This window comes from Myotis myotis, unplaced genomic scaffold (assembly GCF_014108235.1).
Source record: "Myotis myotis isolate mMyoMyo1 unplaced genomic scaffold, mMyoMyo1.p scaffold_m19_p_7, whole genome shotgun sequence".
Lineage (NCBI taxonomy): Eukaryota > Metazoa > Chordata > Mammalia > Chiroptera > Vespertilionidae > Myotis > Myotis myotis.
In genome coordinates this window covers 42,342,732-42,414,820 of record NW_023416379.1, presented here as the reverse complement: position 1 = coordinate 42,414,820, position 72,089 = coordinate 42,342,732, and positions in this window count along the sequence as shown.

The window sequence follows — 72,089 nt, the reverse complement described above, 5'->3', positions numbered from 1 at the left end:
CAAAGTAATTTTGCTTCATGATGATGCACCATCACACACTTCAAAACCAGTTAAAAACAGGTTAACAGATCTTGCCTGGGAAGTATTAAGCCACCCGCAGTATTCACCAGACCTTGCTCCTTCAGGTTACCACTTGTTCTGATTGATGACACACGCACTTTCTGAGCAGCACTTCAAAATGTACAAAGTCGAAAACTGGGTCTCTGAATGGTTTGCCTCAAAACAAGAAAAGTTCTATTGGGATGGTATCCACAAATACTTGAAAGATGGGGGAAATGTGTAGCTAGCAATGGACATTACTTTGAATAAAGCACTTTTGATCTTTCTCTTGAAATTACCCTGTTTTCTTTGATTACAAAATCCGCCATTATTAATCTGTACACCTAGTATTCATACCGATGATTTCCGTGCTGGCTTATTTCTGAACCATGCTTTCACATTCTGATTTACCAATTAAAGGTAACAGTATTTCCAAAGGGATGAGGACATATGAAATATACATGCAGCCCTAACCGGTTTGGCTCAGTGGATAGAGAGTCAGCCTGCGGACTCAATGGTCCCAGCTTCGATTCCGTTCAAGGGCATGTACCTTGGTTGCCGGCACATACCCAGTAGGGAGTGTGCAAGAGGCAGCTGACCGATGTTTCTCTCTCATCGATGTTTCTAACTCTCTATTCCTCTCTGTAAAAAATCAATAAAATATATTTTTTAAAAAAAGAAATATACATGCAGAGTATTACCTTATTAAAGTGTGATATGAAAACAAACACACTTTTTACTTGAAATTTAAATTTTCTTTTAAAATGTATAACTTGCCTTTGTTGAAACTGTATGTCAATTTCTGCTTTCCACTTTTCAACAAACTGAAAGTTGGCTAAAATCCAAATGTATATCATAACATGAAGTACTTTTCATAGTGTTAAAATAAATTGGGGTCAGCAATACCACTACTATAAAGATATAGCTCTGATAATATTATATTTCATGGTTGATACATTTTAGCACAGAAGAGACTTTGGAAGTGATAGAGTCATAATCATCAGTAAATAGGCAATATTAATACTGGGCTGCCATAGAAAAGAGAATGTAACTTTATTTCATAGAATATTAGGATTCAAAATATATATTTAATCTAGAGCATTTCAGAATAAATCCCTTCAAAAAGTTGAGGTTATTTCTTAATAATGTTACCCTGAAGATGTGAATGATATCAGTTACATTCAGAAACTTAACCATCTTACATCTTACAGTGAACTACTGTGTTTGTTATACTATAGATTTATGCTCTTATCTGGGAAGGCACAGACACTATACCATGAGATTTCCATGAATAAATATTTGTCAACCTGAAGCTTTAGAGATTATTATTCAAAAGAGGTGTTGCTTTGCCATGCATAAAGGATATATTCAGGAAGTTTGGTTAAGGAAATATTTTGAAAAAGTAATAGAAAATAGACATATCACCATGGTTTCTCAAGTAGTTTACAATAAAATTGAAACATTAAAACAGATTGCATTGTCCTCTACTTTCATCTCCATGAAAAAAGAATTTAGCTAAGAGACATTACTTTAACATTTAACGGATTAACCAGGTTTTTCTTTTTTGATACTGAAAACACCTATTTTAATCAATTTCCTGAAATAAATGTATAATCTATTTTTACAATTATTTTATTGTTTTGTATACTTCTATAGCTTTTGTGAAAATTTTGAAAAAAAAAAAAGAAAATAATTTGTTTATTTGATAATATTATCAATATAAAATATGGTAAAATCTTAGACATGGGGCATTTTTTTTTTTTTTTTTTTGCTCCACTGGGTAATTTTATCGACCATATCCAAATTCTGGGGATGACAGCAAAGTAAGCACTGAAGATAAAGATCACCCTTGAGGGTATTTAAAAGAAAATCTATCACCTTTAGGTTTGTTTTTTATTTTTTGTGTGTATTTTTACAGCCATTAGCTACAAGGGATGTAGATTTGCTCCTTGTCAAGTTTCCAAAAGGGAAAAATGCATTTACTGAAAAGATAAACTGTAACTGTCAGGCAAAGAAGACAGCCTTATCATTGACAGGATTAATCACAAAAATGTACTAAAAGATTAGTGTTCTCAGATAGTTTGCAGGAATACTGGATATTTTTGTCTAAAACAAATTTAACTAGGTGCTATTTCTAGAGAGTAAACATGCCTAAAAATAAGAAACTAAAATATCTCAAATCAATAGCCATATATATGTGTGTGTATGTGTGTATATATATATATATATATATATATATATATATATATATATATCAGATGTCTACATTAACATGAGTGAAAGCATAGATAACCAAAGACCTTTCTTCTTCTACAGAAAATATTCTATCTCAATTTTACAAATTTATCAACACTTAGTCTACTCATACTTTCTAATCTCTATAATTTTAAAGAACTACCTCAGTTTTAAGTTGGTCTTTTCTTAATTGCAAGTTTTTCCAGCTATCTGAAAACATGGTTTATTTCAGCATGTTCTTAAGAGAATTTATGCTGCCTGCCACCCCTGTGTCATCTCATGTCAGTTCAGCACCCGGCAGCTGTTGGGCATTTTGCTGTCATCTACCCTGCGCAGATCTATGATAGGAATCACTACTAGAGGCAGCCTTCCAGGCCTGCGCTTGGATAATCATGTGTTATTTAAAGCTAGTATGAGTACACTTTATGATTGAAGCTATGAAACAGCTTTGAGGGACGAATATGTCATTGGAGTGTTATCCCTAGATGTTTGCACTCCCAAATCCCTCGCTGGTATTACCAACTGTGAATTTCAGTGGAATTTATCTCCCACCATCAAAAATACATGAATTTTAACAAGACATTTAAAATACCTGCTACTTCATGGTGTCTAGATGTTTTTGCCAGCATAACCGTAATCTTTGTACTAGTCTGAAGCAAAAAGGCAGAAGTTGGACTACCTTTGAGAGAAAATGGTAAAGTCATACTACTGTTCATAGTGAATATATTATATATATATATATATATATATATATATATATATATATATATATATAAATTTTATCAGCATGGAGAAAAGTTGCTTTATCAAATCAATAGCTGCACATACTGCCAAACTTTTAAATTTTTGTTAGTAAGGCTATCACACCTAGAATAGCAACTTCAGTTAAATTCATCATCCAATTAGACAGAATAATAATATATTAATTTATAAGAGTACTAGAGGCCTGTTGTACGAAATTCATGCAAGAGTAGGCCTTCGCAGCCACGGCTGCCTGGATCCCACAGCTGCAGCCCTGGCTTTGTCAGGAAGGTCGTCTGGAAGGTTGTCCAGAAGGACGTCTGGATGGCTGTTCAGTTTATTTGCATATTACCCTTTTATTATTATAGATTAGCATTTTGGGTACAATATCAACTGAGAACTTTATTTCAAATCCTTGATGATGGCTTTGCTCTTTGCCATGTCCCCAGGGATTTAGCCTTGCTTTTGATGAACTATCTGGCAAAGAAGGAGGGAGTACAATGGCTTCCACCTGGGTTTTCCAACAATGGGAGTTATTTCTTCATAGGTTAGAAAGGCACTGTGGGAATTGTTCCAGTTGCTGAGGACAGCAAATCTAATCTTAGATTCAGGAACTAGGGAAATAACTGCACGATGAGTTCTGGGACCCACTGGACCTACTGTGAAGTCAATTCAGATACAAACACATTAATCACCTACATTCCTGGCCCCCACTCTGAATACTGGATTGGGATGCTTCTGGGTCCTTAGAGATTAAAGTTCACATAAATAGGGACTTAACAGTCTCTAAAAAGTTGGAGATTTCCCTTTCCACAAGAGATGACCATGGATATCAATAAGGGAAACTAGGAGAACATATGCTATTAACTTGGGGAATCTGCCTTCTTTTCATTTGAGATGCCATCCTCTATAGCAGTGGTTCTCAACCTTGGCTGCACATTAGAATCACCTAGGAATCTTTTTAAAATCCTGATTGCTGGGCCTCATCCTCCAGAAATTCTGTTTCTTGGTTATGGGGTGGGGCCACAACATTAGTAAGCAAGAAACAGAATTTCCGGAGGATGAGGCCCAGAAATCAGGATTTTAAAAAGATTCCCAGGTGATTCTAATGTGCAGCCAAGGTTGAGAACCACTGCTCTATAGATACCATCCTCTATATATGTTCATTTGTTCTAGAAGTTGGATGAGGTCAGGACTGCTGAATATTAAATTGCACATGTTAGCATTGGCATGGAGAATAATGCCAGATTTTGTTCATTGGACCTGAAAGATAGTTGTTTAAGTTTTATTATATAAATCAAGCAAGACTTTGATGTATTGCCTATCAATATTATTTCTCAAAAACTTACGAACTTCATAGAAATTTTAAGTGAGATGCTTAAGTGAGACAGATTTAAAGTGAGACTTTAGTTGAGATACTCTAATATGTAATTCCACGGATAAGCAGCTCTGCATCATCTGGAACCTATTAGAAATGCTGAATCTCAAAATCCACCTCAGACCTACCTAATCTGAATCTGCATCTTAACATTATATACAGGTGAGTCATTTGCCTATTAAGCAAATAAGAATCACTGGATTAGACCATTATATTAGAACTCATTCCTACACCACCTTGATGCTTATTTTGATAAGTATCCCTAGTTTGCATCTGATGATTCAATTTTGCGATGAGTTTTCCCTATTCTTGCTGAAGGATAAGGAAACAAAGCCATTTTATTTGCAGCTCTTCCCACTAGCTCTCCAAATCTAGAGAAACTATGTAGAGGTTGTTGTATTTCATGGATTGAGTGAAGACAAATCTTTAGGACTCTGTGGAAGGATATATGAGGAAGTGAGTAAAAATAATGCATCACTAAAAGGCAATTACTTCTCCTCTGTACTGTATCACGGGATTTCTGGCCTCTCAGTATAATTATCTGGGGTGAGGATTTGATTCAGATTTATATGTTTCATTCAAACTAAAATTATAGTTCATTCTCTTTGGCCAAGTACCTTAAAATACAGTCCCACAATTATTTCCCAAATTTCCATTGATATGAATTCATAAATCTTAGCAATTCTATTTTAGTATAATCCCTCTCTCCCTCACATTAATTTCACATTATACTATCTGACTAGCTTGAATTTGTACTCTTATTATGATCTGAAATAGTAATGTGTAGGACAATAGGGCAATTTTTAAATTTTCTTTATAATAAAAGAAAAACTTTCTTAGGAAACTGAGCCACATAGTAAAATATTTCAAAAATACTGAAGTTTTCAATCCAGTATTTTTTCAATTTTTTCCATTTTCCCAGTTGTGCTTAATATAATTGCTGGATATACATATTCTTTATCTTTTTTTTTTGTCATTACATTTACTGTCACATAAAAGACATGGCAAAGTCATGCATTCAATGCATGCTGATTATTCATTATTACAGAGATTAAGTTTCTACTCAGATTTATTCAACTCTTTCATTCAAGAAATGTTTTGGGGGCATATCTCCATCTATGTGCTAATACTATTTTAAGCTTGTAAAGTTATCAGTATACAAATAAACAGATTTCTCTGATTGTAGGAATATGAAAAGTAGTCACAAAGAATAGGAACTATAATTTTAAAAATATAAAAAGGAAACACTATTGGAGTAACACAGGAGATAAAATGATAGGGCACACAATAAAGTCCCAGGAAGTGTGGTATCTCAGAGAGCTGGAAGAAATCTCAGCAATAAGAAGAATTCAATAATACTAATTTTTTACATACCACACATTAGTAAATTACAGTATCATTTCATTCCTTTCCAACAGAAATATCTCTACCCTATTTAACACCCAACCTCAGTGTCAGGAACTGTAACAAGAAGATGACATTCAGTAAATTTTTAATCTCATTTTTTATAAATAAAACTATATTCTAGGTATCATAGTATACGTCTTTAGTGACTTCAGCTTCCAAATATCATTATGTAATATTCCCTTTACCCCCCTAAAAAGAGTGTGTTGATAATTTATTTGTTTTTTTTCCCACCACAGGAAGGAAATATTTCCATTGTACTTATAGTGTCTATGTTATTATTATTTTTAATATGTTTTTATTTATTTCAGAGAGAGTAAGGGAGAGAGAAATAAAAACATCAATGATGAGCGAGAATCATTGATCAGCTGCTTCCTGCATACCCCTACTGGGGATAGAGTCTGCATGTACCCTGACCAGGAATTGAACCTCAATCTCCTGGTTCATTGGTCAATGATCAACCACCAAGTTAACACTGGCCGGGCTAGTGTCTATGTCATTAAAAGACAAGGATGAGGCCACAGTGTCCAGTGTCATCTTCCCATATATTTGTGCCTTGATCTAAGGGACATTTGCATTATTTTCCAAGTTTAGATATTTGAAAGGGGTCTCACCAGACCGAAGAGTACATTCATATAAGGCAGTGGTTCTCAACCTTCTGGCCCTTTAAATACAGTTCCTCATGTTGTGACCCAACCATAAAATTGTTTTTGTTGCTACTTCATAACTGTAATGTTGCTACTGTTGTGAATCATAATGTAAATATCTGATATGCAGGATGGTCTTAGGCGACCCCTGTGAAAGGATCGTTTGACTGCCAAAGGGGTCGCGACCCACAGGTTGAGAACCACTGATATAAGGTTTTTGAGTAAAGGTTGAAGGACACAGTGTAGTGAGAGAGTCCAGGCAAGCATCAGGTGTCCTAGAGACATCCCACATCACAAGCACCACATGGGTCCACACTTTGTGCACCTAGGACTACTGCACAGAGCTTCTGGCTCACACTGCCAAGAATCTTGACTTGGAGAGAATAGCCAGAAAAAGCTCTCAGTGGTTCTTTAATTAGCCAAGGGATGGTTTTCAGACTCTCCTGTCCAGATGCAAGTCATCGTAATGAAGCTAACTCTGGTATCAACAGGGAGTTTCAGACTTCAACAGCACATCATAAATATCTCTGCACTTATCTTGGCCAAGAGTCAAAAATCAGATATGCAGGCATCCCCAGAGATAAAGATAGAACATTCCCACTTCAGCTGTAAATCAACTCTGTAACTACATAACATTCTTGAGTGATCAAATATTCAATCATAACCTCCTGGGTGAGCTTGCAGCTCTCTTCAGGCATTATTGATAATCATAGTATTAAATCAGCTTAGTGACACATTAGCCCTTTTATATTTCTTATTATTCTCCCAAGGTGAATTCCAACTGTGGCCAATATCTTGGAAAAGAGCTTATGGATGTCAGAGGCTTAGTGATGCCATGGGGATATGAGAGGGGTATCAGAGCTTTTACTACAATGTCTTTGTAACCTCAAATTCTAGTACAGCACCAGGCACATGGTAGGTAGTAGGTAAATATTTGTTCCCTTAATATAAATATTACTTCTAAACCAGCAACTTTCCCTGTTTAATTAAGCAAGTCTCTTTAATTATGACTTTTCTCCAAGAATGTAGTTTTTGCTTGACATGGTGACCTGAGAGTAGGTTTAAAATTTTGGTACAATGGGACCTTCATGTAACAGTCAACTGGGGATACTCTAGCCTCTAGTGGTGCTCAGTCTGGGTGTGCCATTATACTTCCCACAAGTGAACCCTTGGAAGCTTCCTAAGAGAGTCAATAATGTTATGTGGCCACCATACTACCCCTCAGGCCATTCCCCCTTGGTCTATGTAAGTTCTGTAACAGCTTCCCTTACATATATTTCTTCCACACTCCTGTTTTATATATTTGAAGAAGTAAATCAAGCTCCAATATACCAGGCATGTACAGCAGCAATCTGCTTCCCATGAAATCCAGGAATCTATCTCAGCAACATGTCATTATGATTCAGAGCCATGGTGAATAAATGCTAAAGCAACTCCTAACCTACACACTTTAGTGGTAGTATTTCTCTGAGAATAGAATATGGGAAAAGAACCAAAAATAGTGAAAAATCTCAAATGTTTTAAGTCAAATGGTAGCTTCAGCTGACCAACTATTGGTCAGCTAAATACAAAGGTCCCACATCTCACCTTTCCTTCTGATTACCCAGGTGGAGTCCTTATTCCCAGCTACAAATTGAAATAAGCCCAGCTTCTCTTTTCTTCAGAAAAAAGACAAGGCAACTCTCTCAGCATTAATCATCTGTTAGTACCAGACTGAAAGACATAACTGAGTATTATTTTATCGCTATGAGATGTGATCTTGGGAATATATCTACCTACTTGTAGGTGATAATCCACCTGTGAGTTCTTTCCCTTTGCCAATAATTCTTCCAGCTTTTCTTTATTACTAGTTAAACCATAGCCCCCAACTTCCACAACTGGTATTTTTTATTTTGTTGCTATTGTTAATTTGACTTGGCTAGTCTGTATTATTTATACATGAGTACACTGTAGTAGCATCAGTTTCCAGGAAAATGTAGTAGGATTGGCAGGCAGAATTACAGAACTGTTTTCTCTATTTGGTAAGGGGGCTGCATTCTGTTGGCCTAATATGCTAATAAGGGGTGACTTTACAGTACATAGTGAAGTTTCTTTAGTAATGGATACACATTGTCAAGTATTTCATTATAAATACTATGATTTATATGTTGATAACTAACTCAACATATGTTGATTTTTTTATTAATGGTAATAAAATAATAAAGTAAAAAATGCAATTAGGTGCTTCATCAGACAAAATATATCCAGGTGGGCTATGATGAGAGGTAATTTATTATTTCAAAAATTTTTTATCACTCCCCATGTAAAACAATATTTTTAATTTTATTAAATTTATTAAGTGAAATTGGTTAATAACATTAGTTTTCAAGTGTTAAAATTCTAGAATACATCATCTGTATATCACATTGTGTTTTCACCACCCAAATTCAAGTCACTCAAAGTTTTCATTCTCTCTGGTTGCTCCTTTCATAAGAAATTCACTCTGAATTTCAGTCAACAGCCTTTCTTAGCAGTCCACCTCACAAGTCTATCTTTAGGTTTTCAATGAAATCTACCTTCTTCAAAATTCTATAACAAGAGTAGCACAAAGGGAATTTTTTAAAATGGTCTTGTTATCTTGGCTCCATTTTGACCATTTTACCTTTCCATAAAGCTCAGTATCAATTTTAGGTAAATATCTAAACATTGTTCTGAGGATATAAACCTAATATTCTCAGAGGCTCTGTCACGACCCTTCAGGCAATTTGTCCCTGGATGTGGTGAATTCACCCTGATCTCCTCTTTGTTTAACAATCATGAACATGACATTTCCATTTTACCAGTGAGCTCTGCTGAGTAGCTGCTTTTGTACGTGAATGCTGCCCTTACATTACCCAAAACACTCGAGGTATTACCTGTCTCAGGATTACTTTGTATTCTTCCATAGTGGGGGCATTTTCTACAAATCCTATATAATAAAAGCCCAGCAACTAAATGGTGGAATGACCAGAATGATCATGGCCCCTTGCCCCAGCCAGCCCTGCCCCCTAGTGGTCCCCAACACCCCTAAATCACTGCCTGGCTCCCTGGTGCTTGTGCATTTAGTGAAAGCACAAAAAATTAATTATCTGTCCCCAACCAGAGTCTCCAGAGGGCTCTTCTAATACTGCAGCCAAGGTGTGGAATTCTCCCTCCACAGCCCACAACCCCAGGAGACCTTGCAAGTTAGCCAAAAAAGCCACCTAAGCATTAATGGGATGGCAGCCCTTTGCTGAGGACTGTAGAGAGGCTGGGTGGGGATTTTGTGAAATTTTAGTGCCTTGCAGATTAGGTGAGCTTTCATTCTCTCTTTAAAAGGGGTGGCGAAGAGGACCCTCAGGCTGCCAGGAGCAACAGGGGAGGGTAGGCACATTCAAAAACAGGAAAACTTTTAAACAAACAGACATGAAGATCATATTGGGAAACTGAGGGCAGAGCCCTGGGAAGAATGCAAAAATCATTAAAGGGCCATCATCCATCTTGATATATGTTTGCAAACTACACATAAACAACTTCATCTCATGGCACATGAAATGCAAAACAGTTCTGTTGTGGGTTTTCCTTTGGCCATCCTTAAAGTATAATTAGATCCAGCTGGGGAATGCTATAGCTTCTAGCATTAGACCCCCACCTGATGGGCCCCCATCTGTGCAGCCCGGCCAGACTCCACCCATGCACGAATTCATGTACCAGGCCTCTAGTGTTCAATAAAAACTAGCAGTTATCTTTCAAAGAACTATAATGAATGGTTGCATCAGGAGGCTTTTGAATCTAAAATCCTGGTGGTCTGTGCTGAGTAACATTATTCAATTTCTACCAAAAGCACATGTTCTTTCTAGTTGCAGACACTTTAAAATTATCTGAAAAGCCAGGTCATGAGATCCCAATGGGAATTCTTGGGCTACAAACCTTTATAAAGCATTTAATGCCTATTTCTGCTCAAAACCCCATTCAAATTCACATCTCTTTCTGATGACTTTGTGAATAGAAGCCAATGGCATCCTTAAGTGAACAGTGTGATTTTGTCCAAACCCAAACAGTTTCAGGAGTCCCTAGGCTTCCAGTTCAGTGGCACTGTCAGCAAGAAATCATTTATTTCTCACAGTTCAAGGGAGAATCCTAGTTACTCCTGCCCCTGGAGTTGGCAAACATTTCACAGACTGGTTTGGACCTTGAATTTAGCTGGGTGTGTGAGCCACTGTCTCGTGTTATGGGTTAATAAATTCTTAAATCATGTGACTGTTTTCCCAAGGAATTATGATCAGCATTGTAGCACATAAACTTACTTTTGAAGGTTACCAAATCCAAGTTCCACTACACTAAAGACAGTATGCAGGCAAATTCAATATTCTGATGGAAAAATGCTAAATATTGAATAATATTCCTTAAAATGCAAGTTTTGTCTGACTGCACTCTAAGGTAAAAATGGAAAATAAAGCATTAGTCCAGTGCATTTTCTTCTATCAATTATCTTTAACTTGTCCCAATTCCTGCCTAATCCTTACCATATCAGACAAGGTTGAGGTGATTTGGGAAACCACCTTGTTAAATCCCTGATAGTTTGTTATCCGTCTCTATAAATTATCTGACTAAAGCCCCAGCCTGGCAGGGATATTTAAAGTGGAGCAGGGACATTTTCAACTTTATGCTATGAGAGTGTCTGAAGTGTAATCACAAAATGTTTTACATACTTACATGATGCTATTTGGTGCACATCATTACAAAAGACCTTAGATATTCTCCAAACCAAGTGTGGAGAAAATACATCCTATTCTATATTTTTAAAACTATTCTAAAATCATATATATATTCAAGCATTTTTCATTATCTATAATAATAAAAGTGTACTATGCTAATTAGACCCGATGTCCTTCCGCACCACCTTCCGGATGAAGCTAGGGCTGCGAGGGAAACCCGGGTCCAGGGTGCCTGCCAGCAGCTGGAGGGAAGCCTGGGTCCCGGGTCCTGAGTGCCAGAGGGAAGCCGGTGCTGGCAGCTGGGGGAAGGAAGGCCTACTCTTACACAAATTTCATGCATTGAGCCTCTAGTAAAAATAATCTTCATAGTCTGATATTAATTTATTTAAACTGGAATATCATGGGTTATTTTTCAGGGGACTTTAAGAGGTATGTTTTTGGGTCTCTATTTGCTATTTATGACCTTGCCAGTTTTAAACTGTAAAAGTAAGCTCATTTGTAGAATGTGACTCAATTTGGATTTGTGTGAGAATTTATCATTATTAGACATTAGACGTAAGTTGTTTTTGTGGGATGAACATCACAAAGCTGAGGTGTCCATCTCACTGCATCCTTTCAGGGGCTACATAAATCTGTATGTCTTGCCACTGTTCATGTTAACCTTTGTCACTATTGGTTAAGTTACTGTTTACAGCAGAGGTTCTCAACCTGTGGGTCACGACCCCTTTGCGGGTCGAACGACCCTTTCACAGGGGTTGCCTAAGACCATTGGAAAACACATATATAATTACATATTGTTTTTGTGATTAATCACTATGCTTTAATTATGTTCAATTTGTAACAATGAAAATACATCCTGCATATCAGATATTTACATTATGATTCATAACAGTAGCAAAATTACAGTTATGAAGTAGCAACAAAAATAATTTTATGGTTGGGGGTCACCACAACATGAGGAACTGTATTAAAGGGTCATGGCATTAGGAAGGTTGAGAACCACTGGTTTACAGGCTTCTAGACTGACAACTAACTATTTTTCCTTTTCCATCTTCTATTCCAAATGTTGAAAACAATGGCCCACTGACCATATCAGGCCTTCTACCTCTTTTATAAAATAAAGTTTTATTGGAACATTTCCATACCCATTAATTTATGCATTATGTAGTATGGCTGCTTTCGCATATTTTTACAATAGCAGAGTAGATCCTAAAGATGTCTCTGGCCTGCAGAGCCTAAAATATTTACAATCTTCCCTTCAAATAAAAAGGTATCTGGAATCTATTCTTGCTTTGAAAGCACGTCACAAAGTCTACCATATATTCAAGGGAAGAGAAAGCATTCTGGAGAAATAAATAAACATATAATTTGGAATTTTTCATGAAAGAAGATTTGTTTCTTCTCCCTCATTTGTTTTTCAGTCGAATATTTTTTCAAGATAAAATCCAACACTATTATTATTCATTTTACTGTCAAAATTGTACCAGTTTCATCATTGAAAGATCTTTCAGGCTTGGCTTTAGTGTCAACTTTGATACACTTTTTTTAAAAAAAAAACTCCTTTACATTCTGGAACTCCAAGCTGCTCCAAGACCCCATTCTATAAAATGTATTCAAGTATTTGTTCAATCTAGTTTATATATAAAGTTGCTTCAGCATTAATAATCCACAGTTCTGAGAACAAAATATACCAACTGGAATACAGGGTGGTTGTTTGACAGTTTTGTTGTTGTTGTTGTTTGTATTTTTATTGGAGGTAAATACACTTATTTAGAAGCTTATTATAAGATTATTTGCATTTTCTCCATATCTATCTCTATTGGCATTCAGAGTAAGAATGAATGAATCCACTAAACAATAAATAAAAAAACAAAAACGTTTTTGCAGTCTCAGAAGTAAATAGAAAGCTAAGGCAAAGGCCTAAATCAAATCCCTAGAATTAGCTACTGCGATTCATGAAATGAACAAGCATGCAAGTGATGATGAGCTGCAAAATGAGCTGAAAGACCACATATTCCACTTGCACATGATAAAATTGGTAATATAACAAGAAACTTCACCAATGTCAAAAGGTAAGGACTTGTTAAAAAATAGATATGTCTAAAATTCCCATGTATAAAGTTTGCCACATGGCTGGTAAGTAGATTACCCAGGACATTTACTAGTAGCCCTAACAGACTACAAATGCTTTTTAACTTGAACTGTCTTTATTCTACTCTAGGATTTGCTTACCTTATAAAATAAGCAAACTTAAAGACTACATTTAAAGGTTTGAAACAGAAAACTCTCCCATCTGAATATATTTCTTCTGACCAAAGTGTGAATTTCACTGATACCAATGTACAGACATAAACAAATAAATTATATTGAATGGAGAAACCATATTGGTTATCAACCTCAGAGCAGCTTCCTCATTGAAAGTTGTAATGGGTAACTGAAACACTTGTTACTTGAAACAGCTGGTGACACGTGGATTAGTTAGTTAAATAAATGTGTACTAAAAAGGGGATATGAGGCCTTCTAGTTTAAGCTATCATATGTAAAGAACTTGGATGTCATGATTCTTATCCTTACACCAAGAACGAGCTAGACATATTAAAAACAATAATTTTTTGAAACTCATCAGAGAACTAAGGTAACAAGACAAAAACACTATGGCAAAATATGGAGAGGCAGGAAAATCAAGGAATCCTAGCCACAATCTGATTACTTGAAGCAGAAGCTGCCAGAGTCATAACCTGGCAGAAACATTTAAATGGCAATGTTGATGAATTGTTGCAGTCTACCTAGTACATGTAGACTAGCTTGAGAGTGAAAACTTGTGAGCTTTAGTTTCAGGAAAACCCATGTACTTTAGTGGGTTTGACCTCTAGAAAGCCCGCCAGGTTTTCATGACAAGGGGAATCAAGAATAACCCCCTCATGGTGCTGGTACTGAAAGCACCATTGTTGACCATTGTGAAATATGGTCAACACCTTCTCCATAACAAAGACCTAATCTCCAAGAGAAAGAAACTTTTCCAGAGTTTTATCTGAAGGAAAATTTATTCTATTCCAACCCCTATAGCCTTCTTATTCTCCCAAAGGGTGAAAATAAAGCTAGCAATTACTTGGGAAGGTAGTCGCCCAGGGATTTAATTTTAAGATTATAGAATACCTCCTCTCTCCCACACTTTACTGCCCAACCAACAGGGCAAAATGCACATTCTTCTAAAGATCACTGGAACATTCATCAAATGATCCATCTGGACCACATAACAAACCTTTGCAAATTACAAGACTAGGAGTCATATAACATATGCTCACAGACCACAATGGAATTAAGCTAAAAATCAATAATAGATAACTAGAATATGCCCAAATATATGGAGATTAAACAACATGAGTCTAAATGGGTCAAAGAAAAAGTCTCAAGAATATATTCTGAAATAAATGAAAATTAAAATGAAATGTATGAAAATGTCTTAGAGAAAAGAAAAGCAGTGCACAGAGGGCAATCTATAGCACCAAATAATTAAAAGAAGAATTAGTCAAAATTAGTAACCTAAGCTTCACCTTAGTATATTAGATGTAGGACAATTTACATCTAAAGCATGCAGAACATAATATTAATAATAATAATAAAAACAACAAACATAAATAAAATTAAAAACAGGAAAATAATGTCAATAGTTCTTTGAAAACATAACTAAAATGTATTAACCTCTAGCCAGCTTAACTTGAAAAAAAGGAGAGAGAGAGAGATTGAGAGAGAGAGAGAAAACTGGCCAAGCATTTTTTTAAAAAGTGTCAAAAATGGATGTGGATGGAGTTCATTTAAGGAAAGAGTAAACTGATAACAGATAGCATGGAGTCAGATGAATTAAAGTATGATAGTGCATAGAATTACAGACAGCTCCTCTCCAGATATAAGTATTTATGGGAAACGTATGGTTTGCCCCAAAATACAGTTGTATTAGGGGTTAAATATGTCCAGCTGGCCATTATGGGGCACATGATGTTCTTGAATACAGAACATTTTCCCAAACCACATGAATTTTGTCCATGTTCAGTGGCAAATATATGCCCTGGTTTAGTCAGCACTGTCTCTATGGTGCCAAATGTTCTTTGGGGATATTAGGATCTGGATTTACAGTATTGAATCAGGTGGAAAACAAGATTTCGGAAGGTTTAATATTATGACCCAAATAATTATCGCTTTTCCAATCCAGATAGTGATACTTGATGAAACTGAATTCCAGGAGAGAGGCACAGTTGGGGATGTACCAAGGATCCAATTAAATGCTCTCTGAATAATGACTGTAATGTATCACCAGTCTATTATCAGTGCTTTTAGCAGGTTTTAATCCTTTCCCAGGAGACTATTGGATATCTAATCACTAAGAAATCTATGTCATTAAAGGCCAGCGGCTAAGTATTTCCAGAGAATCAAGCTAAAGAAATGAGTTATGAGAACTACTACTGGGTTAGTATGTAACTGAATGTGTTTTTTTTTGTTTTTTTCATTTTTTCTCTGGTGGCTCAGGTACCATGGCTAAAAAGGGTATTTATTACTGTCCAGCAACTGATAGAGATTGCAAAATAATAGGAACAACCCCCTATTGGGAGATATATAGGCCATGGTACACCTGATAGTTAAAAGTGTCCGAAAATCCTGTACTGTGAATCTAGATTTCTGAATACATTCACAATCCAGGTAAAGTCTAAAACTTACTAAATAGCCCTATTTAGCACACAGGACACCAGAAATATATGGTAGAGAGGTAAACAATTTATTTCTGGGGTGAGGGAAATGATGATACTATAATTTTAACTGATGTATAATATGTCACTTATTAACTCAATACATCTGATATGGCATAACGAAGTGTAACACAGGCTGTGCAAGTTTCTTAATAAAATTAAATAAAAATAAGATTTAAAATAATGGTTCTAGAGATGAGAAAATCTTTTGGAAAACTGGGTAAAGATTCAAACTGATATAAAATCTACAGAAGCCAATGAGTGAATTTGTCCTTAAAATTATGTATATAGCAGGTCTTTCAATAATATTTTCCTTCAACATTATTTCCTTACTAGAGGCCTGTTGCATGAAGAGATTCGTGCAATAGGCCTTCCTTCCCCTGGCTGCTGGCACCGGTTTTCCTCTGGCACCTGGGACCCAGGCCTTTGGTCCTGCCTCAGCGAGGCTTGGCTTCTCCCCTCTGGCCACAGCGAGGGAAGCCAAGCCTCTTCAGTCTTCAGTCTTCAGTCTTCAGTCCTCACTCCGGCCGGAGCCTTCAGTCTTTGCAATGCACCTGCATATGCAAATTAACCACCATCTTTGTTGGGTTAATTTGCATAGCCACTCTGATTGGCTGGTGGGCATAGCATAGTGACACCAATTTGCATATTTCTCTTTTATTAGTGTAGATAAAGTTGATAAGATGCCATAGGAACTTAGCTGCTGTTTATATCAATTAGCCTATGCTAAATTGGTTTCATTATATGTACATTTGAAGTATTTTAGCTAAAATATTCATTCAAGGAAATATACTTTTCTTTCAGTTTCAAGAAATCAGTGTGTTGCTTCTATTTACAGGTTTTACAATTAGAATTCTAAAGACTTCTAAAATTGAGACCTTTTTAAGAAATCATCAATGGTAATGTCCCTTTCTGATCAGACAAAAGATCAGTCAAAACAATTTTGTTTTATTTGCTGTTTCAGGTTTGAAAGTATTGTAAGATACAATTGAAATTTAAAACCTTCATTAATGTAGTAGCAAGAGGATTAAAAGCTTCATTGGGTGAGGAGGGTGTATACTTTAATATTCAAAACACTACACTTTTACTAATTTTATAACTATATTTTGAAGGAACTAAAGAGTTTCAGTAATTAATTATCTACTGCAATTCAATTTATTTTCTGCAAAAAACCCCCACCATGATGTTTTTATTATACTTAATAAAATCTAATCCAGTATCCACTATGATAGAATTTTAACATAATAAATACAAAACTCATCCCTCCCTCAGGCTCCAAAACCAATTTACATGTAGATGACACAATTTTACATCTTCTTTAGCATAATTCAGTTTGCACTTTCAGAAAGCACAAAATGAGCACTTTCCCCTCATGGTAAACTATAAAACTATGAGTAGGTACTTCTCCCATAGTACAAAACACAATTTGAAGAACAATAATTGTAAAGTTCCTTGGTATTATAATTGATCTAATGCATAGAGTTGAAGATGATATAGTTATTTTTTTCAAGTAATAGTTGATTTTGATAAGGATTTATGGTAAATTGATTTGCTTCTCCACCATAATCTTGTGTATGTATAATTTATATTACTTGAAAATCCTGTAATTATTTCGAAAAATACTAAATATTCTTGTATAACATATACGAACAGTTATCATTAGTCTACATCTATAATTCATTCGTGATATTTTATTCAATAATAATAATAAACATAAAAATATAACTTCAGAGAAGGATTTCCTAAGGTAATATCATACATAATCTTAAAATATTCGAACTACCCAAAGCAATCTATAGATTCAATACAATTTCTATCAAAGGATGCATTTCAAAGAACTAGAACAAGTAATCCAAAATTTATATTGAACCACAAAAGACCCCAAATAGCCACAGCAATCTTGAGAAACAAGAATAAAGTTAGAGGAATCATGCTACCTGATATCAAACTATACTATAAGGCCATAATAATCAAAATAGTATGGTACTGCCGTAAAAGCAGACATATAAGTCAATGGAACAGAAGAGAGCCCAGAAATAAATTCACTTTTATAGTCAACTAATATTTTGACAAAGGAGGCAAAAACATACAATCAGGGCAAGATATTCTATTCAATAATGATGTTGGGAAAATCAGATACATACAAAAAAGTAAAACTAGATCACCTTCTTATACACCGGCTTCCGGCAATTGGCTAAGTATATAGTCAATTTACACTGAAATGACTTTTTTTTTTTTTTTTAATTAAATGATCACTCTCTTATATATGCATCCATCTGTCATCGAATACAAGATGCTCTTCGCTGTGTACATTCAGCACCCACCTCTGCATGTGCACTCACACTCCGGGCTGCATTGAAATCGGCATCGTTTTAGTCCATAAGGATTCACTGGCGATGGTCAGGACAGTCGCTGAGCGCCGAGGGCGGGTGGCCACGGCCCGGGAGCATGTGCTGTGTGGGGACTAGAAACTACTTGGGAACAGCAGCCACCTACTCCCATCGCATGGGGCGCTCACTGTGTCCTCTGCCCAGGGAAGCTACCTGGGGAGGAGGAGGCATGATGGAAGGCGGCTGCAAGGGCCTGAAATGAAACCAGTCAGCCAAGCACCTGGGGTGGCCGCCGGGACTGCAGTGTGGGAGAGCGAGGTGAAATGACTTTTGAGCTAATGATGAATATGTAACAATAGATTAAAAAGAAGACTCAAATTTCTTTTTAAAGGACAAGAGAAATTACTGCCAGAATATGATTGTAAATTTCATTCCTATTGTATTTATATTGCTCCATATCATATTAATATTGAATGGCAATTTTCTCTAAAAATTGTGAATTGTGCCAGCTATCATGGCTCAGTGGTTGAGCATCGACCTATGAACCAGGAGGTCATGGTTCCATTCTGGTCAGGACGCATGCCTGGATTGTGGGCTTGATCCCCAGTGTGGGGTGTGCAGGAGACAGCTGATCCATGATTCTCTCTCATCATTGATGTTTCTATCTCTTTCTCTCTCTCCCTTTCTCCCTGAAATCAATAAAAATATATATATTTTTAAAATTGTCAATTGTATCCTTTGAAATTTAAGAGCAAGTTAAAGGAATTAAAAAATATCCAGAAGTCTTCTAGAAAGTGATCTTTAGGAATATTAATTGTCTCTTCATATGTTTTCAAATGGACCAAAACCCAGTGGATGAAAAAAAGTATATTGCAGGATATATACATATGCTAAACAGTAGAAAATACGTAAAAACGGATTGTTAAATCTAATAAAGTAACAATAATGAACAAGTTAATTTGTCTTTTTTCCACAATTAAGCACCTCAACCCTTGAAATCCTCCACCTACTGTAACCAATGTCAGTCTACAAGGTCAGTAATAGCACCACACAAACTTGCTTAACAATTGATTGTTTTGTTTTAAAAACACTGGGCTAAGATGAACTATCAAGCAAAATAGAGACTGACTATAGACATACATAGACAAAGAGACAAATACAGAAAAACTCATGAACATAGACAATAGTGTGATGATTGCCAGTGTGTAATTTTGTTAACTAGTGTCACCCCAATAAATTCAATAAAAAGGGAAAAAAAGTAGGACTGGAGATGTCCCGATAATTTTTAGATTTTTACTTAGTCACCCCAAGTAGGGGTTTAGGTTTCATATCACACTGTGTGAGTATTGAGTGCCATATCCTGATGGCAGCAATGCCATTTGTATATTTGTTTATAAATATACTAGAGGCCTGGTGCATGAAATTCATGCACTCAGGGGGGGGGTCCCTCAGCCCAGCCTGTGGACTCTTGCAGTCCAGGAGCCCTCAAGGGATGTCTGACTGCAATGGAGGCAGAGAGGCTCCCACCACTGGCTTCTGGCTGAGTGGTGTTCCCCCTGTAGGAGTACACTGACCACCAGGGGGCAGCTCCTGCATTGAGTGTCTGCCCCCTGGTGGTCATTGGGTGTCATAGCGACCAGTCGTTCTGCCATTTGGTTGATTTGCATATTAGCCTTTTATTATATAGGATATAATTTTCTGATATTGGGGCCTTTTGGAATACAAGTGCCAAGTAAATCACCTTTTGCCTATAACTAAGAATACAATGCAATTGAGAAACTCCAAATCAGTTTAGAAGAACCTGATGTCCAATGTTCAGTGAAACAAACAAACAAAGAAACACAGAAAATCAAGAAATGTTTCACAGAACATACTGAAATAAGATGTGTCAGGTTATTAATGCTATATTTCTATTTATTACCTTTTATCCACAATTAAAGCTATGAGAAATGTTCAACTAATTTAAAAGTAAACCAAAGAGTGAAAAATACACCAAAGCAAACCAAAGAGTGAAAAATACAACATATTTCAAAGTAAACCAATGAGTGAAAAATACATTTAAGGATGGCACATTTATGTCTTGAAAGTATTGGTGGCATTGCCCATAGTTGAGGAAGTTGAAAAAATATAGCTATTTCATGGCATGCAACAGAAGTCAGTAGTAAAGTCATACTGAGAATATTCCAGTCTTTCAGCAACCAGAGGGAATTTAATTTTCCATATATAATTTAGCAAGCTGGTTTTGATTATATATATTCTGTGTTAATTTTTACTTTAAAATCAAGATCAAAATAAGATTTTGCAGGCCCTAAAAATTTTATATATACTTTTTTTTTTTTATCCAGAAAGTTTAGTATGGTGTGATTATGCTAGTAAAATCAATATTTTACAAATTTACCCATCTTGGAAATTAATAGCATAAATGATATGCATGCTGATATAAAATCTCATCCAATTATGGTCTTTATAATTAGATTGCTTCAGACAAGGCTACCATGACTTTCTACCAATCCCTGTCACTCTTGAAGGTCTCTATGCTTTTTACATATTGAGCAAAGGATTAGTAGCCAAGAGTCTGAGACTCAAGACCAGATTCTGAGGTGCCCTACATTTTTATTTGATATTTGTAATCCTACTTCACAGTTCTGGTGTCTACTTTCTCATGTGGTGAAAGAAGTTGCAGTTTCTGAATGATATGTAACAGAATGAAGTAAATAACCAAAAGGATTAACATTTTAATGGATATAGTATTCATTAATGTTCTCCTGCTTCACACTCTGGTATACAAATAATCATCATCTCTGCAATGACTGAACCTCACCACTCAGATTACGAGGATGCATTCTCTCTCCTTTGTCTTCAGAGTGCTTATTCCCATGCAATGCCCATTCTGCTTTGCCCTCACTGTTAGAAATAGAAACCAGGTTCTTCCCTTTTGACCTGTGGTCACACGAGATTTTCAGAAAGACTAAAGAAATAGCCTGTTCTTCTCATCTTCTACCACTGAAGCATATCATTGCCAACTGGGGTCAATATCTGAAGTGATGTTAAAGGAGCAGATATGATCCTTTATGCAGAATGGTTCCTTGTCACAGGAACTTGGGAGGAAAAGGGATTGCTTTGTCTGCCTCTACTTGGGCTACATCAGTCAAACCTCGTGCACACCAAAAGAACCCTAAGGACAACTTTTTTTATATATAAATATATTTTATTGATTTTTTACAGAGAGGAAGGGAGAGGGATAGAGAGTTAGAAACATCGATGAGAGAGAACCATCAATCAGCTGCCTCCTGCACATCTCCTACTGGGGATATGCCCACAACCCAGGTACATGCCCTTGACCGGAATCGAACCTGGGACCTTTCAGTCCGCAGGCCGACGCTCTATCCACTGAGCCAAACCGGTTTTGGCAGGACTGCTTTTATAATTTAATCCTAAAATGCCCAGGAAGGCAAATGAGTCACCCATTGGTGTAGCTATTACAATGCAAACTAAGATAAAGGGTAATAAAAATTGCCTAGGAAATGGCATGTAATATACAAGCAAATAGATACACCCACTGGAAATAAAACTCATATTCCTTAACTAGACTGTTGATGGAAAGTATATTTTGATCTTAAAACAGGTATTACATACACTGAGTGGCCAGATTATTATGACCACCTGATGGTTGTAGGCAAATTAGCTATAATTTCACGCTGAAGTTGCTAGAGGGCCAGACCATTATAAATAGGGAAGCGGGTTATTTACCATGACAGTAGAAGTGATTTTTTTCTGAAGATATGGGTAAACAATGTGATTTAACAACCTTTGAACGTGGGATATATTTGAATGTGAGTGGCCAGATTTTTATGACCACCTGGCGTTTGTAGGCAAATTAGCCATACACTGCATCGTATGGGATATGGAAGCCAAAGGCCTGTTCGAACACCTTTGCTGTCTGTAGTTACCAAGATAAAACATCTCCAATTTGCACAGGAACACAAGGATTGGACAGTTGAGCATTAGAAAAAAGTCCTGTGGTCTGATGAATCACGTTTCCAGTTGCATAATGCAGATGGCACAGTGAGAATTTGGCAGAAACAGCATGAAAGCATACACCCCCACATGCATGAGTACAATGTTTCAAGCTGGTGGGGGCAGTGTTATGGTTTGGGGCATGTTTTCCTGGAATGATTTGGGCCCTTGAATTCATGTGGAATGTCTGAATAGCACAACATACCTAAGTATCATTGCTGATCAAATTCATTCTATCATGTTGATGGCGTATCCCAGTGGAGATAGCTTGTCCCAACAAGACAATGCGCCATGCCACGGTGCTCGTATTGTGCAGGAGTGATTTCAAGAACATGAGGGAGACTTTACCTTGCTTAGGTGGCCCCCACAATCACCAGATCTCAATCCAATTGAGCATTTGTGGGATGAAGTTAAAAGAGCCATCAGGCAGCTGGTTCCACAACCATCAAATCTCACAGAACTGGACAGTGCTATTCATCAGGCATGGTGTCAGATTCCTCGCATCACCTTTCAACATCTTGTGGAGTCAATGCCAAGAAGAATCGCTGCAGTATTGAAGGCAAAAGGTGACCCAATGAAGTACTGAAGAGGTGGTCATAATAATCTGGCCACTCATGTTCAAATATATCCCACATTCAAAGGCTGTTAAATCGTGTTGTTTACCCATATCTTCAGAAAAATTCACTTCTACTGTCATGGTAAACAACCTGCTTCCCTATTTATTATGGTCTGGCCCTCCAGCAACTTCAGTGCAAAATTATAGCTAATTTGCCTACAAATGTCAGGTGGTCATAATAATCTGGCCACTTAGTGTATATTAAGATACAAAAGACAAATGTGACCAAAAAGCACAGAAGCTATCTTTGACTCTCTTATATTTTACTAGAAGCCCAATGCACAGATTTGTGCACAGGTGGGGTCCCTGGGCCTGGCCTGCAGGGATTGGGCCGAAACTGACTGTCTGACATCCCCCGAGGGGTCCTGGATTGGGAGAGAGTGGTTCTCAGGTGACACACCCCAGAATTGGGCTCCCTCCTTTCTGGTTCCAGGCATGTCACCCAAGAACCTCAGCTCCCAAGTCACCACAGCTTGGCAGCTCCTGCATTGAGTATCTTCCTCCTGGTGGTCATTACGTGTCATAGCTACCGCTTGGATGATCGAACAGTTGAAGGTCGCTTAGGTTTTTATATATATAGACTAGAGGCACAGTGCATGAGATTCGTGCACTTGGGGGGGGTCCCTCAGCCCAGCCTGCACCCTCTCCAATCTGGGACCCCTCAGGGGATGTTTGACTGCAGTCAGACATCCCTCTCACAATCCAGGACTGCTGGCTCCTTACCACTCTCCTGACTACCTGCCTGATTGTCCCTAACCGCTTCTGCCTACCAGCCTGATCGCCCCCTAACCACTCCCCTGCCAGCCTGATTGACGCCTAACTGCTCCCCTGCCGGCCTGATCACCCCCAACTGCCCTCCCCTGCTGGCCATCTTGTGGTGGTCATCTTGTGGTATCCATCTTGTGGCAGCCATTTTGTGGTGGCCATCTTGTGATGGCGTGGGGGTGGCCATCTTGTGGCAGCCATCTTGTGATGACATGAGGGCCGGAGAGCACAAGGGCCACCTAGGCTTTCATTAGTATAGATAAGCTTAACTATGAACAAAGTGCCAGGTCCAAATAACAATATAAATAAAGTCTTCACTCATGTGAATTCAGCTACAAGGAACTACAGTGCAGCCGGGTAAGGCCCACAGCATCTGCTGAGAATATACATTGAAAATTTCAGGAGGATCATTTCCTGGATCAATGCAAATTGCATCTACTCTCCTCCTCCAAGCTGGGCAATTTTATACCCTAAGCCTAGTGTATCTCTGTTCCAGTCAAGTGCTCTATTTCTACATCTGGTCAGAGATATATAGCTCATAGAGGGAAATAGTGAATAGCAGATTCAAAGGCGGGCACAGTGGCAGCAGTAAGACAGAAATATGCTTGGAAGCAGTGACAGTAAATCAATTGAACTATATTTTAAAAAGTTTCTTCCCATCATTTCTTTTAGAAACAATAGGAAATAAATGGCTCTTACTGTCATAAGGAAATTTAGGAAACCTAAATTATTGTGGTAAATTTCTGTTATAGTTTAAGACTTTATCAAAAGGCAGAGAGAGAGAGATTCAGAAATATATCCAACATTTTAAACTAATACACTTAACCAGTTACCTTTAATATTTGACCAAACATTTGTTTGTATTTCACCTCATTTAGAAAAGAAGTCATATTTTATTAAAATGTATTTGAATTGCAAAATGCCTATCATCTATAATGTAGTCTTTTATCAGCCTTCAGAAACAATTTTTAAAATTACTTTATTTTAATTATATTAATATTTTAAATCTGCTAAATTATCAGGCATAAACATGTTCTTATTAATCAGCCTGATTCTTGAGTTGAGTACTATCCTGTCTCTTAACTCTATCCTTCAGTTGTAGAAGCTAAGAAAAATATATTGAGGGTAATATTTCCTAAGAAAATCTCAGAGTAAAGTGAATTCACTTTGTATTAAAAGCAATTAGAAATATAATACAATTATTGTGTTCAATACTTAAAATAATGTTAAATAATAATGTTCGCCCTAACCGGTTTGGCTCAGTGGATAGAGTGTTGGCCTGCAGACTGAAGGGTCCCAGGTTTGATTCCGGTCAAGGGCATGTACCTTGGTTGCGGGCACATCCCCAGTAGGGGGCGTGCAGGAGGCAGCTGATTGATGTTTCTCTCTCACTGATGTTTCTAACTCTCTATCCCTCTCCCTTCCTCTCTGTAAAAAATCAATAAAATATATTTTAAAAATTTTAATAATGTTCATGGTTCCTTTACTTTTGTTTATGCAAAAGTCATACAAAATATGTCTGATTATTATTATTGAAAGTTACAATAACAGGAACTATCTAAATACCTGTTAAAATATGCAGAAGTCAATATTTATGTTATAATAGATAATAATCTAAGAAAAAATATAAAACATATTCAGTTCCAACCACTAGAATCATTTGAGAGCTATGTGATATTGGCTTTTTAATCTTGAGAAATACCCGTAAACCTATTTCAATTCAATTCACAAGCAATTACCAAACATATCCTAACTACTAGGCACTGTATTAGATGCTAGGGAATTAAGAATGAATAAGGCCTTGTTTCTGCCCTTGAGGCAATAACAGTCTTGTGCAATGCAGACACAGATAGCTGGCCATTATGAAAGATGTTGAGTTCAATAGCAGAGATATGTATTAATGCTTTGGGCAGACAGATAAGGGGAGATTATCTCTATGAAAATAATATATACCATAGAAAAGATGTAGTTTTATTGTACATGGGATAATTTAATATTTTAACCAAATGGTATTCTAGTATATGTATGTTTGTATGTTGCAAAATAAATGTTTAAGCAAATTTTTAAATAAATTGTATATAGTACTATGTAAGTTACTATGAAATAATGACAGTTAAATTTGAATTTAGATGAAAAGCAGTAGCAATATATATATTTAAAAAATATTTTTATTGATTTCAGAGAGGAAGGGAGAGGAAGAGAGAGCTAGAAGTATCAATGATGCTTGAGAATCATTGATTGGCTGCCTCCTGAACGCCCCCCACTGTGGATCAAGCCCGCAATCCGGGCATGCACCCTTAACTGGAATCGAACCCAGGACCCTTTAGTCTGCAGGCCCACACTCTATTCACTGAGACAAACCAGCTAGGTCACGAAGTATATTTTTGATTAAGAAATTGACAAGAATGAACCAAAAATAAAAACAAAAGTAAGCAAAAGTGGTAGAACATATAATTCAAATTATTAAAGAGTATTAAACCTTTACTTTTATAATAAAACAGAAAGGTAGTTACGTGATGTTTAAACAATTTAAGTAAAAGATGAGGAAACTCTGGGGCTCTTCATGAAGAAAATCTAGATAAAAAGATGAAATACAATGTATAGAAAATTTCAAAAAGTAAATTATGGGTCTTAGAGGAGGCATATAAAGATGACCAAAGCAAAAACTACTAAAACGTTTTTAGTCTAGAATAATAGAAATAAAAGATGGCACAATCTAAAAATATTATACATTTAATAAGAGTATGAATCTGGAAGTAAAATAAAATGATTTAATATTTAGGCACTGACAGATATTACCCAGAGCATGTTTGTAGGCAATGTAGAATGAGAGTCCACATGAGAGATCATTAAATACAAACATGTGAAAGTCATCAGGTTAGTATAACTATATTGATTTCTAGGCATGATAATTGGTGCTGTGTTGGAAGGACCAGAGTATAATGAGAAAACAGTGTGAAACCAAGATGAAGGATTCATGCTTTATTTATAACCTTTCCATCAATATATTCTCTTTATTTCAGGTAATACTTTTTTAAATTTAATTTACTGGGGGTAATATTGGTTCACAAAGCCATACAGATTGCAAGCATACAACTCAACAAACTCAACAAAACATTATCTGCACACTACATCATGCACCCATTGCCCAAAGCAAGGTCTCTTTCCATCCCCATTTATCCTCCCTTTGTGGAACCATACAGACCTTCATTCCCCTTTCCCTCTGGCTATTACCACTGTTGAAGAAAGAATGATAAGAAGAAGCGGAGGTAGAACATAGATCATAGTATAAAAAAGCAGATAAACACTATTATGGACATTTAGCTTTCCCTCATTGAAATATGACCCATAGCCATGCAAAACAAACAAACAAACAAACAAAGCAAAATCAAAAATTTAAACCAAGATTGAGATAATCATCCTAATTCCACTAAATTATCCTTGGCTTGGGAGCTTGGTTATCTTGTAAACTCTGTAAATTCAGACTGTGCAAATTTCCCACCAACTCTGATGATAATCTAGGTAATAAAGATAATTAAATTCCATTAAGGCAGCGGTTCTCAACCTGTGGGTCACCAACTTGTGGGTCGCAACCTCTTTGGGGATCGAACGACCCTTTCACAGGGGTCGCCTAAGACCATCGGAAAACACATATATAATTACATATTGTTTTTGTGATTAATCACTATGCTTTAATTATGTTTAATTTGTAACAATGAAAATACATCCTGCATATCAGATATTTACATTATGATTCATAACAGTAGCAAAATTACAGTTATGAAGTAGCAACGAAAATAATTTTATGTTTAGGGGTCACCACAACATGAGGAACTGTATTAAAGGGTCGTGGCATTAGGAAGGTTGAGAACCACTGTTTATATATGTGTTTTCCGATGGTCTTAGGGGACCCCTGTGAAAGGGTCGTTCGACCCCCAAAGGGGTCACTACCCACAGGTTGGTGACCCACAGGTTGAGAACCACTGCATTAAGGCCTCTAACTCCTGTCCAATTTATTAACTCAGTGCCTTCCTTAAAAAATACAATGGTGATATTTTTTAACCCTAAAAGTAAACCTGTTATGCTGCCTTAAGTACAAAGTTGTTAATTTTATTCAAAACTTATAGTCACTTTAAAGTATTCATAAGGAAAGTTTAACTTTAATCAAGTTTTTCTATATCCCTTCTATAAAATTTAATCCACCTTCTCAGGGAGAGAAAAATTATTATTTGACAATGTCATTGGTTCCACCAGCCATTTCACATAAATAATATGATTTCAGACAATGGAAATAACCAAGAGTAAGCATGTTAATGAAAGTTTGGAAAGGCATGCAAATAATCTGATAATTCTATTCATGGTTTCCAAGACACTGATAAAGAGAATAAAGCCACATGTTTTCAACTTGCCTAACAATGACTAGAACTTCTTAGATCTTCCTAAGAGAGAAAATAATACACTTATATGTATATACACACACACACACACACACACACACACACACACACTAGAGGCCCGGTGCACAAAAATTTATGCACTTGGGAGGGTCCCTAAGCCCGGCCTGTGCCCTCTCACAGTCTGGGACCCCTTCAGGGGATGACTACCTGCTGGCTTAGGCCCGCTCCCTGGGGCATTGGACCTAAGCTGGCAGTCAGACATCCCTCTGGCAGCCCGGCAGCCCTCGGGGGACATACACTTGCCAGTGGGGAGCAGGCCTAGCTGCAGTCGGACATCCTTAGCACTGCTGAGGAGGCGGGAGAGGCTCCCACCACCACTGCTGTACTGGCAGCCCTCAGCCTGGCTTGTGGCTGAGCAGAGCTCCCCCTGTGGGAGCACACTGCATTGAGCATCTGCCCCCCTGGTGGTCAGTGTGTGTCATAGTGACCAGTGATTCCCAGTCGCTCTGCTATTAGGGTAAATTTGCATATTACTCTTTTATTAAATAAGATAGAGGCCTGGTGCACGGGTGGGGGCTGGCTGGTTTGCCCGAAGGGTGTCCCAGAACAGGGTGGGGGTCCCAGTGGGGTGCCTGGCCAGCCTGGGTGAGGGGGTGATGGCTGTTTGCAGGCTGCCCGCAGCCCCTTCATGGTAGGGGTCCCCGCTGGGGTGTGTGGCCAGCCTGGGTGAGGGGCTGAGGGCCGTTTTCAGGCTGGCCACACCCCCTTCAGGGGGGAGGGTCCTGCTGGGGTCCCTGGCCAGTCTGGGTGAGGGGCTGATGGCTGTTTGCAGGCTGGCCAAGCCCCCCAGCAGGGACCCTCACCCCATGAGGGTGTGGCCATCCTGGGTGAGTGGCTGATGGCTGTTTGCAGGCTGGCCACAGCCCCTTCAGGGTAGGGGTCCCTGCTGGGGTGCCTGGCCAGCCTGGGTGAGGGGCTGATGGCTGTTTGCAGGCTGGTCAAGCCCCAGCAGGGATCCTCAACCCATGAGGGTGTGGCCATCCTGGCAGAGGGGCTGATGGCTGTTTGCAGGCTGGGCACAGCCCCCAGCCACCCAAGCTCCCAGTGGAGGCTGGCTGGAAGCAGGTATCTGGGATTTATTTATCTTCTATAATTGAAACTTTGTTGCCTTTTGCGGAGGCCACAGCCGGCCAAGCCAGGCGGAAAGCTTGGCTTCCTCCATCATCGGAGCAACCAAGCCTCGGGCTTGCTCCAGCTCCATGGCTGCCTGCTGCCATCTTGGTTAGGTTAATTTGCATATAGTCACTCTGATTGGCTGGTGGGCGTGGCTTGGGCATAGAAAGATACGGTCAATTAGCATCTTTGTCTTTCATTTATATATATGCCTAAGTGACTGTCCGACTGTTAGACCGTCTGAGCAGTAGCTATGACATGGGGCAGATGCTCAACGCAGGAGCTGGTGAGCTGTGGTGACTTGGCAGCTGCAGTTCTTAGGTGACGCACCCAGAACCAGAGAGGAGGGAGCCCAATTCTGGGGTGTGCCACCCAAGAACTACCCTCTCGCAATCCGGCACCCCTTGGGGGATGTCGGAGAGTGGTTTTGGCCCAAACCCCACAGGCCAGGCGAAGAGACCCCACCTGCCGGAGGGACCCTGCTCACTCCGCAGAGCCTTGGTGCTGCCCCAGGTGTGGCTGACTGGGGATGGACCACGGAAGATTGGCTCCAGGGCATGTCTGGCCCTTCTTACCCAGTCCCACCCCACCGACCACCTTCTAATTAATTTCCTTTCAATATGCATGAATCCATGCACCAGGCCTCTAGTACTGAATAAAAGAAAGTTAGTATAATGAAAAACCAGTAAGATGTAGTTGTCTATATGCCTAATTATTGAGTTAAATTTCTGAATAAGAGCACTCTAAGAATTACATGTTCTTATCACTATATACTAAGTATTAATTTAATTGTTCAAACCTGAAGCAGAAGAGGGGACTACTGATGAAAGCTATTAAGAACATGAGGAAAGAAGTAAGTGGATTTGGAATTTGTAACTCTTCTTTAAAAAATGAATAAATACAACCTCAGCTCCATTAATATAGGGACATCCTTAAGTTATTGGTAAACTAGATTAACAATACTTCAATAAATGACTGTGTTAGGAGAAAGATAATGAAAATCTTTTACGTCATAATGAACAAGACAGTCCAAATCCAGGAGCATAGAGAAACACTAGAACAAGTAGTTATCTTTTTCAATGGTGATTTGTAACAGGATTCTGATTTGGGGGCATGTTGATAATGTCTTGCATCTTTACTAGGGACTCTTTGTAGACATAATTTCAATTTGTGAGATGTCATCAGACTGTAACCTATTATCTGCTCACTTTCTTGTGTGTATGATTTACTTCTAATAAAAATTATTAGTAATTGTTTTTTTGTTGTTGTTTTTAAGGGAAAAACAATTATGTCCATATCACCTGGAAGTCCAAGGTGCTGTGTAACTGTAAATAAACATATTCTTATAAAGATTGGTAGAGAAGTAAACCTTACATTATTTGTAAATGATATCATTTTTCTACATAGGAACCAATGATTCTACAGAAAAATTTTCAGAATTTTAAAAATTAATTAATTTTTATTATAAGGTTAATATGCAAAAGGCAATTATATTTACATGCAGCAATAAGCTGGGAAATTATAGAGTTCTCTTCCTCTGTTACCTGACTTTCAGAGAAACTGTCCTTACTTTACTCAGGCGGTCCTACTAGGCCTAATGTCAGAAGTTGGTCAATATACTTAGAATTGAATTGACTTATCTGAATAAATGAATTCATGAATAAACAAACCCTTCAATTATTCCCAGTTTTTCTTATCTGCCCTATCTCTATTTCTTAAGCTAATTACACAAGATCTACAAACTGTACCTGAAATGCCCTCTCCACTTCTCCAATATTTTTCGCATATGGTTGAGTCTGATTGGTTAATTCTTGGTACCAGAAATCCTTATATACAAGTACAGGCTCCTGATTTTTTTTAAACTCACTTTGGAGCAAAAACGGTAGGTTATTATTATCCTTTTTTTTGAAATCAATCAGAATTATACCTATTTTTTGTCCGATTAGCAAGAAATATAACATATATTTCGGTGTGCCTCAGAATTTTAGTGATTAGTTTATGTGTGCAATGGAATGAAAAAGGTTTAAAATCTCTGCTTTAGAGATAAAAATAAGCTGGCTAGAAGACCCTGTTCCCAGAACTGCAGTGTTGTGACAGAAACCTCAAAACAGAGACTAAAAGCATATGCAGACTTTTTATTTCCTGTTTGATTAATGTTCGTAAGGAGACTCAGCCAGGCTGGGGGAAAAGAGTAAACACATGCCACTGAATTGACAGTTGCTTAGACACTGATCTGTTTTTATCTATGAGAGAATTTACAAGGTATATATAGGTAATATTGTAACATTCTACCCAATGAGGATATCCTCTTTAAATACTTACTGGAATATGGAATCAAATGTTTTTAAGTAAAAAGACTAGAAAGACAGAGACAACTGACCGAGAGCACAGAATTCACAGAGCAGATGGCACATTGTAGAGGCATCTTGTACATAGGGAAAGTGCCATTTTTATATGCTATTAAAACGTGGTGATATTCTTTTTCAGCTCATTCTGGTGTAACAGGTTTCTTAAGGTTCAGGTCTACAATTATAGATAGAAAAAGTTTCTCTGAGGTATATAATGAATCTTGATAAAAATAGTACTAACCAACACTATATTATAGCAGAAAAACAAAGTTAGACTACCTAAGTTCAAGACTTACTATTAAGATACAGTAGTCAAGATACCAGTAGTATGGTGTTGGCAAAAAGACTACACAAATAGGTCAATGGTACAAAATAGAGAGCCCAGAAATGGACCCACATAAATATAGTCAACTGGCCTTTGACAAAGGAGGAAAGGGGCAATACAATGGAGGACAAATAGTCTTTTCAAGAACTGTGCTGGATGTGGTCAGTGTGGCTCAGTGATTGAGTGTCAACCTATGAACCAGGAGGTTGCAGTTTGATTCCAGGTCAGAGCACATGATGGGGTCGTGGGCTTGGTCCTCAGCGTAGAGAGTGCAGGAGGCAGCCAATCAATAATTCTCTCTCATCATTGATATTTCTAACTCTCTCTCTCCCTTTTTCTATGAAATCAATAAAAATAATTTTTTTTAAAGAAATGGTGCTGGAACAACTAGATATCCACATCCCCCCAAAGAAAAGAATTTAGATATAGACTAACCATCCTTTACAAAATGAATCACAGAGCAAAATGTACAACTATAAAACTCCAAGAAAATAACACGATAAGACCTACATGACCTCAGGTATGGCGATGACATTTAGGTACAACATCAAAGGTACATTCCACTTCATTAAAATGTAAAACTTCTCCTTTGTGAAAGACAATATAAAGAGAAGAAGAAAAACCACAAGCTGGGAGAAAATACTTCCAAAAGATACATCCTGGTATAGAATGTTATCTAAAATATGCAAAAAAGTTTAAAACTCAGTAACACAAAATAAACATTAAAAAATAGGCCAAAGACCTTATGACACCTCACCAAAGAAGTCTACAGATGTCAAATGAACATATGAAAATAAGCTGTAAATCATATTTTATCAGAGAAATGAAAATTAAGAGAAATGCAATAGCAATACCCACCTAATAGAATGGCCTGAATGAACACTGTCAATACCAAATGCTAGTGAGGTTATGAATGCAAAACGGTATAGCCAATTTGAAAGAGATTTTGGTGGTTTCTTACAAAAGCTTCTTGTTATTTACCCAAAGAAGTTGAAAATATGGCCACGCAATGATGTTTATTGCAGTTTTATTTATAATTTGAAAGCAACCAAGATGTCCTTCAGTAAGTGAATGAATAAATAAGCTGTGGTACATACCCACATTGGGATATTTATTTATTTTGTCTTTATCTTTATTATTGAATGTATCACATATATCCCCTCTTTTTCCTTCCACCTGACACCTGACCCCCAGGCCTTCACCACACTGTCTGTGTCCATGGGTTACGCATACAAGTTCTTTAGTTAATCTCTCCCCAACCCCGCCTTATTGAGGACTAAAAAGAAATAAGTTACCATCAGAAAAACACATGAAGAAATCTTAAATACATGCTACTAAGTGAAAGAAGTCAATCTGAAAATGCAAGATACTGCATAACTTTAACTATATCACATTTGAAAAAAAGTAAAATGAAAAAGATCAGTGTTGTCAGGGATGAGGGGGACAGGGATGAATAGGCAGAACCAGAGGAATTTTAGGGCAGTAAAAACACTCTGAATGATATTATAATGATGAATATATGTATTTATATACAGGGTGTCCCAAAAAATGTATACACACTTTAACAGCTGATACTCAATTTTGAAAATGAAATGTATTTTAATAAATACTACCTTTATAATTATCCAAAAATATAGAAACATATATCATTTATATTGTATATCAGATATGGAATTATCAAAAACTGATTAGAAATAAGAAAAAAATGTCTAATCAAATGTGGTTAAGAATTCTCCATATTTCCTAGAAAGTGAAATTATAAATTTATACCATATATGAATGTATATTATTTATGCATTAGCCTACTGACTCAATACTTTAACAAATATTTAAAATCTACTCTGTGTCATGGTTTGCAGAAACATTAGTAAGTAAAAATATACACAATTCTTGTTTTTATGGAACTCACTGATGAAGAAGAAGACTAATTGAGAAATATAAATGAATGTAGTTGGAACAAAGGGTATGAATAAGATACAAAATGCTGTGGAGACGCATACTTGGGAGATTAAAGGTATTGATGGCTTCCTTGATGAAGAGAACCCTGTGGCCTAAAAGATGAGGGAAGAGAGGAGCTGATGCATTTGATGGCATGCTCAGGGGAGGTGGCAGGGCAAAGGCAATACAATTTACTCTGGTCCCCAGTTCTAAAAATGGCCTGAGGTTGACTATAGCAAATGCTAATATAAACCTCTTGAAAGGATTTGAGTAGTATCCTAACTCTAAAACCTGAAAATTATTTTTATCCTCATAAAAGAGCATTTAGTGGGTCAAATTGCACTTTAAAATCCTTGTGTTGACATGGAGATTATTATGCTAAGTGAAATCAGCCACACAGAGAAAGACAAAAACCATATGATCTCACTTATATGTAGAATCTAATGAATAAAATAAACTGACGAATAAAATAGAACCAGAGGCATGGATACATGGAAGAGACAGACAGAGGTGAGAGGAAGGGGGATGGGGGAAGATTGGATGAAAGAAGATATATCTGCATAGCCCCTGGACACAGACAACAGTATGGTGATGGCCAGAGGTAGGGGGTATGGTGAGGGGAGGGGGGGTGAAGGGGGTAGGGCTGGGTGCAGTTGAGTAAAGGGCAGTGGGAAATGGGGGACATCTGTAATAGTTTCAACAATAAAAAAATAATTTAAAAAAAGGAAAATCCTTTTGTCCTAAAGGGCACAGAGGTAGAAAGACTTTCAGATGCTGGAGTGGAAGGAGTGAAAGTGCACATGGTATAGATGCAACTAGACAGTTCCAGATTATTCAAGGCTTGTGAACTATTGTTTTATCTTAGAAATGGGCAGCAGTAAATGGTTTTAAGTGTGGGGGTCACATAATTCTGTGTATGTGGAAGTCAGTGGACATTTGTTCTCAAGCTTGGGTAAGTGGAAATGAAGTGATCTGTAGGAGGTTTGCATAGAAGCCAGGGTGAAAAAGTATGTTAGATTTGATTAGGGAGATGGAGTAGAAAGCCAGGGAAGTGGAAGGACTTGAAAATCTTAGTGGGATGGTGGTGAGGTATACAGGTGAAATCAGTACAACTCCTACTTTTCAGCATTTCTGACTGAAAGAGGATCCAATCTGTGGGGGAAGAGCATGGGACTCTATGAGGCCAGACGAAAAGGAGCCTCCTCCCCTCTTCTGAGAGGTGCTGTAGCAGAGTCTGGATGAAGGACTCAGAGGTTGGTGAAGGCAGCCTGCAAAGGCTGAAAGGTTAGCCTGGTTGATTGAAAGGCCTTCCACTTTTAACTGTTCATGAACCTATAAGAGAGATATTTTTACTGTGTAAAAAAAATGAAAAAAAATGAGACTAAGAAGATTTATTCAGTTTGAAGTTTGGCTTACGTTATCTGCATTTTCTTTACTCTTTTGCTTTCTTTAACTTATTTTTTTTTTTATTGATTAAGATATTACATATGTGTCCTTATCCTCCCTCCCCCCGCCCAGCCCCCACTCAGATCAACCAAAGGACTTGTATGCATGCACATAAGCCTAACCCAGGGGTCGGCAAACTCATTAGTCAACAGAGCCAAATATCAACAGTACAATGATTGAAATTTCTTTTGAAAGCCAAATTTTTAAATTTCAACTATATAGGTAGGTACATTGTTATTAACTTAACTAGAGGCCCAGTACACAAAAATTTGTGCACTCGGGAGGGTCCCTCAGCCCAGCCTGTGCCCTCTCGCAGTCTGGGACCCCTTGGGGTATGTCCACCTGCTGGCTTAGGCCCGCTCCCTGGGAGATTGGGCCTAATCTGGCAGTCAGACATCCCTGTGGCAGCCCGGCAGCCCTTGGAGGATGTCCACTTGCCAGCGGGGAGCAGGCCTAAGCTGCAGTAGGACATCCTTAGCGCTGCTGAGAAGGCAGGAGAGGCTCCCACCACCACTGCTGTACTGGCAGCCATCAGCCTGGCTTGTGGCTGAGCAGAGCTCCCCCTGTGGGAGCGCACTTACCACCAGGAGGCAGCTCCTGCATTGAGTGTCTGCCCCTTGGTGGTCAGTGTGTGTCATAGTGACCAGTCGTTCTGTTAGGGTCAATTTGCATATTACCCTTTTAGTATATAGGATAGAGGCCTGGTGCATAGGTGGGGGCCGGCTGGTTTTCCCTAAAGGGTGTCCCGGATCAGGGTGGGGGTCCCACTGCAATGCCTGGCCAGCCTGGATGAGGGGCTGAGAGCTGTTTGCAGGCTGGCCACACCCCCTTCAGGGTGGGGGTCCCCATTGGGGTGCCTGGCCAGCCTGGGTGAGGGGCTGATTTGCATATAGTCGCTCTGATTGGATGGTGGGCGTGGCGGCTTGTGGTCGTGGCTTGTGAGTGTAGTGGATGTATGGTCAATTTGCATGTTTCTCTTTTATTGGATAAGATTAGGGTACTCCTAAGCTGGCCTTTGCTAAAAACGTCCTCAATCTGATTGAGGTATGCTGCGTAACCCGTGGCCCACCTGCGCCGTTTCTCTCATCGCCTGACTGACCAACTGACACCCCCCACTTCTTCTATCACCACTTCTTCAAAATAGACTCGCGCAGGCTGAAAACCGACTTCTGGCATGGGCCACGAAGTTTCAATCACACTGTACGTGTGTGCCCACATGTGGTATTTTGTGGAAGAGCCACACTCAAGTGGCCAAAGAGCTGCATGTGGCTCGTGAGCCGCGGTTTGCAGACCACTGGCCTAACCAATGGACACAGACACCAGGGGGTGAGGACATTTAACTTCCTTTCTAATAATTACTAGGAAGAGTACTATTCTAAATCAGGGAACCATGTGCAACTGTGAGTGTACGTTATATTGTGAGATTTAACCACTGTGTTTGCTGACTATGCCAATCATATCTTCGAACCAAAGGCAGTTGTAAGATTCTGGAAATAAAGACTTGCTCCAGTTTCTCTAATTCTTTGGCCAAGGCTTTTCTTTTTTCCTTAGCAATAAAGGGATTAGCCTGTTCCTTCTGTTATTGTCATAGTTTAGTGGCTTTGGAGTTAGTTTGCAAGACCAAAAAAGACTTGGAAAAAACTTTATCTTTATCGCAACATAATAATGGGAAATGTAATAACTTTTGGAGGGGAGATGTCACCTTAAAACTGAGATCCTTTGTTGAGTGAATGGCATTTTTTATGAAATATCCTTTTGTACAATTTAATAATTTCTATATATTTCTTGATATAAAAACTGTCTAGCTTCATATTACCGTTTAACACTTCCCTGTCACAATATGCCCTCAAGGCCAACTTTGGTAGATTTCTTCCTAAAGGAGAGTGGGATACTAGGGTAATTCAAATTATATCCAATATATTATTTAAAACTAAATTATGCTTATGACTTCTTTTTTTTAAACATATTTTATTGATTTTTTACAGAGAGGAAGGGAGAGGGATAGAGAGTTAGAAACATCAATGAGAGAGAAACATCGATCAGCTGCTTCCTGCACACCTTCCACTGGGGATGTGCCTGCAACCAAGGTACATGCCCTTGACTGGAATCAAACCTGGGACCTTTCAGTCCGCAGGCTGACACTCTATCCACTGAGCCAAACCAGTCAGGGCTATGCTTATGACTTCTAACTGATTTCTAAAAATACTAAAATGTATAAATGGAACCAAGGTGGTTATGATATTATAATAAACTAGAGGCCCAATGCATGAAATTCATGCACTGGAGGGGAAGGTGGTCCCTCAGCCTGGCCTGCACCCTCTCACAGTCAAGGGAGCCCTCAGGGGAATTCCGACTGCCAGCTTAGAAGTGGGCCTAAACTGGCAGTCAGACATCCATAGCGCTGCCGCAGAGGCAGGAGAGGCTCCTGCCACTGCCACTGAGTTTGCCAGCTGTGAGTCTGGCTCAGGGCTTCTGGCTGAGTGGCGCTCCCCCTCTGGGAGTGCACTGATCACCAGGGGCAGATCCTGCAATGAGAGTCTGCCCCCTGGTGGTCAGTGCATGTCATAGCAACAGGTTGTTCCACTGTTCAGTCGATTTGCATATTACCCTCTTATTATGTAGGACTAGAAGTCCAGTGCACGAAAAATCGTGCACTGGGGGGTCCCTCAGCCCAACCTTCCCCCTCTCACAGTCCAGGAGCCATCAGGGGATGTCCTACTGATGGCTTCGGCCTGCTCTCCATGGGCTTTCTAAGCTGCAATCTGGCCTCCCTCTATGGGAGGCAACCAGGCTGATCAGGGGAAGACGCCGCCCCCATCACACCGCTGTTGCTACCACTGCCAGCAGCGGCGGCTGCGAGGCTTGAGCTCCGGACCTTGCAGCTGCCAGGGCTCACGGCTGCCTGAGTTCCAGGCCTCTCAGGCGCTGTGGCTTTGTCCAGATGGACGTCCAAATGGACATCCGGAAGACATCTGCCCTAATTAGCATATTACCCTTTTATTTGTATAAATAATATTGATATCCTTATTTTCTCTTTTGAAGTGTTATTTTGTATAATATGTTTGTGTCCATTGCAGTAATTGAGAAACTTCTGTTAGAAAGGCAGTAGTATCAGAGTAAGAAGGGTAAGAGTCCTAGATCTGAATACCAGCTCAACCATTTAGAGGTTTTGTAGGTAACTGCTGTAAATCCCTTATCCTATAAATGGTAATAAAGTGGCCATTTGCAAAGGGTTACTTTAAGGAGTTCCTGAAATAGAGTAATATGTATTTATTATGATTAACAGAGTGGTTGCTATAGACTAAAATGCTTGTGTCCCTTCCCCTAAAATTCAAATGTTGAAACTTAATCTCCAATGAGATACAAATCCTGCTACTGCTAAATTAGTTTATGTATGTGTTCACACATGTGCATGCATTTCCAGTTGAAAGAGAAAATGTGAATTAAATACTGAAATTGTTGTATGAGGAACAGAAAACACTCTCTAAATTACTGTTGGATTTGCTATGTGAATAAAATTTATAACCAAATCATTTAAGTGTAAAATATATAATGTTATCTAATTTAACTGCTATCTAATTTAACGTCCAGAATCTGTGATCTTTTAGAGCTGAAGGAAAACTGTGCACTTTAAATAATGGTGCACTTTAAATAACGGTGCACGTTAAATGTATTGGTCTTTCCCTGACTGGGTGGTCCAGTTAATTGGAGCATCATGACATACACCAAAAGTTTGAAGGTTTGATTTCTGGTCAGGGCATATACCTAGGTTGCGGGTTAGATCCCCAGTCCAGTCATGTGCAGGAGGCAATTGATCGATATTTCTCACATTTCTCTCTCTACCTATCCTTGCTAAAAAAATCAATTAAAAAAATCCTCAGGTGAGAATTTAAAAAAAATGCATTTGTCTTAGTTATTTTCAGGCTTACATTTGTCAAGAAACTGCTACAGATAGACTTGATTTCTACAACATCAATTTTTATTAAACAACCACAATATGATATTTTATTTTCTAATTTAAATGCCAGATATTTAAAGACCAGAGTTTATTAACCTGTCTAGTATTTAATAGCCTTCATTCAAATTTTTCAACAATGGTTGGATGGTTGAATAATAATAGCTATAAAGAGCTATGTAAGATTAAATTAAAATTATACTGTATTAAGCAAACTAGTCTTAACTCAACCTTTCATGAAAAACTAGGCAAAAAAGTTTGTAAAGTATTTCATTTACCTTTCTTTGGAAATAAATACATTTGTTGTCTCTTGTTTTATATTCAAAATGATAATATGGGTTTAATTTGATTATATTTAATTGAACTTGCATTTCATTTAATTGCTGGTAATTAAAATAGTATTCAAGTCTGATAGTCAAGTCTTAATTGATTCTGTCATAAAAATAAAATTAAATCACTTTAGAAAGTTGCATTAGCTATATGCAATTTTCCTTTAAAAAAATAAGCAGGAATGGCATTTTATAAAGAACCATCTAAACTTAAATGTGGCTTCAATAAGTGACTTATATGTTAAATCTATAAAAAAGCAGAATTTATAAAAATAAAGGGTGAAATGTTGCTTACCAGTGGAAATAAGAGAGATGTTGTTTTGCATTGAGGTAAACACTTGCAACTTGTAGATAAATAAGTCCTTGATAGCTAATGCACAATATAGTGATTATAGATAATGTTGTATTATAAATTTGCTAGGAGACTAAATCTTATTTATTCTCACCACAAAAAAAAAAGAAATGATAATTACATGACCTGATAAGGTGCTAACTAATGCTACAAAGGCAATCATACTGTAATACATAATGAATCAAAATAAGATGTTGTACATCTTAAGCTTACAAAGTGTTATATATTAAATATCCTATCTAATAATAGAGAAACACAGTAATTAGCCGTACCTCTGCTACCCTTCTCATTGTTTAATCAGGGTGATATGCAAATTAACTGCCAACCAAGATGGCGGCCGGCAGCCAGGCAGCTTGAAGGGAACAGGAGGCTTGCTTGCTTCAGTGACGGAGGAAGACAACGTTCCCCGCCTGTCTTGCCGGCCTCTGAGCTTGCAGTTTAAAAAACATTGTTACAAATACAGAAGCTAAACACAACCCCAGAAACCTGCTTTCAGCAAGCCAGGCTTCAGCAAGCAGGACCGCAACATTGTTTCAATTATAGAACAAACTCAGATCCCTGCTTTCAGCCAGCCAGGATCTCAGAAATGGAGTGAGCAGGACTGCAACAGTGTTACAATTATAGAACCCAAACAAACCAGATACCTGCTTTCAGCAGCTGAGGCCTCAGAGCAGGAGCCAAGCCTCAGAGCTAAAGCTGGCCCAGAATAAAAAAAAAAAAAAGAAAAAAAAACAGGTTGGGAGCTTCAGTCACCCGCCACCCTGAAAACGGCCCTCAGCCCCTCACCCAGACTGGCCAGGCACCCCAGTGGGGACCCCAACTCTGAAGGGGGTGTGACCAGCTGCAAACAGCCATCATCCTCTCATCCAGGCTGGCCAGGCACCCCAGTGGGGACCCCCACCCTGATCCAGGACACCCTTCAGGGCAAACCAGCCGGCCCCCACCCGTGCACCAGGCCTCTATCCTATATAGTAAAAGGGTAATATGCCTCCCAGCACCGGGATCAGCGGAGCTGCGAGGCCTCCCGGCACCAGGATCAGTGTGACAGGGGGCAGAGACCAAACCCCTGATTGCCCTGCGGTTCTGTGTGTGACAAGGGGTGGGACCACAACCTCCCTATCCGCCCTGCCCTGTTCATGACAGGGGAATGCGCCCCAATCCCCTGATCAGCCCTGCTCTGTGCCTGATGGGGGGAGCTCCCCTACCCCCTGATCGCCCTGCGGCTCTGTGTGTGACAGGGGGCAGGGCCACAACCTCCCTATCTGCCCTGCTCTGTTCGTGACAGGGGAAGGCACCCCAATCCCCTGATCAGCCCTGCTCTGTGCCTGATAGGGGGGAGCTCCCCAACCCCCTGATCGGCCCTGCTCTGTGTGTGACAGGGTCTGCCGCCCCAACCCCCTGATCGGCCCTGCTCTGTGGGAGATAGAGGGTGGCGCCCCAACTCTCTGATCCACCCTGCTCTGTGTGTGACAGGGGGTGGTGCCCCAACTCCCCTATCGGCCCTGCTCTGTGAGTGACAGGGGGGAGCTCCTCAACCCCCTGATGGGCCCTGCTCTGTGTGTGACAGGGTATGGAGCCCCAACCCCCCGATGGGCCCTGCTCTGTGCGTGACAGGGGGTGGTGCCGCAACCTAGCAATCGACCCTGCCTTGAGTGTGACAGGGGGCGGTGCCCCAACCCCCCAATCGGCCCTACCCTGAGCGTGACTGAGAGTGGCATCGCAACCTCCCAATCCGCCCTGCTCTGTGCATGACAGGGGGCTGCGCCCCAACTCCCCAATCGGCCCAGCTCTGAGCCCGACCAGGGGCTGCACCTAGGGATTGGGCCTGCCCTCTGCCACCTGGGAGCAGGCCTAAGTCAGCAGGTCATTATCTCCCGAGGGGTCCCAGACTGCGAGAGGGCACAGGCTGGGCGGAGGGACCCCCCTCCCCCCTAGTGCACAAATTTTTGTGCACCGGGCCTCTAGTATTTCAATAATAAAATAAGTCCTCACTGAATCATAGGAAATGTGTAATTCATATGAAAACAACATGATAGATACAAAGTTACAAAAAAGCAAGTTAACTTTTTCTGATGTCATTTCATGAGCAATATTTGTGTTGCCAACATTTACCCATCACATAATATATTTACATACTTTGCAATTTACAAAAATGTTTTTTATCTCATATTATGTCAATAGAAACAAACAACAACAAAATACCCTAAAAAGAGTGAAGAGTAGCAAGAACATGGAGTTCAGAGCTGTTAAGTGGACTGCCAAGAGTAAAAACCACAAAAGCAAAAATAAAAAACAAACAAACAAAATACCTGCCAGGGCATTTATGGAGGACATTTATGGAGGCTAAGGTGATAATTCCTTCATAGTCCAAATGTGAGTTTGCATTCTTGTTCTATAATGTACCTAGCTATGTGACTTTGGGAAATCATTTAAATATTCTCATGTTTACTTTTATCTTTAAAATGCATATTTTTATTTTTATTGAATTTATTCAGGTGACAATGGCCAAGATTTGGAAATAGCCCAAGTGTTTATAAGTAGATGAGTAGACAAAAAAGCTGTGGTACATTTACACAATGGAATACTACTTGGCTATGAAAAAGAAGGCAATCCTACCTTCAAGACAGCATGGATGGACCTGGAGAGTATTATACTAAGTGAATTAAGCCAGTCAGAGAAAGAAAAATACCATGTGGAATCTAATGGGCAAAAGAAAGTAACTAATAAATGTGTATTTAAAAAAAAATACACTCGTAGAACTTTTGGAGACACTGGGTATAATAAAATATATAAATGGCTCATGCGTTGAGCTCAGTAAATATTATTTCCCTAGCTGTGGGTGTAATTCACTATTTTCAAAAACCTTTTGAAACAAGTCTATAATAAAGCTTACTAAATAGCATGCTGATGCTATTAAGAAAAAATGTAGCACTAAATGACAACATTAATTTTACAGCTGGGTCTATCTTCATAATGCATTACTTTGAACCAGTTATTCTGGTATGTTTATTCATCTTTGTAATGGGAATAATAAATCCTACCACATATAATTATGGATACATATGTCAGAGTATATTTGAAAAAAAAATATGTAAATTAAAATTATTAAGCAAATACAAATTCTAAAATATTTTACACAGAATTGATATTAGTATTTATTGTAAGTCTCATAAGACTAATTTGTAAGCATTTTCATAACACATATACATTTTCTTTTAACCCACATAAAGCCTCTTTTAGGGTGAATACACTGCTTTTATTTCTCATTTAATGATGAGAAACAGATTTCAAATGGGAAAGCAACATGTGCACAGTCTCTCATACACTGGCACGGAGGGCCATGAGTCCCTTCCTTTGTAGGCCTCTGATAAACCTACTTGTTTATGTGGAAAACCAGCTTCTGGTTTTAAGAGTTACAATTAGCATTATTGAATTGTTTGTTCTGTTTTATACTCTTTGTTTTTTGTTAGCAGAGTAAATATTCTGATTCCAACGAATAACAGGGATTTCTCAAGTATAGCTTGCTCATGACAGAATGCAATGAGCATGCTTTACTATTCTCCTTAGCCTCTGACTTTCATTACAAAATACCTCTTTACAGACAACAGAGATCAAAGATAGATTTCCTGTTATCTCAGTCCTATGTCATTGTTTAGAGACAAATTACTTGGGTTCCACCTGTAAATAGTATAAAGATCCGTCACAAGAAATTGCAAGGGTCAAGAAATTGGTTACTTTTCTGAGCTTATAACTCTTACATTGAGTTACTGGGTTAAGAAACATTTATTTCTTGATTTGGTGATCATTAGTAATATTTATATAAACTTTCTTTAACAGGTTCATTGTTCCTAACACACTTTTTTTCTAATTGCATTTCACCAAATCATAGGAAATATAAAACAACTATGGGAACACCCATATTTATAATCCCAAGTGAAATAAGATGAAACCATACATAATTAAAATTCTGATAATTATATACTGTTAGACTTATTACATAACAAAACATCATTAGAGGAAAGTTAAGACACATTCTTCTAAATTAAGTCATGTTTAAACCAGGCATACATTTTTGTAGTATCTATATATTTTGTTTAAAATCACAAGATATAACTTAAAGTAGAGAAAAATAGAGGTTAACCAGTAAAAGAAAAAATAAAACCAAATTAGACATTTTGTGAGAACAAAATTTGAACTTGAATTGGCTTTTTAGGCTTGTTTTCTTTGCATTTTTAAAGATACATTTTCTTTCACACTCAGGTCGTGGCATTCCTTACCACTCTACAAATGTCTCCCTGTCTATTAGGGAGACACTTTCCCTAGAAGACTGTCTTAATACTCAAAACCAAACCTAACCCAAGGTATATCACCCTATTTGAAAAACTGAAATAGCCATACTTTCCTTTCAGAGGGAACTTCCAAGCCCAGTTTTAAACAATTGTTAGCATAGATACCACTTTGAGATCCAGATGACAAAAACGGACCTGCTTTCCAGATAAATGCTGTGCATGGTGAACAAACCCTGCTCGGTGTGCATATGGTAGTAGAGAGACATTTGTACTGCCTGAAAATCAGTTAAGTCTGTTGCACTCGATATTGGATATGGAATAGAGAAAATAGATCACACCCACACAATGAAAAATTTAGATAGATAAACACTGACAATGAGAGCTTGTGAAGTGTTCAGATTGCTCTGTCTACATGTACCCTCCCTTAGAATTCTCAAAATATTCAAGAACTTCTCAATTTTCTCTCACTTTACTTTCACAAGCCTCATAGTCTTCCATGGCTCTGGAAATTGACTCCAAACTTCGAATGAATAGACGTCCTCCCAATGCTGGGTTCTAGTGACTTCTACCAGAGTCAGAAGTATAGTTTTCAGGTCACCTATGCAAGAACAGAGATTCTTGCTCCTTACATTAAAATTTGGTTTACGAAGGGCTTGGCTAAACCGCTTGTCCCACACTGATAAGGTAGTAGTGTTCCTTGTGTTATAAGAGGATGAATTCCTACATATAGAGGCGTTGCTCCAGCGCTTGGAATCTAGATAGGCACCTGGTTGTGGGTGTTAACTTGTCACTCAAAAAGCCATCAAATTCACTCTTCACAGCCGAAACCGGTTTGGCTCAGTGGATAGAGCGTCGGCCTGCGGACTGAAAGGTCCCAGGTTCGATTCCGGTCAAGGGCATGTACCTTGGTTGCGGGCACATCCCCAGTGGGGAGTGTGCAGGAGGCAGCTGGTCGATGTTTCTCTCTCATCGATGTTTCTAACTCTCTGTCTCTCTCCTTTCCTCTCTGTAAAAACTCAATAAAATATATATAAAAAAAAAAATTCACTCTTCACAAACTACTTCAAAAGTCAGAGTTACAATTTTTAAGAAGCCTGTACAAGCTATTACTGTTTTCACTTCTGTAACCACCTCCAATAAAGTTGAGTGCGATGATGAGCAATGCTTAAGTGAACAAGTTGTGTATATTCAAGTTTTAAAAATCTATGTATCAATTAACATTTTTTTCCCAAATATTGAAGTGGCATTTTCAAACTGGTTCACCCTTAAATTCTTAATTTCTACACTTAATATCATGCATTAATCAAATATGTAGTCTATATTTTCCATAGGATAAATATATGTGCCCAATGATATATGTCTTAGTAATCAAAACAGCCGTGGGCAAACTACGGCCTGCGGGCCGGATCCGGCCCGTTTGAAATGAATAAAACTATTGAAAAAAAAAGACCGTACCCTTTTATGTAATGATGTTTACTTTGAATTTATATTAGTTCACACAAACACTCCATCCATGCTTTTGTTCCAGCCCTCTGGTCCAGTTTAAGAACCCATTGTGGCCCTCGAGTCAAAAAGTTTGCCCACTCCTGAATCAAAACAACAAAAACAAAATGTGTGAATTACTTGACTAGATTTTGCTTAAACATTGAAGCACGGATTGTCTAAGTAAAACCAACATTCTCATGATAAATTGTGCTTTGACAAAAGACTACTTGCAGTATTTCATCAGTGGACAATTTCTAAAATATGGACTAAAAGAATGTATTGTCCAGCCACCACCCACAGAATATGCCATTCTTCTTGCCAGACCTATTAGTTTAAATAAATTCACACACACACACACACACACACACACACACACACACACACACAGCAATATTATGCTATTCCTAATTCTATGGTGTTTGTGAAATGATGTATTTTATTTATTTATTTATTTATTTATTTACCCAGCCCCACACCTAGGAATTTCCGGCCCGCCCGCCCCTCCGCCCCCGCCTCTCCCTGAGAGTCTGAAATAATGTATATTAAAGTAAAAGTTTCTACATAAGCATTGTCCCAGTTTCTGGTAAGACATCTATAACTCTGTCATGGAAATATGATTAGTAAATGAACATTAAAAATCAAAGTTGCATGGAATTCTGAATGAAATAAACACACCTAACATAGTTTCCCAATATTAATAAACTTGTTAAGGCCTTTCTTTTGTTTATAAAGGCAGTACTATCTAAAGTTTCACTTGTTAAAGTTATTATGTATGCAGGATTATGTTATTAAGATAATGAGATAGAACATATAGATATTGAATACTCACATTTACCCCTGTTCATTTCTGAGTTCTCACTAAAATGAATGTAAAGGAACAAAGAGTTGTAAATACAGAAGGATCTAAAGAAACTAAGAACAAATGAGAAGTATATACATTTTGAGAAGATAGAAATGGAATTCAACAGGTGATAGTTGTATTAGTGACAAAAGCCAAAAAAAGTTTCCAAAGGGACAGAACAACAGGTCTAAATATAGTGCACATTAAATATCATTTGGGCATTGTAACAGCAACAGTGGAAGCTAAATGACAAAACAGGGAAAAGCCTTCTAATTCTAAGGAAAAGTAGATTCCAATAGAAAATTGCATATTGGACAAAATTATTTAGCAAATGTGGAGATGAAAGACATTTATGAGCCCTGGACAGTTTGCTAAGTGGTTAGAGCATCGGCCTATGCACCAAAGGGTCACGGGTTTGTTTCCAGTCAAGGGCACATACCTGGAATGCAAATTTAATCCCAGGTCCTGATCAGGGTGCATGTAGGAGGCAACCAATCCATGTGTCTCTTTCACATTGATGTTTCTCTCCCCCTCCGGCCTCTCTTTCACTCTTTCTGTCTTTATTCCATGCTTTTGCCTCTTTTATCAAATATTAATTGAGCATAATGGCTTGTGTTGATTTCTGGGTTCTCTGTTCTGTTTAATTGCTCTATATGCCTGTTCTTGTGCCAGTACCAGGCTGTTTTGATTACAGTGGATGGATATCTGGTATTGTGATCCCTCCAACTTTGTTCTTCTTTCTCAAGATGGCTTTGGCTATTCGGGGTCTTTTTTGGTTCCATATAAATTCTTGGAGTGTTTGTTCTAGATCTGTGAAATATGCCATTAGTATTTTAATAGGAATTGCATTGAATCTATAGAATGCTCTGGGTAGTATGGATATTTTAATGATGTGAATTCTACCAATCCATGAACACAGTATATTCTTCCACTTGCGTTTATCTTCCTCTATCTCTCTTTTCAATGTCATATAGTTTTCAGAGTATAGGTCTTTTGCCTTCTTAGTTAAGTTTATTCTTAAGTATCTTAAATTATGTTGCAATGGTAAATGGGATTGTTGTTGTTGTTTTTTGTTGCTTTTTTAGTTTCTCTTTCTGAGAGTTCATTAATGGTGTATAAAAATGCCATATATTTCTGGGTGTTAATTTTGTATCCTGCTACATTGCTGAATTCATTTATTAAATCTAGACATTTTTTGGTGGAGTCTTAGGGTTTTCTATGTACAGCATCATGTCATCTGTGAATAATGAGAGTTATACTTCCTCCTTTCCAATTTGCACGCCGTTTTTTTTTTTTTTACTTCTTGTCTGATTGCTGTGGCTAGGACTTTCAGTACTATGTTGAATAAGAATGATGAAAGCAGACATCCCTGTCTTGTTCCTGTTTTTAGGGGAAATGGTTTTAGGTGTTGACCATTGAGTATGATGTTAGCTGTACGTTTGTCATATATGGGCTTTATTATGTTGATGTATGATTCACCTACTCCCACTTTGCTGAGACTGTTTATTTAAAAAAAGCATGTTGGATTTTGTTGAATGCCTTTTTCTGCATCTATTGATATGATCATGTGATGTTTGTCTTTCAATAGGAGAGAGAAGCACAGGGCTGAGCAGCAGGCATGGCAGCCAGCAGCTCCTCCACCAGGAGCATCTGTTCTGCCCACCCCGATCTCCCACACTGACAGATGCCCTTCACACTCGCGCCCTCCACGCACACCCTCACACATGCCCACCCACTCACACTCTCACCTTCGCTCTGGTTCTGCCCACTGCCATGTTGTCTCAGCAAATATCTTATTTGTTTATTTTCAGAACAACTTTGAGATTTTTGGATTTTTATAGATAGCATAGGTGGTAAGAAATACTTTTCTGAAATAGGTAATCCCTAATGCCCTTTCCAACCCCTAAATTCTTAGACTCCACAAGTAATTTAAACATTATAAAATATAATTATTATAGATTAAAAAGCTCATTCCATTTTAAATCTATATTGCTTTAAATGTGTTTTCCCATAATTCAAAATTAAAGAAATATGTCCAGCCAAGCATAAAATTAATTTATGGTTAAAAATATGTTTTTCAATAGTATGCCAAAATAGTTTGTGATAGCAAACTATTATGCATATTCAGAACCAATAATTAGATTTATGCTCATATTTTCTAAAAATGAATGTAGTAAATTATCAACAACTCTAGTGAATACAGAATGTTTCTACCTATGGAATCGTGTCCCTTTAACAAACAATCTATTAACAAGAGATATTAGCAAAAATCCCAATACTTTCATTCCATTCATGGAGAAAAACAATTGTAACTGCTTCATTTCTTTCCTATATTAAATGTGCTCTAATCCTTCTGAGAAAGCAATTTTAACATTAACTTTTTAGGAGATAAAATAGGTTTTAATTTTACAATTATTTATCAAAATATGTTTAAGTAAGAACTATTTTACATCTACAGATATCCACATAATCCTTTTGTTTCTTTATCACCCAGCTAATTTAGAAAGTTCCTTTTCTTCTTTATTGTAATAAAATACCGGTTCTTTTGGGGAATGTTATTTATTGTGAGAAAATGATGGTACTTTGTTGTATGTATTAAGTTATTAAACAACAAAATGTTCAACATTTATATACCCATCTGCATTTTAAATTCTACTGACTTATAACATCGGTGTTATTTGGACCTGTGTGATTTTTTTTAAAATTTCTTTATGGACCTGTGTGATTTAAGAGGGCTTTTTATAGCTTCAACGAGAACTATTAAAGAAAGGGCATAGGTGGCCATTCAGAAGTGAACCTTCTGCGGAGCTTTGCTGGCAACTGAGGAGGTTTACCTTAACTCTTCTCAATCTGCACATAGACCAATCCTTGCAGGGTAGAAGCCTTATGGCACATGGGACTTGAAATTGAAAACAGAAAATCAGGAGAGAAATTCAATGAAAACAAAAGCTGGTTCTTAAAAAATATCAATTAAATCAATAAGCCAGGTTAACAAAAAGAACAAGAGAAAAGACAAGTTACTGTATCAGAAATGAAAACAGGGCTATTACTGTGGATTACATGGACATTAAAAGAATAATAAAGGAATAACAGGAAGAACTCTATATCAAGTCCTTGAAAGACACAATCTACCAAAACTCGTACAAGAAAAAATAGATTACCTGAATAAGCCTGTATCTATTAAAGAAGTTGAATCTATAACAAATCTAATCTAATAAAAGAGAAACATGCAAATTGACCATAGCTTTGCTACTCCCCAAACCATGCCCACCAGCCAATCAGAGCGACTATATGCAAATTAACCCAACAAAGATGGCGGCCGGCAGCCACGGAGCTGGAGCAAGGAGGCTTGATTGCCCTGGCGATGGAGGAAACCAAGTTTCCTGCCTGCCCTGGCCGGCTGTGGCCTCCGCTAAAGGCAACGAAGTTTCAATTATAGAAGATAAATAAATCCCAGATACCTGCTTCCAGCCAGCCTCCACTGGGAGCCTGGGTGGCTGGGGGCCGTGGAGAGACTGCAAACAGCCATCAGCCCCTCACCCAGACTGGCCACACCCTCATGGGGTGAGGGTCTCCGCTGGGGGGCTTGGCAGCCTGTAAACAGCCATCAGCCTCTCACCCAGATTGGCCAGGCACCCCAACAGGACCCCCCCACCCTGAAGGGAGTGTGGCCAGCCTGAAAACAGCCCTCAGCCACTCACCCAGATTGGCCAGGCACCCCAGCAGGACCCCCCACCCTGAAGGGGGTGTGGCCACCCAGAAAACAGCCCTCAGCCCCTCACCCAGGCTGGCCAGGCACCCAAGTGGGGACCCCCAACCTGAAGGGTCTGTGGCCAGCCTGCAAACAGCAATCAGCCCCTCACCCAGGCTGGCCACACCCTTAAGGGGTGAGGGTCCCTGCTGAGGGGCTTGACCAGCCTACAAACAGCCCTCAGCCCCTCACCCAGGCTGGCCAGGCACACCAGCAGGATCCCCGCTCCCTGAAGGGGGTGTGGCCAACCTGAAAACGGCCCTCAGCCCCTCACCCAGCCTGGCCAGGCACTCCAGCGGGGACCCCCACCCTGACGGGGATGTGGCCAGTCTGAAAATGGCCCTCAGCCCCTCTCCCAGGCTGGCCAGGTACCCCAGCAGGACCCCCACCTTGATCCGGGACACCCTTCAGGGCAAACCAGCCAGCCCCTACCTATGCACCAGGCATATAATAAAAGGGTAATATGCAAATTGACCCTAACAGCAGAATGACTGGGAATGACTGGTCACTGTGACACACACTGACCACCAGGGGGCAGACGCTCACTGCAGGAGCTGCCCCCTGGTGGTCAGTGTGCTCCCACAGGGGGAGCTCTGCTCAGCCACCAGCCAGGCTGACTGCTGCCAGCACAGCGGTGGTGGTGGGAGCCTCTCCCGCCTCCTCATCAGCGCTAAGGATGTCCGACTGCAGCTTAGGCCTGCTCCCCGCTGGCAAGTGGACATCCTCCGAGGGCTCTTGGGCTGCCAGAGGGATGTCTGACTGCCAGCTTAGGCCCATCCCCCGGGAAGTGGGCCTAAGCCAGCAGGTGGACATCTCCCAAGGGGTCCCAGACTGTGAGAGGGCACAGGCCGAGCTGATGGACACCCCCACGTGCACAAATTTTTGTTCACCGGGCCTCTAGTTACATTATAAAACAGAAGACACCAGGTCCAGGTGAGTTTATTGTGAATTCCACTGAACACATAAGGAAGAAATTATATTATTTTTTTATAATCTCTTCCAAGAAGTAGAAGCAGAATACTTCCAATTTATTCTGTGAAGCCAATACTATCTTAATACTAAACTAAACAAAGACATGAAATAAAGAGAAACTACAGACCAATATTTCTCATGGACATAGATGTAAAAATCTTCAATGAAATAGCAAATTAAGTCTACGAGTGCATAAAAATAATTATATACCATGTATAATTAGGATATTTTTGTAAGGCCAGTTTAACATGTGAAAATCAAGTGATACTTCCACGAATTCACAGGTTAAAGAATTAGAATCATAAAGCCATATGATTCTAATATGAGTTTAATAATCTGGAACACATTATTTAGATGAAATAATGCATTCACATAAAACTGCATAGTGTATAGTTCCATTTATATTTAATGTCACATAGGCAAATCTATAGAGACAGAAAGTAGATTAGTGGTTTCTTAGGCCTGGAGGAAAGAGAGGGTAGAATGGAAGTCACTGCTAAGGTGTATGGGTTTTTATTAGAAGAAATAAAATGTTCTAAAATTAGACTGTGGTATGATTGCACAGCCTTGCTAATATAGTAAAAACTAAATTTCATACTTTAAATTAAAGAATTATGTGGTATGTAAATTACATCTTAATCAGTTCTTAAAAAAGGAATTACCAAAGGGTTATATGTTTTATTCATTTTTGGAATAACATGCTTTTGACTTTATATTCAGTTTTTCTATTTTAGTTAATTACTTAAAATTTGTTTTATTAAAACTCCCTTTCATATGTTTTATTTTACTGGTCATTTTTTAATTATTTAAATGTAATGCTTAAGATTATTTAAAATTTTATTGAAGTATGTTCATCCATTTTATTATTTCACTAGAGGCCTGGCGCACAAAATTTGTGCACTCGGGGGAGGGGGGTCCCTCAGCCCAGCCGGTGCCCTCTCACAGCCCAGGAGCCCTGTGATTGATCGCCCCAAAGAGGTAGGCCCTGCCTACCCAGCCAGGGCTCTGCAGATGAATCGCCCCTGCAGAGGGAGGCCCCGCCCACCTTCCGCAGTGCTGCCGCAGGGTAGCCTGGGCCTCCCTCTTTGGGGCAATCATGGAGCCCCCCAATTGATCACCCTGCCAGCTAGTGGCCTGGGCCTCCTTCTTTGGGGCATTGTGGAGTCCTCTGATTGATCGATCGCCCCACCAGTCGGTGCCCTGGGCCTCCCTCTTCAGGGCGATAATGGTGTGATGGCCGGGCCCCCAACCAATCACATCACACAGGCCTTGGCTGGCCTGTTGCCAGAGGGTGTCATAGCATGGTCGTCCAGATGGTCATCTGCACGGTTGTTCTGCTGTTCGGTTGTTGGGTCGATTTGTATTTTATACTTTTATTACTATAGATTTGTCCTTAAGAAAATACTATACATGATTATTTGAGTGCAGTTTTTGTCTATATATTATATTTAATCTCAACTTTCTTCATTGTGTCTCTGAATGCTTTTAACTGATTTTTAAAAATTTTTTATTAAATAATTGTTTAAAAGTTATATTTTTATATAATTTCATAACAGTCGTTATTAACTTTCAAGTATATACTGAAAGTGTTATCTGTGTTGTGCATTTTTCATATCTAGCAAGTTATCCTTTAGTTAAATACATGAACAATTTTTATAAATAATCCATGAGAATCACATTATATAATAAGATCATGTTAAAAAAACATTTTAAGAAAAGCACATTGGGCCAAACTTTAAACACAATATGGACTCATTAGAAATCCTGTTATGAAAAGAACTACATTATAATAAAAGTGTAGATATGAGAATATAATCTGTTGATTATTTATAAAAAGGCTACCATAGCTTGACTTGGGAAGATAGGGAAACCTCTCTCTTCTCTGAATGACAGATCTGCACCTGGTTCCTAACATGTGGAAACTTTTGAGAGAAAGTATCATCTATGCCCTGAGGCCTTCACCCCCACAGCAGCACCATCAGCTCAGGTCTAAAAAGTGGTTCAGAGAGGAGTGTCAGGTTCCTCAATCATTATACTCCAGATATCTAACAATTATTTCCCTCCCGGAGTCCACCTGAACACTTTCATTTTTACATCCGGATCTTCAGATTCACTAAGAGTATAAAGTAGAGCAGATTTTAGTGCAAGCACATAGAAAAATGACTAGCACTTTCAGTAATATTTTATACCAATTTTAATTAGAAAGTCAAAATAAGCAGGCTTGATCAAATTTTGTGTCCATCAAGGAGGCCATGTTTGCTAAATTTTAAAGTACTGTATGTTGAAATTTCATACTATAAGTCAATCAAAGAAATAAAATAATTATTGTGGTTTACATCTTAATTTTCATATATTTTAGTATCCATTACTTTCTGTTGATAAAATTTCTTGATGTTAAGTTGTGGGAGAAGGTCTTACTCAATTTTCAATAAGATTCTGGCCTCTCCGAAAAAAGATAATAACTTACACTTGAATATTGCATAAAATGATTCCTGTTGAAAACATTCATACATTTTTTATGGGTGATGGTAATGTGTGACAATGCTATCTTCATTAGTTCAGGGCTAGCAGTATTTACAGAAAAGAACATATCCAAACCTAACTAAGACAGGGGCAGTTATTTTTCTGTTTGACATAAGTAGAATGACAGAGAAATATTTAGTGTTTGCTTAATTTTTCATTGACTCAATAAAATAGTCAGATGTCAAAATAGGAACAGAGAAACCCATATGTCTATAGTAAATTTTTCAAGCCTAGAGAACTAAAGAGACAAATTTAAATTATAGAAGCATATGATTGTTCCATTCTAAGAATTTTAAGGGCCACTTACTTTCTATTTTCATTCTTCAACGTTTCATGATATGTTGGTCAATATAATTCTCCAGCACACTATTTTATAACTTTGCAAGATAATTTAAAGTCAAGAAGGGTGATTCAGTTTTTACTGAATTGATACAACTCTAAAATTTGAGTTAGAAAAACGGAATTTTTAGAGATGACCAGCAGCTGAACTCACATATGTGAGATGAATGAGATAAATTTCTAAAGGAACTGAATGGGCTAATTTTATTAGGAAAAGTACAGCATGCCTCAATGGCAGATAGTAGAAAACAAAAAGTGGAAGTAATAAAAAAACTAAAATTAATTTCAAAAACAAAGAAACTGCTTGGTTATGTGTTGATATTTTAAATTATTTAATATAATTGAAATTGTTTAGATCAAGCAGGTCCTTGAAACATCTTCAGACCTTATTTTAAGATTAGAGCTCTGAAATTCAATATGTTGAGTGACTAAATAGTAGCATGTAATTAATAGAAACAGAGATATCTTTAGAATTAAGGGTCAATTTCCAAGTGTGGGAACGTTCTATATCTACTTGTCATGCTCTGTATTATGGAAGTTTGTTATAGTTATTATTCTAAAGTATTAATTAAGGGAGTATTACTTAATTTTTTAAATATAGAAAGTTCCAAGGTATGCTGAGCCATTTTCTCATCTAATAATTAAGACATCTTTACATATCCAACAATGTTTTGAAAATCCTTAGTATTTTCAATAAAAAAATACTCAGATATATTCTACCCAAATGAAAAGGGAGGTAAAATGATATATTTATGGAGAACTTTCATGTGCCCGATACTATGTTATATGCATCTAGTTATCCATTATAATAGCAGATGGTTGATAATGCATAAGCATATTGCTTTCCATGTTGTATACAAGTGTATCTCCAACTTAGGGTATCATTCACATATTGAACTTCAAGTACATATCAATTATTTTTTATAGGAAAATAGTGAGTCATCATTCAGTCAGCAGAGATAATAGGAAATAAATAAAAACAAGAAAGAAGAGAGATACAAAAAACAATAAGCAAACATAAAATACTATAGAGAAGTACAAAAATCATACAGGACTTTAGATTCCTATCTGTAAATAACAGAATACTATGAGAAATGCCAATAAACATTTTAATATTCAGTTTTTGCCTGCAGTGACTTTTTTTATGTACAGATAAGACTTTAACTATATAGATAATTAAAATGAACGTAATGTACAAGGCCTTAGGAATCAAAGCACTTATTTGCTTTTCTGTCAAGAATTGCTTGAAAAACTTTATGTTAATCATTGTTGTAAAAACAACTATTCAAGTACTGAATCAAAATTAGTAAATCAAAAAAATAAGAAGTCAGATGTACTAGAACAAACAATACATATAGAATTACTATGCTTTTCTTATGGTAATAAATCTGAATATTAAATATATTTTTTGGAAAATGCGATTTGCATAATAATACAAACATTAATTAATTAATGTTATAACATTATCATTACATAAATTATAATATTCTCCAATTAAATTCAAGATTTCTACGAAAAACAACAATGTGGATGAGAAGAGCAGGAAAATTGTGTCTTTACATGGTGATATACTTTATACATCATTAATATAAAATGAACTAGTATTCTTTATAGAATTATAAGCCAAAATTTTTCTTCATATACTTTATATATTTAAAAATTTTAATAAGTATTTTGCTCACAGTAAAACATCCATTTAATGTTTTGTTCTTTTTTTAAATAGAAACAAAAAATGGACTAGAATTAAACTCCTAAATAGCTTAAATGAAAGGTTTCTTTACAATATAAAGAAATTACATTACTGAAAAAGAGGATTACACATACATTTCAGTAACTTAAGTATTTTGCCTGGACTTCTATGATGTGTACCTGAATAGTCTAATGCAAATAAAAGTGCAAGTCTTATTCTTTTCAAAAGAGGATAAGCATTCAAATTTCTAAGCATTTGATGAGGGTTAAACATATGATTATAATGAATCTTGAAAAATAAACGGGAAAAATGGACAAACTTAGTAGGAAAAAACAAAATCAGTTCAATTTTATAACAAATCAGGGAATAAATCTAGGGAAAGGAAAATTTTAGGGACAGTTAAATATGTCTAATACCTAGCAGCATTGCTAACAGTTGATTTCCAAATAATATTTGTAGTGAGAGTTAATACACACATTATTTTTTCTCACTAGCTTAAAGATCCATTCAGAAATAAAAGGGTATTTTGATTACTATATTTCAAAATATACATGGGCCGGAAAATTTAGAAAAAATTATATAACCAATTAAAATATTTTAATAAGAGTTTTCTTTGTGGTTCATTGTACACTGCAGCAAAAATTAACCAAGAATTTAGAACACTTATTTTAAAGCTAGAAGCCCAGTGCACATATTCATGCAACAGTGGGGTCCCTCAACCTGGCCAGTGGGGATTGGGCTGAAATCAGCTCCCCGACATCCCCTGAGGGGTCCTGGATTGCAAGAGGGCACAGGCCAGGCCAAGGGACCCCACTGGTGCATGAATCCATGCACAGGGCCTCTAGTATGCATATAAGATCTTTGGTTAATCTCTTCCCACCCTACCTCCTTCCCCCTTTCTTCTGAAATTCATCAGTCTGTTCCATGTTTCCTGTGCATTGATCATCTGGCCCCTGTTGGTCAGTGTGAGTCATAGCTACTGGTCAAATAGTCAAATGGTCAAACGGTCACTGAACACATTGTCTGCGGGTAGTTTTTAGCGCCCGCTAACAGGTGGTGCGGGCCATTTTTGCTAATTTTTTGTGCAAATGGCAACGTTCAATAAAATTATGATAACTTTAGTTTACGTATTTATACGTTACCCGCATTCTACCACTAGTCTATAAAAAACGTGTTAATATGTGTCCCGCGCTCTACTACCAGTCAACACTACCAGTCAACGTAAAACGTATAAATACGTTTCCCACATACATTGCGTTAAGCTTTTATATATACAGGCTAGAGGCCTGTTGCACGAAGAGATTCGTGCAATAGGCCTTCCCTTTTCCTGGCTGCCGGCACCAGTTTTCCTCCGGCACCCAGGACCCAGGCCTTCACTCTCGTGACTCCGGACAGAGCCTTCAGTCTTCGTGGCTCCAGACGGAGCCTTCAGTCTTCGCTCCGCCGCTTCGCCCTTATGTATGCAAATTAACCACCATCTTTGTTGGGTTAATTTGAATACTCTCCTGATTGGCTGGTGAGTGCAGCAGAGGGATGGTTAATTTACATGTTTTTCTATTATTAGGTAAGATAAGGAAGGCCCATATTTCCTCATAGAATCACAACACATTCATTCACCTTACTCTGGATTTAACTAAAACATTATACAAAAGCAAATGATGGTCATAAAAAATAACCTAAATAAATTGAAGAGATGAATAATTAATATTCTGTTTAATCTTGGAATTTAGTGCATATTATTTGTTCTAAAGCTTTAACAAATTATCATTTTAATGATGCGTATGTGAACACATTCTTTTAATTACTGAATTCCTTTATCATTATAAGTAAATTGCTGAAGGGAAATTTTATACTTAATCTTTTTCCCTTAACAAGACATTTAAAATATAAAAACTTGGCCAATCATTTAAAGTCTTATTTTCACCACTAAAAAAGTGACATTTACACATCTAGAAAGTTTCTATAACTTATTATTAAACAATGGACAGCAAGAATGATTCCATAATGTTTACTCCTATAATTCCAATAACTAGTGCAAAGTCCATCCTAGGTATTTATGAGTTTATATTGAACAAATGTATGCTATATAATACTCCAATTATAGCATCATATTTCTTGTCCTGAAAGAGTTTACTACACAAATGCCACCTTATTGATACCCCTCTTCTCTCTGGTTTTATAAAATCACTAGAGGCCCGATGCATGAAATTCATGCTAGAGTAGGCCTTCCTTTCCCCAGATGCTGGCACCAGCTTTCCTTGGGTATCTAGGACCCAAGCTTCCCTCACAGCCCTGATTTTGTCCGGAAGGTCGTACAGAAAGATGTCTGGTCTAATTAGCATATTACACTTTTATTATTATAGATTAGAAAAGAGAAGGAATATATTTTTAAGGAATGATTGCTTCATTGGTAGCTATCTTCCTATACCCTTCTTTGTCCCTACTTTGGGAAAAACAATAACTATGTAATGCATCCTACTACTTTTGTTTTTAAAGTCAATATATTTATTGTACTATTCTGCTGATACACATATATTTTCACAAATAATCAAATTTTCCAATGATATATATATCTATATATCTATATCTATCTCTCTAGAGAGATAGATATAGATATATAGATATATATACATGCTGAAATTTATGTAACCATGGTTACTTCCCAAAAATGTCTATGAAACTAAAATTTTTTATAAAAGTACTTGAAACTTGAGAAAACAAAATAAAACCAAGCTGACAACCAAAGCCAATATGCAACAAAAATTAAACAAGCAAAAAAACAAAACAAAACAAAATGCAAAGAAAAAAAATGTGCAAAGAACAAAACCAAGTATAGATGCTCTCCATATGAAGAAAAGTGGTTCTACCAACTCCACAGCAGGAACAAAGTATGTGAGCACCAGGGCCACTGAGAGCCCACCTGGTTTCACAGCACAATCGGAGAGGTAGGCTACTCAAATCTCTGACTTCTGGAATGTAAAAGTGGCTGGCACAGAACCTGACAAAACACCTGAATTCAAGGTTTAACCATATGCCCCATTTGTAGTAACCCATGTGTATTTGAGAGACCTTCTTTGATATTTTGCTAGAAAATGAAAAAATCAAGTATTTGCATGATCCTGGCATATAAACCCCTTAGTAACTGCAATAACATTTTATACTATTTATACTTAATTTGCTATTTTGAATTAGAAGTAATTTCATTTTTGGAAATAGTAGGTAACATTTTTTGCACATACAAGAATATGAAGTTAAAATTATCCTTGCCATTCAAGATTAGGATGCTACTATGATTAAATTGCTTTCTATGAACAATAAGCATTATGAATAAACTGAAAATGTAATTGCAATAAATCCCCCAACTTATTTTAGCCAATAATAGTTAAATTGACTTTACTAAAATTAGCAGTGCATTTCTAAATAGCTGTACATTATTAGATTTTTTGCTCAGTAAACAATTCTTATATTTGCTCCCATAAGATTTGGTCAGTAAACACAGCACAGCCTGAAACACAGCACGTCCAAGCTGTTGGGGTTTTGCAACCACTGAGGACCTACAATTAATTGGTCCTTCTCTGAGCCAGGACTTGATAGCAAGGCTGGCTCCCATCAGCAACTGCAGCGATTGCTAGTGTCCTTCCTCCCCAATGCATCTGATTTAAAAGAAAAAATTAGAAAAAAGCAATTCATTCTTGACTATAGTTTCTTTCAATATTGCAAAATGAAAAAATAAATTGATACAGTATGTATTTTTTTATTTTTATTGATTTCAGATAGAGGAAGGGAGAGGGAGAGAGAGATAAAAATATCAATGATGTGAGAGAATCATTGATTGACTACCTCCTGTATGCACCCTACTGGTGATCAAGCTTGCAACCTGGGCATGTGCCTTGACTGGAAATCGAACCATGACCTCCTGGTTCACAGGTCAATGCCCAACCACTGAGTAACGCTGGCAGGGCCATACAGTGTCTATTAATTTACTAAAATGCCATTTCATTTCCCTGTCCTTTAATATCATTAAATTCACAGAAAGATTCATTTTGTATTTGCCCCCTTTCCACCCTCAACCACTCCCCGCTTGAAGAGAGAGGTAAAAGATCTGAAGCAATCCATGGAAGGTAATGTTATGATTTATGTAGAAAGTTCAAATATCTACACAGTACAGTTTATGCCATCAAGAATTCTGGTTAAGAGATAGTTTTTTTAACTCTCTTTATTTCATAGTTCACTCCAGAGTTTCTTCAGAAGCCAGTTTTGAGAAGGGCATCAAGTTTGTAGCTGTCCCTGAGGATCCCAATGTGAAAGCTTTATTGTTTCATTGCTGCCAGAGGAAAGGGAGTCTGCAGTGTCTAATGATTCACCTCTATATCTTTATCAAAAGGCTAACTATTTTTCTAAATCTAGGAGGGAAAAATCTCTCTGGAGAAATTATTTTTTCCCTGATATTTAGTTTACATTGCACCCAATCTTCAAGAAAAAGAACACTGTTTACCCAGGATCCATTCATATACTAATGCAGATATCTAATTATATTTAAATTTTACTTTCAAATAATTGCTTTAACTATATTTCATTTTTTGGACTGTTATAGGTAGAACTGGATTTTTATGCAGTTTTTTCTTCAAAACATTTATTGTGCACTTCCCTATGTTCTGGGCATTCTTTAGGCAGCTGAGTTAGTCATAAGGATGACCCCCAAAATTCACATACTCTAGTTGATTACCAAACACTAATAAGTTAATAAGTCTTGGGCTAAGTTTTATATATTGTGCAATTATTAGCTTTATGTTCTATATGGAATATAAATATTTACAAATGTTATTTATTATTCACAACAAGTGTATGAAGAAGATTATAATAGATTTAAAAATGGATATATGAGAAATTAACTGTATTCCACAAGTCATAAAAATAGTAAGTAGCAGAACTTGGATTCAAAATGTTATATTGAGGAGGCAGAAGGAAGCTAGACAATCAGGGACAGGACCACAGGGGTGGAGAGGGGTGGAGGAAGTAGAACGAGGGAACCCAGCTGGGTGGGGAAAGAAGGAAATGTCAGGGAGACATGAGCTTTAAAATGTATAGATGTTGCTAAGATAGGCAGCTTGCTGATAACTAATCACAAGGCAGTGAGGCATATAACCAATCCCAAAGGTGTTTCAGAGGCATAATCCTTTGAAAGGACCAATCAGGAGCTAGTAAGGCATTTATGTACTCCTAGATAAGCAAGTACATGCTTTCTCTCTCTCTCTCTCTCTCTCTCTCTCTCTCTCTCTCTCTCTCTCTCTCTCTCTCTCTCTCTCCCTCCCTCCCTCCCTCTCTCTCGTGTACCTCACTTCTATAGCAGGGTATGTGCTCCCCTGCACCCACATGGCTTATGGCCATGTGGGCTTCCAAATATGGACTAATAGACTTTAATTAAGTTGGATGCTGAACTACACCTGACTGCAGCATAGTATGAAAACTCTGGGCACTGGCCTGCTTTAGGCTCTCCTTGAACCCCGGCTGTACCTTTTCCAGGACTGTCTTTTCTCAATAAACTTTGCTTCTGCTATTTCTTTTATTTTTATCTGCGAATCCATGTTTTGGTTTTGCCAGACAACAAATTCAGACTCAAACACCACATTTTGGTGTCAGTATGAATAGTATGAGCAGTGAACTGTGAAAGATGAGGGGAAGGAAGATAAGGACATCTGATTTCCCAGGAAGGACACTAAGGCTTCAATGTAGCAATATCTTTGGGTCTTGAAAAACATTTGGGAGATTTGAATCAAACAGATCTGAATCCAATAAACCCTGACTGGACCATTTATATATCTTTGTAGCTAAAGACAATTTACATTCTAAGTTTTTGTTTCCTATAACACTAACATAATGTTACCTATTTTGTAGGGTTTTTGTGAAAATCACAATCTTTAGCATGATTATAAAATATTAAGCATGGCTCTAGGCCTAATACCTTTAAAAATAATTACTCTGGATAAAACTAGATAACAGAAAGAGGTGAAATGGAAAATGATTCAGAAAGATATTATTACTTGCAGGGAGTGGGTTAAAATGAGAGAGGAAAAGAATAGGGGTGGGTGGTAGGGATGAGGAAGCAATGAAATTTCATTGAATATATCCTTTGTATATTTCTAACTATTAATGCATAATTAAAACCTACCAGGATGTGGTAAGAAACCAAAACAAAATGCAAGAGTAAATAATTAACCTAATTGTCCTATAAGTCAATAACATAACCATATCAACAGTGTAGTGATTGTGGAGGATGAGTGGGCGAGTATAGGTAGAAGAGGGCATAGAGGGGGGTAAATGGTGATGGAAAGAATAAACTAAAAATTGTAAAAAGATACAAATAAATACATAAATAAAAAATACAAATGGGAAAAGAACATTTAATCTGCTACCTTTTAAAAGGACCCTATAGATAGATAAATAGATGATAGATAGATAGATAGATAGATAGATAGATAGATAGATAGATAGATAGATTATTTAATCTATATCAAGATTATTTAAATAGACTAGAGGCCTGGTGCACAAACTTTTGTGCACTCAAGGGGTCCCCCTCAGCCCAGCCTATGCTTTCTTGCAGTCTGGGACCCATCGGAGGATGTCCACCTGCTGGCTTAGGCCCGCTCCCTGGGGGATCAGGCCCAAGCTGGCAGTCAGACATTGCTCTGGCAGCACGGCAGTCCTCGGGGGATATACACTTGCCAGCGGGGAACAGGCCTAAACTGCAGTCGGACATCCTTATCGCTGCTGAGGAGGCGCGGAGAGGCTCCCACCACCACCACTGTACTGGCAGCAGTCATCCTGGCTTGTGGCTGAGCAGAGCTCCCCCTGTGGGAGCGCACTGACCACCAGGGTGCAGCTCCTGTGTTGAGTGTGTGTCATAGTGACCAGTGATTCCCAGACATTCTGCTGTTAGGGTCAATTTGCATATTACCCTTTTATTATATAGAATAGAGGCCTGGTGCATAGGTGGGGTCCGACTGGTTTGCCCTGAAGGGTGTCCTGGATCAGTCAGGGTGGTGGTCCTCATTGGGGTGCCTGGCCAGCCTGGGTGAGGGGCTGATGGCTGTTTTCAGACAGACCAAGTCCCCTGGCGACTGAAGCTCCCAGCCTTTCCTTTTTTTTTTTTTTTTTTTTTTTATTCACTCCAGCTCTGTGGCCATGGTGACTGGAAGCAGGTATCTGAGGTTTATTGAGCTTCTATAATTGAAACTTTGTTGCCTTGAGAGGAGGCAGCAGCCACCGGGAAGCTTGGCTTCTACCATCGCAGGGGCAAGCAAGCCTCCTGCTTGCTCCATCTCCGTGGCCATGGCCTGCTGAAAGCAGTTATCTGGGGTTTATTTACCTTCTATAATTGAAACTTTGTTGCTTTGAGTGTAGCTCAGAGCAGGCCATGGCAGGCTGGCTTCCTCCATCACTGAAGCAGGCAAGCCTCCTGCTCACTCCAGCTCCGTGGCTGCCGGCCGCCATCTTGGTTGGGTTAATTTGCATATAGTCGCTCTGATTGGCTGGTCGGCGTGGCTTAAGGTGTAGCAAAAGTATGGTCAATTTGCATGTTTGTCTATTATTAGGTAAGATACCCTGGGAGTTAATAAGCATTTCTGAAATTACTTAATTTATATACTAGCATTAAACAAATATATAGGTATAAATAATGATAATAAGAGTTGATTATGTAACTGTCTGAGAAGTTGTAAATAAGGAATTGTTAGTATGAACTCATGATGACAGTTTAGATAGAAGATAGATGGCTAATTGATACATTAAATGTAGATACAGATATTTAGATATGTGTGTAGGCATGAATTACATACATACATTTATTTTCTAGCTCTGTCTGCTGAGAAGACCTGGTATTAATAATATCCTGGTAGCAAAGAGCACAACGATTATTGAAATATTTTGTTTCTAAACCCTATTCTCCAATTAAAAAACCAACCAACCAACAAACAAACAAAAAAACCCTCAGCATTGCATGTTTAAATAAATGTACAGGGCTGGGGCAAAGAAAATGCAAGATGGGTATAAAACATATTGGGGTGCCAGAAAGCAAGAAAGTTATCATAAAAGGATGGAGGAATGACAAAAGGATACTGAAGTTAACTTAAAGTAAACCTTAATGGCCAAACAATTTGAATAATAAAATGATAGTTTTGGATTATAATCTATAGAAATAAAAATCCATGTGGGTCATAACAACACAAATGTAAAATAAATAAGTAAATAAATAATAAAACACGTAAGTAAATAATAATGAAAACTGGAAGTTGTAATTCAGAGAATAATTACAACTGAAAATTCTAAATTAAAGATGAAAGCAACTTTAGGCAAACACCATAGTAAACATTGTTGTGGACAAGTTCCATCAAAAGTTGTTGAAATTACTGGGTGAAGTTTTCCAAGAAATAGGACATTTGCTGAACTTCAAAATATCTATCATAACATATGTGTTAATTACAAAGGAAAAAAAAGAGTAACCTTAAAATTGATAAACCTGGCAGATAACAAGTTAAGCAACTGATCACGGCTAACATCACACCTCTCAAAATATTTTGGCATCAATCAGATCTAAATCAAATAAAAAACCTGACATGATTTGACATCATGAACTTTCTAATATAATACCGGAAAATAAAAAACCAAAATATCATTTTTATAATACTTTTCCCAAAAAGCACAGCCTTATTTTTAAAAATGAGAAAATATTTATCAAATAGATTTTCTAACCCTTGTTCCTCTTCCTGTAATTCTGGCAGTCCTATATATTTGTATATTGCTTCATTTCATGTTGTCCCAAAGCTCCCTTAGGCTCTCCTCCTGTCTTTTATTTTATTTTTTCCAATTGCAGTTCAGTTTGGGTGTGTTTTGCTTCTCTGTCTTCTAATTCACCAATTTGGACCTCTGCTTCTCCTAGTCTACTATTGAAACTTTCCATGGTGTTTTTTATTTCAGCTATATCATTCTTTATTTCTTCTTGATTCTTACATAAGTTGTTGATTTTTTTCATCCATCTGGTTTATGAATGGTATGACCCTTATTCTGAATTCTTTTTCTTACATATCGCATGCCTCCATTTCACTTAGCTGCTTTTCTGGCAATTCCTCCTTTTCTTTCCTTTGGGGAAACGTATTAATCAAAATAAATGTTAGGAGAGAATTTTCCATGTAACTGCCAGTATGTTTCAAAAGTGTTAAGGTCATGAAACAAAAGACCTGGCAAGTATATAGTTTTAAAAAAGAAGATAAAACTAAGGAGAAATAATAACTAAATGCAAGGTGGGATCCTGTAACAGAAAAACTGACATTAGTGGAAATCCTAGTAAAATCTGAATGAGGTTGGTTGCTAGCAATATTGTGCCAAAGATAATTTCTTGGTATTGATGACTATATATGGTTATGTAAGATGTTACAATTAAGTTTGGTGAAGGGAATATGGGATATCTCTATTTTTTGCAACATTTCTATAAGTCTGAAAATATATAACAATAGCAAATTAGAAAACATCCACCTAGGGAGATTATATCATGAGTATTTTTTTTAGGTTTCTCTGTTCTATATGTCAAAGTGTAACAGTTTAAGATTGAAGGAAAACCAAGAAGTTCCTAATCATGAGGACTTCTAAAGGTTATTCCAAGCCATATAAAGCAGATTTTAAGTAGGGAAATGACAGTTACTTTTTACATTTTGAAAGAGAATTATCACAAAATGCTAATAGGAGCCTGGGAGATTCCAAGAGTTGAGGAGATGGAGCTAAAGTTCCCAGAGCATTAAGCAACTAAGAGGTTGCAGCACAGAGTACCAAAAAAGAAAAAGGCACACACCAAGGAAACCCCTGAGAGCTATAGAAGGTTCCCCCAAGTAGCAGAAGACTTATCATTATATACAAGTGAGAAAATTACCTGAGGTTGGGTGAAGAACTATTCAAAAGGGTTAAAGAGAAAAGTACCTGGTGGTCACTAGAGCTAGGAATAGTATGTGTCCCCACCAGTAAGACTAAAAATAAATAAATTAAATAATCATAATTTGTGAGGCAATAGGTTGAAAACTCAGTAAGGCTATATTTCATCAATAGGAAATCATTTGCTGCCTAGGCACTCGCTGCCTTGCAGCTGGCTATTCAATCATAAAGTCGAGACCTGAAAGAAACAAGCTATGTCTTAGTAACATAACTGAATCCCAGAACAAATATCCAGAATGTTTATAGGAATATGAAAATATCCAACATACAATGATGAAAAATTTACAATGTCTGGCATAAAACCAAAGATGACCAGGCATGCAAAGTAAAAGGGGAAATAATGTCCATAATAAGTAAGAAAATCAATCAAATGAAAGTACCCCAGAAATGATAGAGTGTTTAGAAATAAAAAGTACTTTATATATAAATTTAGTTCATATGTTCTATAAGTAGGGAATTTAAAAATATAAAAATAAAAACAAATTATACCTCAAAAATAAATAAAATTTATAAAAGTAATGAATAAAAGTAAGTGGAGATATATTGAGTAAATGTATAGGAAGACTCAATATACTTAAATTGTCAATTCTTCCAATATCAATTTGTACATTGAATACAGTCCAAATCAAGCTCCTAGCATAATTTTTTTTTAAAAAAAATTGACAAGCTGATCCCAAAATTCATATGAAAATGCAAAAAGACTGAGACTATTCAAAACAGTCTTAAAAGTAAGAACAAAATTGCAGGATTAATGTTTTCAAAACATATTGTAAATGTACAGTAATCAAGACTATGTGATCTAAAGATGCACAAAAAATGAAACAGAATATAGAGTCAAGAAATAAACTGACACATATAAGGACAATTTTTAATAAAGTATCAAAAGCATGATATTAGAGAAACAATAATTTTTGTTTCAATAAAATTTTCTAAAACAAGTGGATATCTATAAGCAAAGACTATCTTGATACATACCTTGGGCTATAAACAAAAGTTAACTCAAAAGAAACATAATACTATGTAAAACATCACGGGGGAGAAAAAGAATTAAAATATTTGTTACGTGGTCTTAGCAAAAAATTCTTAGATATACCACCAAAGTATGAATCATAAAAAAGAAATTGATAAATTAGACATCTTCAAACTTAAAAAAAAAATTCTGCTCTTAAAAATATCACAGTTATGAGAAACAAAAGACAAGTGGCAGAATACAATATTTGCAAATCAGGTATCAGATAAAGAAATTGAATCCAGCCCTAGCTGGTTTGGCTCAGTTGATAGAGTGTCAGCCTACTGACTGAAGGGTCCTGAGTTTGATTCCGGTCAAGGGCACATGCCTGGGTTGCAGGCTCGATCCCCCGTAGGATTGTGCAGGAGGCAGCTGATCAATGATTCTCTCTCATCAGTGATGTTTCTATCTCTCTTTCCCTCTCCCTTCATCTCTGAAATCAATAAAAATATATTTAAAAAGGGAAATTGAATCCAGAATACCTAAGGAACTCTAAAATAGATAATAAGAAATTAAATAACTAATTAAAAAAATAGGAGTAAAATTTGGACATACACTTCACCAGAGAAGATGACAAATAAGCACATGGAAATATGTTTAACATTACTAATCTGTAGGGAATAAAAATTAAAAACACGTATTCAAATGACTTTCGGTGAGGATATGGAAGAATTAAACTCTCATACTCTATTGGCTGCAATGTACAACCACTTCAGAAAATAGATCGACAGTTTCTTAGGTATTTACCCAACACAAATGAAAGAATTTGTCCATGCAAAGACTTCTACATGAATATTCACAAAATATTTATATTTAATAGACAATATTAGAAATGACCCAATGTCATTGTTAGTCAACAGATGAATGAGTAAACCTATGGTGCTATATCTATACAATGGGCTAATACTCAACAGTAAATAATTAACTATTGAGATATTCAACAAAATAAATAGATAACAAAATATGCAAAATGAGAAAAGCCAGCTAAAAGAGTACATAACATATTTTATGATTTTTATTAACATATTATATGAAAATTAATCTATAGTGAAAGAAAGTATTTTTAAAAGAGCAGGAAACTTATTTACTTATTTGTGTATTTCACTCAAATAGGCTATTCATCATGTTCTTTTCTGTATGTATGTTACAATTTAAAAATGAAAATAAAATCTCTTGGGGAATAAAATATTAGGCTCCAAATAAATAAATAAATAAATAAATAAATAAATAAATAAATAAAATATATGCAACAACAAAAAATAAAAGAACAGAAAAGAAAGTGTATGGTAAATGGTATTCTGGCTAAAAAGATTTAATAGGGAAATAACAAGCATCATTTGGGTTCTTATTTTATTGCCAAGGCAATTTATATGACCACATCTAATGCTAAAAGGCAAAAGAGTGTAAGCATGTGCCCAGAAATTGAGGAGAAACAAACCCTCAAAACTCAGAGGGAAAGTAGGGGAGGGTGGGGGTAAGGGGGAGAGTTCAACCAAAGGACTTGTATGCATACATATAAGCCTAATCAATAGACACAGATAACAGGGGGGGGGTGAAGGCATGAGTGGGGTGGAAATGGGGGGATAAGGACACATATGTAATAACTTAATCAATAAAAAATTTAAAATAATAATATAACAAAAATTAAAAAAAACACTCTTCAACTATAGCTCTCAAAAGAAATTTTATATTTAATATCAAGGAAAATTGAACACTTAATTGAAGTGATATAAACAGGATAGGAGGTAGATACTCTTGTGGTGTGGGAAAAAGGATGATACACTACTGCATATTGTTCCTTTGGAACCTATTACCAATGTTAATTCCTTTAAATAGATCTGATTTTTTCAACTTCATCTCTAATTCTAATATGGAATGTATTGTTAAAATAAGACTTGTATGTGTTTTATTGTTTTAGCGGTGGGCACATATGAACTTAGAATTAATTTTAACCATGTTACAACACTTACAACTTGGTTACAGCAGGGAAATTGAACAGGGAAGCCCATGTTGGTGAACCTGGTTTTAACTATCTATTTAGAAGTTGCTATTGAGATAATAATTGTACTTCTATGCAAACTAAGTTCAGAGCTTCATTAGAAGTATCTTATAGTCAGAGATGACTAAAGTTAGAGTCATGCCAGGTGCTGCCATAGCCCACACTTAAACAAGTTCTGTCATGTCATTGTCATTATGCTGAAATCTACATGTGTATATTTTCTGATTTTAGGCAGAAGTGAATATTATAGTCAGAAAGAAGACAATTTTAGTGCTTTATTATTGCACTAGGGGCCCAGTGCATGAATTTGTGCACCTTGAAAGGAACTGTGGGCCATGAGGCTGTGGTGGGCACAGGGGCAGGTCTTGGCCCATCCTCCATGGCCCTGCCCAGACCCTTCCTCTGCAGCCCCACTCTTGCTGCTGCAGCTCCTATGCGCTGATGGCACCAGCCCCACTTGCACCCGCTGACAGCGCAGAGCTATTGGGAACAGCACCAGCAGCAGGTTCCAGGGGCAGCTCCAGCACCGGCAGCAGGTGTGAGAGGCAGCTGTTGGCCCCGATCACCCTTCAGGAGCAGGGGAACGTGGAGAAGCCTTGAGGGACGATTGGGGCCAGCAGCCTCCACTCACACCTGCTGATGGTGCCAAGCAGTCTTGGCCGGTGCCTGGCACTGGCAGCGGGTATGGGTGGGGGCTCCAGTGCCAGCAGTGGGTGTGAGCAGGGCCGGTACCGGCAGCAGGTATGGGTGCCAGGCAGGATCACAGTGCGTGGGAGCAAAAATTTTTAGTAACCACCAGAGGCTCGCCCAATGACAGCGACAGGCGCTCCACCTTGGTCTGGCACCCCACTCACCTGCTCCACCATCCCGCTGCCGCCAACACCCACCATGTCCCGCTTGTGCTCCCTGGTGGTCAGTGCACATGATAGTGACCAGTTGTTCAATTGTTTGGTTGTTCTGCCATTTGGACAATTTGCATATTAGCCTTTTATTATATAGGATAATGTCATGGATATATTTGATATTGCTTATAGCTCCAATACACCTGTTACTGTACCTCACCATTAATGATAGCTCAGTAGTTACGTCTTACCAGCCAATATAATTCAATGTTTTCTTATTCTACTCATTCTAAGAGAGCAATAAAAGCCAGACTCAGACTTGTTCTGAATTACTTGTTTCCAGAGATGCACATCACTAACAAATTTCATTTTAAGAAGCTATAATGAGTATTGCACTGAATTTCATCTGTGTGTTTTCATTATTTAGTATTATAATATGGCCTGTGGGGTCTTGAATACTGTCCAGTTCCCAAACAGAGGAGATTAAGGTTTCCAAAATTGCATGGCAAGATACTGTCCAGTTTCCTCATGCATACATTACCATTAGAATTCTATAATTAAATGATTAGTTATTGGAGCTGGAAAGGACCTTGAAAGATAAAGAATAACATTTGAGAGTATACAGAGATTAGGCACCGTGGTTATGTGTTTTTGCAATCCAATTGCACAGGTCCCCATTTTATACATGAAAGAACTGAATTTAGTTAGCGGCAAAGCTAGGATTAGAATTCAGGTTTTCAGCTTTCTTGGTTTTGTATATCCCATTAATTTTAGAGAGATATGCTATTATAGAGTAAACACAATCATACACTTAAATCCTCCTGATAAATATAAGAAAACCAGGACAGAGAAATGGTAACATTATAAAGCTTACACAGATTGCTAATAAAAAAACAAGGGGATCTGCTGTATTCCAGGTAAATATGTTTTGGAATCAAATCAATATCTCAGTCAGTGTATTCATAGAAAAGTTATTTCTCAATAAATTCACTATTTTATCCATCACCTAACATTATTTGAACATTTACCACCTGTGGGGTTCTTATCTTTTATTGAAACATGTTTGACCCATATCATAGTGTATATTTAAGATGACCGATATGTTAATTTGATACATTTATGTTGTCATATGATCATTACTGTAGTGATATCAGCACATCTATCATGTTACATGACTTGTAGTTGTTTTTGGTGGTGGGAATAATTATGATCTAGTTTCTTAACAAGTTTGATGACTATAATAGAATACATATTTTTTAAAATCCTCACCTAAGGATTGATCTGTTGATTTAAGAGAGATTGAGATAGAATAAGAGAGAGAGAGAACAGATGGAGAGGTGGTACTGGGAGCCCAGGAAGGGCAGCCTTCTATTTTTACCCTAATAAACCAGAGAACCTGTTTTGCTTGCATACTATTTTAATCAGACCATGTAAAGGCATTTCTTACCCTTCTTAGACAAATTTTGAATGAATAAAGTCATGGTAAATAACAAAGTATTTTTGTAGATCTATAAATATTTATAAAGTAGACTACTAATTGTGGTTATTAAAGCAAGCATACCAGAACACAATAATCCAAATGAGTTTTGTCCACTTTCAGTACTGCTTTTTTCTATTTGTGAGACCTTGAGAAATAATTTAGCCTCTCACTTGGTCAATGTCTTTATCTACAAAGTAATACATAAAATAGTGCCCATTATTGAAGGTTGTTGTGAGGATTAAGTATGATAATGAATGTGAAGCACATGCGATGTCAGCACTTAGCACAATCAATGTTTGCTATTATTATTGAGTAAAGTTACTTTTTGGGGGAATCTATGTCAGTTTCATTAACAATTGTCTGCCTTTCATCATGGAATTCTACACACTATATTGAAATTCTCTGTTTACTTAAGACACTCTTTAAGGTAGTAAAATATCTTTCATATTTAAAATTAAGCCATGATATATAATTTAACTCAGAATTATATGATCATACATGTATTAAAATATCAGGAACAGAAGAAGCTTTTTCTATTTTAGTCCAGGCTACTGTTCTGAGTAGAGACTCTCACTGAAACTAGCCAATATAAGCTCAAAAATTCTATCTGATCTCTTACTTTAGTCCATTTCTGAACTGTGAACAGCAGTAGGAAATAAAATGTAAAGTTAAAAAATTAGAAATATTTTATATAAATATAATGTCAGGTTCTAAGCTATCTATATTTTTTCCAAGAGTCTGAAATAAAAATAATTAGTCATATGTCAGATAATATGTCAGGCTTTCTGATTTAAAACCAATAAATGCTACATAAATAATGGTTTCAGATTTTGCAGTATGAAGTCCACTATAGCATACTCTTGAAAAATGCTAAGGATATTCTCCAACTAAAGAGAACCATTGGTATACATGCCCTGAGTCAAATTCCCCACATCTCCATCCACAGTGTCATCTCATTCTTTGATTCTGGGTGATTATAGGTTAGTAGAATACAGACAT